Raw genomic sequence first — 72,089 nt, 5'->3', positions numbered from 1 at the left:
AAAAAATGAATGAATTATTAACAACCGTGAAATTTCTGTTATGGAAATCATTGGTATATTTGAACTCACCACACACTGTTTAAATCTATCAGATAACAAATGGAAACATACCTATGTGGATTGTTTGAAAACACTCCAATTTTTCATCTAAAAATAGTTTTGTTGCTTGGTGTACTGCACAATTTTGTATGTTTAGTTATTTGTGGTTTTTATTTTAGCTGTTTTCTCATGCCTAATTCCCATGTTTTATGTTGGACATTTCAAAACATGGAGACACATATTTAAATGAGAAATTATTGCAGAACAGTATTATTAAAGTTAAAACCTTTTTTAGAAAGTGGCATGTTCATGTTGTTTCCTCTTGAGATAGTAAATTAGTGATATGGTAGTGGTAGGTATTTGTCCATCTGATTAAAAGATAATTAATTAAAATACCATTAGTCATTGCTAACAATGTTAAGGGTGCATGTAATTAATACAAATCAGTGAATGTAGAAAAAAATCAGACTCCTGAGATCTCTCTTATCCTGTATCAAAGACAAATTTTTGCTCTACAAAAGGAATGGCACCAGCTGCGGGGAAAATAAACCTTAGGATTGCTCCTGTGGTCATTGCCTCACAGGTAAATACTATGAGAGTCACAGGCATGTACATTGACACTGCTGATCCTCAAGTCTACAGGGCTGACATTCTGTCTCCATAAACTGCAGGAACAGAACTATGAATAATTGTTTAACCTCTGTAAGCTATTTCATCAGCACACTTTTATGACAATTATGAAGTCCCAGTCCAAGCAATGGGTTATTGCAAGAAGATAATATAAAGCTTTTAGCAGATGGAAAAATCCACTGGCTTATTATGATGAGCTGGCAACTCCAGGCTGAGCATCATGTTAATAACAGGACTCACATTGTCCTCAGTGTTAGGAATCCAGCAAACATGTTGAGTCTCATAAGGCATGATGATGAAGCATGCAGAAGAATTATGTTGCCCTTGTCATATACTAACATTGGACACTGATTTTAAAAGACTAATAAGTCTGATGAATACAAATTACAACAAAATATGAGACATGAAACTATCTGAAAAAAAAAATGATTTACATACCCACACTCAGGATTAATGTCATTTCTAAATGTCTGTAAATAATAGGAGCACTTTGGGGAACATTCCAGAAACATAAGAGGTCACACATTTTTCAAAGTATACAACTATATAACTAAAATTTTTAACTAAAATTTTATAGTGAGGGATATTTACTTTCTCACCCCTGTGGTGATATTTTAATTGTGCTGAAATGTGATTTTATTTGTATGTCAGTAAATAAAGTTTACCTGGAGATCAGAGGTCATTAACGAGCCAGGAATAGAAGTAAGGTGGTGGTAGCCTACACCCTTAATCTGATCACATGGCAGGCAGAGTCTCTGTGTGGTCAAGGACACAGCCAAGGGTAGTGACCCTTGAGTCTTTAATCCCAGTACCAACCATAGAGACCAGTAAGTCTGTATAGACAGGCAGTGAAGAGGAGGTCATGTGGCTGGGCTTAGAGCCAATGAGAAGGCAGAACAGGAAAGAAATAAAATGCAAGACACACAGGAAGAAGGTCTCTCTCTCAGGGGAAGGACGACAGTGAGTGGTAAGCTAAAGGGAGTCGTGGCTCTTGCTCTGATCTCTTAGGCTTTAACTCTTATTTGGTTCTGTGTTTCTTATTTAATAAGACCATTTAGAAATCCATCTACATACCCCAGATGCAAAGTAACACCCTGTGCAATAGAATGCATGGAAGCTAGATAAGGCTTGCCTGGACAGAGTGACTCATAACTTCACACGAATGGCTCATCTCAATGATTCTTTGCTTTTACCAGGGGAATTCTGCTGCTGCTGTCAAAGAAGGAGAATGGGACCCCTGTGCCCTGTACAACATGGCAAGTGAGCACTTCCAGTTGATAGAAACCCATTTGACCATGCATAGATCATTTCTGAGGTCATCAGTCCTCTCTGTTCAGAAACATTCAGAAAATCTGTGAGTTACTTCTGGCTTGTTCCCAGAACCCTTCATGGGAGTGATTGGACTGCACTACAGTGAAAGGTTTGCCTGGAAGGAATTAAAATTAGTAAAGCAATGCAAGGGGTAGAAAAGTAAGAATAATAGCTTTTCAGAAAACCCCAAAGCAAAGAGTCATTGTCTGAAGAATCTGAGGTCATGAGTTTAGAATTACAGAAAAGAGAGCTGGTTTAGAATTATAATCAGGTCCTGTTTTATGACTGATTCTGTTATAATCAACACAATTTTATCCCAGCTCAAAAATGAACTAGGTATGGTCAAAGTATATCGAATCAGTAGTAAATGAAAGAAAAATACATTTTTTTTGCCTAACTGAACAAACGGGAAACAGGAGATTGATGAAGATATATATATATATATACAGATAGGTAGATAGGTAAGCAGATAGTGTGATATTGGACTCAAATCCCAGAGAAAGGCAATCTTTAACATATTTAGTGTTTTGTCGTATTTCTGACTTTAATGCCTTCTTTCCAGATGCTTTTAGATGAGTGAGGAAACAAAAGAAAGTGGAGCAGTAAAGTGGAGAGATTAGGGGGTTGAAAAGTAGGGTGGAAAAATGACATCAAAGATCACATGACAAAAAGTAGACAAAATATCACTTTATTGATCCCTACATTTACCAATTTTATGAAGTGCTAATTTTTTGGAGATGCACATAGACCAGACACAACATTCTGCTTGTCAATTAAGTGACTCAGTTTCCAAACTTTAAGCAGTTGACTCTTTCACTATGTCTAGGATAAACAGTATGCTTCTAGCTGAATGTTCTAGTGCTGATACCCCTGCTCTGCCATATTTCATCCATCTCAGTTGCAAACACTAAAAGATGAGCACTAAAGAAGCAAGCAAGTTCTCAGCTCATGGTTTTCACCTAGACACCCATGGAGTGTGCTGGATTTGTCTATCCATAGGTCATTAACCTATATATCAGGTATTCACTCTAGTAGGAAAATTGAAGAAAATGGGGAAGAAAATAAAAATCACGTTATGTAGCTGATAAAATATGTGGGTAAGTAAAATCACATACAAAACAAATTTGCTGCAGTTACATAAATTATTTATGATGTTTCTCCTATTTCAACCATGTCCTTGCCACTGGACTTTAACTTGTTATTCTTTATATTTCCCTTAATTATTAGTATTGTGTGTGTGATTTGTGTGTGCCTGGCAGGATTACACCATGTGCGTGTGGAGGTCAGACAACTTTGTGGAGTCATTCTTTCTACCTTCATGTGGGCTCTGAGAATTGAAGTAAAATCATAAGTCTGGCTAAGCAAGTACTTAATTACTTCACCATCCCACCATCCATAAATCTTTTCATCTGTAGGAAACTTTGAACTGATTAGAACATGCATGGATAAATTTATATTCATAAATTTATGAAGAAATGCAAATAGAGTTAGATCTATTATATCTTCTCGATACTCTTCTTTGGTAACATTTTATATTACTAAACACTACACTGTCTCTTCTTAGCTCTCTAAATCCTGCTGGTTCTATATCCACTTTTTACCTGCCTATTAATCCCTATGTGACTCTGCTGACTTCTGAAACTGTACAAGCAGGTCTTGTAAAATAGTACAGGGTTCATAGAGGCAAATCATGGCCACCGCTTGAGGATAAGGTTAAAACACTATAGAGCTCCAGTCTTTAGGTGCTATATTCTTTCCTTCCTTACCTTCTTTTATAGCCAATTTTACCATGACATATTAAATATCATTAAACATGTGCATGTACCAAACATAATCTCTTACCTCTCAAAGATTTAATTTATAGCACCAAAATTCTATCTGTCCACTATGGGCACAATGACACTGGTAGAGATTATACAAAACAGTCTGAGACTCTACAGTCATTGATTCATTTAATCATCACAAAAATTCTAGGTAACATATGTAACTGAACCTGAAGTGGTAGACTTACATGATATGCAATTGCTATTTCTTAGCCTCAAATCCTTCTGACACTGATGATCAGTATGTTGGATGCCTGGTAGTGACAAAATGGCTGACATGAAAGAAGCCTCTGCTGCTATCATATCAAAAGTCAGAGCTATTGATGATAAAAAAAAAATCCCTAGACTCTGAAGGACATTAGAACTACATTCAGCCAAGTGAGTCCTCTCCTTACACTTCTTTGCTTTTCTCAATTGTGAAAGCAGTGACCTCTGTACTGACAAATTTTAAAATGCCTTCCCCTTTGCCAGAATAGAATTTGGACATGCAATCTTGTACATGGCCTAATAACCAAGGAGTAGTTGTCAATCACAACTCTCTCTACAGTATTTCACTTAGCACTTTACTACAAAGCGATTTCAAGTCAGCTTTTCCTCAAAGTAATTTGGACAGGACCTTTCCTGGGAAAAATCAAGGTCTTTTCAGTATTACAGCTAGTCTTACTATAATCACTCTTGGACTGTCTGCACCTTAAGTCATCAAGCACAGTCTGCATCTACTCTATGTGTTTGTGTCCATACATTATATGGAGAATAGATTTGGATAAAAGGAAGAAAGAAAAAACAATCTACTAACAAAATCACCAAGTTACAAATAGCATATCAGAGATAACACTGATGACATGGGCAAGTTCCTTCCTGACATAATTGATATTTGCATTTCTATTGTCCCTCAGTTAAATCTGTGTCTCTAGTCAATTAGCAGCTAATTGTTTTTGTAAAGTCACACTTCATCTGGAATCAGCATGTCAGAAAACATATACTTGGGTCTTGTGCCTAGTTCTTAGATAACTAGCAGATTCATGGTATCCTAGTGCAAATGCATGAAAGTTCATATCTTTGGATGAAGGTGTCCTTTCCTTCATTCTTTACTCAACATTTAGAATGATTAAGGACCAACAAACGTAAGTGATTTAAATAATTAGTTACTATTCTTTCTGTGACTAGGTCCGTCTTGGAGTAGAGAGAATAAATATCTGTCCAGCCTGGTTAGGAAACGCATACTTGAAAGTAGCCAATGAAGACTCTCAACTTTTTTTTGTATGGCCTATTCAACTGCCTGCAGAATAATTTAGAAAAAGGTATCAATTAATCAAAGTTCCGAGATGCCAAATCTTCCTTAATAAATGCTATGTGCCCATCCATACTATACGCTTCTGAGATATTCTGCCATTAGTTATACCTTCAACGCTTTCTATAATTTTGAACCTTTTTGAGGTATGCTTGTGTATAATGAGTTTCTTCCTTCAAAAATAATAGAAATGTCAGTGTTTATACAAGTCAATGTGTCAAAGATTTCTTTCTTCATTTAATGGAAATATACCAAAATTGTTGAGATTTTCCTAATAAAATTTGTTACAAGTAACAAGCTTTACTTGAAAATAAGACATTGGGTAGTTTAGTTTTGAACAATCATATGTTAATGTGAGTTAACTGTTTAGAATCGCAGATCAATATTATTATTAACAACTCTGTCTTTTCTACCAAGAACATCGAATTGTCTAGATACTCCATGAAAGCTGGCCACTCTCTGGGATCCAGTTTTATAGAATAATGGCAAATAATACAGGTCCTACATACTTCATTATCTCAAAGTTTCATGACATTTTCAGTCATGAATGTATCAGGATCCATACATGAAATAAGTCTAGAGCTCCAGGATAATTGATTTTAACCACAATCATCTGAATTCTTGTCTTAGAATCCATCCCAGATACACTCCATGCATTCTGTTCTTCAGTATCTAACAAAGCTTCTTTGGGCATTCTCTGGTATCTGAATTCATAAAGCAAAAAATTCAGAAATCATTGATTTTTACACCATTTTTCTCCTTCTTTCTTCTATATTTCTATCCCTTGGCATATTCTTAGAATGGGATGGAAGACCAAAACAAATGGAAAAATTTCCTACAGCCATCTTGTGAGCTGATTCAAAGATTTAGTGCCCATGAGATCAACTTGGGTCCCTCCTGTTTGGAAGCAGGTACTTTTTATATGGTATATATTAGTGAGTTCGTAAGGCATCTACCAATGCAAACTACACACTCTAGTGTCCTTGTTAGAAGAAAATCCCTTCTTAAATCCCTCTCTATTTAATATTCATCTCTGCCTTCTGTGGCCCCTTTTACAATGTCTGCTTCTTGTTTCATTATTAAGCAAAAGTCATAACAATTATTTAAATTATTCTATTATTAATAAAAACTCAAGAGTCAGATATGGTGTTAGAACATGATTGATGAGAGAAGTGGAAGAGAAATGACCAGTGATCTTCTCTCTCTCTCCATTCTCTATCCAAACTGGCCATGAATATTTCTTACCCCTCCCTACTAGTTTCTGTGTCTCTGTATCTCTCTACATGTCCTAGGTTCTCTAAAACCTCTATGGCTGATTCTGCTCAGCTAGTAGCTAGCTCCATCCTGTGACTCAAAGTAAACTTTGTTGTCAGTTTCAGGAGTGTCAGAATGTGATCAAAATATCCTACAACATTTCCCCCTTTTGTCTAAATAAAAGGGAGGGTTTTAACACTAAACAGTGAAATTATACACAATAAGAACAATTATTAGGTAAGAATTACATTCACAATGCCAAGTCCATTTTCATTTGGCAAATTCAGAGAAAATACTCCATTATTCATTCTATCTATCCTCGTTGCTCTCCAGCATATAATTTTGAGTTGCAATGACTAAGATGAGGTAACATTCAACACCAATTCTTGTACAAATTTAAGTATTTAATTATATGTGTATGTACATAAAATTTGAGGAGTGACTTTCTCCAAATTCATATTTCCTTTAAGAAATATTGTACCTGGAGAGTTTCTCTCCAGCTCCCACCAAGCCCTGCCAGTCCTGGAGCCCACTTAAAAAATAAACACACAGACTCTTATATTATTTAAAATGTTTGGCCTAATGGCTCAGGCTTCTAGCTATCTAGTTTTTACATCTTAAATTGACCCATTTTTATTAATCTATAAGTTGCCACGTGGCTTACCGGTATCTTAACATCTGCTTCTCATCTTGATGGCTGGCAGCGTCCCTCCTACCTCAGCCTCCACTTCCCAGAATTCTCTTCTCTGCTTGTCCTGCCTATACTTCCTGCCTCACTACTGGCCAATCAGCATTTTATTTATCAATCAATCATCCACAGCAAAATATTTGTGTGCTTTGAAAACATTTGGAATTAAAGTTTGAACTATGCTAATCAAGTAATTATCTTCAGATAGTTTCATATATTGAGGTTTTTTTTTTTGATAATTTTCAAAGTCAAACTCTAATGATTTTGATATGATTAACTCAATGTCCAATTTCAGTATTTTTGTTACTTATGTGACAAGGATAACATAATTCATCTGTTTCCTTCATCTTCAAGCCTGATGAAGGTAAGCACATGATTGACACTTCCTAATGTTTAGAATAAAGAGAGAATGTTGTCATAAAAATGAAGTCATAGTCTGAAATTGTCAATTCACCAAAACAATGTCATGCACTTTTCCCTTTGCCAAAAGTTTCAGATATTTCTTTGACTTGATATTTGGAATAGACCTGTGAATATTCTGGGTCTTCATAATTATCACCAAAGTGTACTGATCAAACAGATAGTTTACATGGATAGGTGATTTTTCCCATAGCCATATTGTTTGCTGTTGAGGGAGCCAAAATGTCACATGATGGATTTCCCACCTCACTTCTCTCTTAAACATCTCTTACTGTATACTTGTGGGTTAAGAACTATTGATATTCCTTAGTCTCAGTGTTAGTAAAGGTTGTTGCTCTTACTTATAAGGATTAAAACCTTGTCTTTATAGTAGAGGTCTTAGGAATTTTATTGTATTTTATTTCACTGTTCTATACAACACCCAACTCTAAAATTTTTACAATAATCAGTGATATTTTTTTTTACCAATTTACTTTTTATCAACTGGGCAGACCCAGTCCTCTAACTTGTCAGTTTAAGCCCTCAATAGGAAAGAATAAACATATAAATGTCAAATAAAAAATGCTACTATAATGGCATTTTTCTGAATGATTTCTCTTATAAAATACATCTCAGAATTCCAAATAACACAGTTCCTTTGATAATGCAATTGGAAATTTTCAATATTAAATTATAAAATATTTAAAGAATTTTGGATGGAAAAATACCTAAACTGGTAGAAATTCATTGTATACATGTATGGGATTCTCAAAGAATAAATAAAAATTTTTTTTTTTTTTTTGTTTTTTTCGAGACAGGGTTTCTCTGTGTAGCTTTGCGCCTTTTCCTGGAGCTCACTTGGTAGCCCAGGCTGGCCTCGAACTCACAGAGATCCGCCTGCCTCTGCCTCCCGAGTGCTGGGATTAAAGGCGTGTGCCACCAACGCCCGGCCAATAAAAATATTTTGAACACACATAGTATAAATAAATTTCCTAAAAACTTACAAGTAACTCTCTAGCTGCAAACTAATATATTACATAATAATAATTAGATAATACATATTACAGACTTTTAATTTTGTAAAATCATAGTGCCTCTCTAATTTTACTTCATACACACTATCTCATTTATCATTTGAGAGATATAAACAGAATAAGATATACTCAAATTGACTACTTGTTTCAGTTTTCCACTTTATAAAATAATTTTATGGCTGTTAATACTTCATTTTTGTTTAAATATAATCAAGAAAGTAAAGGCAAGTAGCTGGCAGTTTGTCTGATTTCTTTTTAAATGTTATTTGGTTTGAACCAAATTTCCAAAGTAGTGCAAACCACACATCCACTAGCACTATCTAAATGGGATTTCAGAATTGAAAATTTCACTAAGTCAATTCAAGTTAAATGCCTCATAAAAGATTCATTTCTTTGTATTGGGGTTGTTATAGATTCACTCCTACACTCTTTTGTAAGTTCATTCCAGTTAAATCCCACAATCTTATCAATCTTGCCTTTATGAAATGGGTTATCCCAATGCTCACAAATTGCCCTGTGTGTTGAAGGTTGTGTAGATACAACCTTGCTTTCTACCCACTAGATACTATACTACACCATGTTTTCTGCATCAGTTCAACTAAAACAACTTTGGTATGTTTCCCAGTGGGGGAGAAGTCTCTTTTGTGTCAGCTATAAATCTGAGCATCTATTAACTACTTATGCAGATCAAATATATAATTCTTTGTCCCTTTTGTTTATTTCTTTGGGTGAGACATGTCAATTCCCACTAGATAAGACACTGATAACACCAAAGATAACATTCTGTCTGAGTCTAGTTTAATAGTAAAATGCAGTGACTGGGCTTACTTAGAAGAGAATAGTTTACTTACAAGAGGATGGTTAAGTTAAAGATGATGGTATCTCTGAAAACTCCTACCACAACTTGAATACTGACTGCTCCACTGGATTTCTGCCTTTGTTTAACTTTCTACCTCCTATATAGTTCAGCATAGCACCCAGGGACACATGCAGCTGAAGGGCAGTAGGAAGTCATGCACGGAACTATAAGCAGGGTTTCAACTGTCTTCTACCTCATCCCAGGGAGTGTTAACAGCCTCATTACCATCACCATGGTTCTAACTATAAGCATATTGTTTGCTAGGACTATGAGTTTGTTTTGTAGATCACCATAGCCATTTTGTTTCCTGCTAACTAATGATTATTTCACAGGCAGAGGAGAGTAGCTATTTCTCAACACTTCATTCTCTTCTTCACTCTGGCTCTTATATAGGGAGCCGCCATTCTAAGATGGCGCTGACTTCCTGGTAGCCCAGCTGTAAACAACTCCATATTTGGCTATGCTCCTAGGACTACGTGTCCTGAGGCCTGTGCATGCGTGTATATGGTAATTGGCTTTATGTCCTCAGCCTATCCCGTGGCTCCCCGTGCTTGCATTCTGGCGGGACCCAATCACAGTACGGCATGTTTGCCTGATTCCCTATATAAGCAGCAGCATTTTAGTCCTCAGGGCCCCTCACCTCCCGCTCTCCCTTAACCAAGAGGCGCTCCAATAAAGTGTGATCTGAGAAGAATCCTCGTGTGGTGGTCGTTCTTCCTTGCTGGTCGAAGAGCTCACCGCACTCTTATACTTTTGTGGGAATTTATCTGCAATGTCCACTTTTGCTAGGATGGGGTAATGCATGTTTGACGGTTTTCTGTGTATTTGCTACTTTGCCAGTACCGATTATTCTCAGCAGTGTAACCTTTATGAGTCTGCTAATATTCATGGAACACTGTAAGCTGTTCATCTCTAAATAGTAATGAGTAAGTAATGTATGGATACAAAATTGGGTGTTAAGAAGGTGATTTAGTGGATATAAAACGTTTATTGAACAAAATGGCAAAGGCCTTCATATTGGAGACTAGGGCATCCCCAGCCACAGATTTTCAGCCAGGCTTATATACTAGTATAAATTCTGTCCACTTGAGCTCTGTGGGAATTCAATTAGAAAGTAGTTGTTCTTATAACAGTTTACCACTCTTGAATGAGTGGTCACATCATAAATGGCTTGGTCATTGTATTAACATATAGTTGATAGATAATGTCCATTCAGACATATCACGTCAACAGTAAGCTGAATGCTCTCTGGCATTATGAGATCTAGCAAGCATAGTTGGAGCTCTTGCCTTTAAGTTCTGGCATGCTTCCAGTGAAAATAGCTTGTGTAGTGTGGAGATCCATAAAGGCCTCACTGGTAATAACACACAGGAAGGCTCCATTCAGACATGGATATTTCAATAACCTAATGCCTTTTCGGTATATCTTTTCCCATTGTGTCTGTAGCCTTCTTTCAAATTTGTGACCACTGTCTACTCTTTTAGACTATTTCCACAGTCTGTAAGACACTAGATGTTACCACTGTGTAAAGCAAATTCTTACAGAAAGTAGACATGAATGCAGAAGGCTCACTGAGTTCACTCCAAGCACATGCAAGTTGATATTGATACTCATTATCTAAGAAAATATTAACAAAAAGTTAACAATTTCTAACAAATTATGAAAATATTTCATTACTTGTTTCAATCAAAGAGCAATTTTGGTTAGGATAAGATAGGTAAGAAACAACTATGTTACTTAGCTTTTGGCAACATGCTGTCGCTTCTTTTTAGCTATTAGCTTTGTAGGATACTTGCACATTGCCAAGGACATGGATAGTTGGGATAACTTACAGTGCCTGACCTCTCTGTCAAGAGGTAGATGGGGAATAAGAACTGAATTCATCTCCTTCTCTTGGCCACTTCTGCTAGTTCTATGGACTTCAGGCTGTCCCTGTTGGCACTACTTCTTTATCAGTCAAATCTATCTGTTGAAAGAGTCCAGGGTGGGATGAACAATGTTTACCCACACAGTCTTTCATTTCTTCCAAATACATTGTGTTCAGCAGACATTTCACACCCTCAGGCAATGCTTTCCAACTCTGGAATACACCTGTGTCCCAGCAGTACATTCATCATTAGCAGAGTTTCTTTTTAATTGATTGGTTGTGCACACACACACACACACATCTGTGTACACATGTGCAAGGTCAGAGGAAGATGGTGGGTGTCCTGCACTATCACTCTCTGCCTTACTTTCTATAGACAAGGTCTCTTGGTGAATCTAACAACCAGCAAATCTCCAGTGGTCATCCTGTCTCCACTTCAGGTCTGGGGTTTTAGCTGCACATATCCACATCCAGATTTTTATGTAGGTATAAGGATATGATTTATATTATAATTAGGAATCATACGTTTAGCAAGGTGGCAACATTAGATTTTAAGAAGTATTGCATGATTGTCAGGAAGGATACACAAAATTATTACAGATTTTTTTCTATTTGTTAAGATTTGCCTTGTGACACAGCATGTGCTCTATTTTAGAGAAATGTCCAAATGCTGCTTAGTAGAATGTATATTCTGTAGCATTTGGGTGAAATATTCTGTAGCTATCTCTTACGATTATTTGACATGAGAAGTCATTTAATTCTGAGGTTTCTTTATGTTTTGTGCAGATGATGTATTAATTAGAGAAACTGAGTTGTTTAAATCACTTCTTATTATTGGGTTTGTGTTAATCTGTGTCTTTAATTTCCATTAGTATGTTTTCTATGAAATTAGGTGCATCAGAGTTTGGTGTCACAGGGAAAACTATTAGAACACATCATTTCTGGACTTGAAGAATTCTAGCCCTCTTATTAGGCTTTCTGTGTATGGGATGTTTAGTTTGTACCTTCAACAGAATTGTGTCTCATGTTGATGGACCTCCCAGAGCCATGTAGGAGGGTATAGCCATACCATTAGTGATGCTTTGAGAAGAAATCTCCATTAAGCAGAGTCTGTTACTGACCTAGGTCACATCCTTTATACATCTTGCTTCAGTCATCAGCAAGAGCTTTTATGTAACACAGAGTAATAGATACGTAGTCACCAGGGAGAGGCACTATTTGAGGATGAGAAAGTATGGCCTCCTTGGAGGAAATGTGTTACTGAGAGTAGGCTTTGAAGTTTAAAAAGCCTATGGACAGTCTGTCTCCATCTCTGTTTCTCTGTCTTTGTCTCCTCCTGGCTCTTCTCTCTTTGCCTTACTACCTACAGTTTAGGATGTAACTCTCAAGTTACTGCTCAAATAGGATGAGTGCCACTATGCTCCCCCCATGCCCCCACCACAATGGTAATGGTCTGACCTTCTGAAATAGTAATCAAGCCCCCAATTAAATGCTTTCTCTTATAAGAGTTTCCTTGGTCATGGTCTCTTCACAGCAATAGAATAGTGACTGATACAGAAGTTAATGGCTTTATGTCTTCTTTATCTATAATAATTTTTGGAGGTCTATTTTATCAGATAATAATAGTGACCCCCTTTTACAAATATAATGATTATATGGAATGCCCTTTTTCTCCTTTTAAATTAGTTCTTTGAGAATTTCATACATGGCATTTTGATCACATTTACCCCCTCCTCAGACTTTTCTCAGACCCAAACCTTCCTTACCCCATCCAGCTTTGTGTTCTCTTTTATTTCTGTTTAACTAGTCATAAAATGGTTGTGCTGCCCATATACTTTTGGATGTGTGGCCTTCCACTAGACCATGATTAATATACCAGGGGCCATACCCTTTAAGAAAACTGACTCTCCAATCTCTGAGAATAGCAGAATATCATTCGGCATCATAGCATTGACATTTTCCTCCCTGTAGTCATGTTTGGCTCTATCTTAGGACTCTGAGTCATCCAGCCTTTGAGTTCTGGTGCTCTAGGCAGTATCAGGGGTGGGATTACTCTTGTGACATGGGTCTTAGTCTGGACCAGTCATTGGTTAGCCTCTCCCTCAATCTCTATGCTGCCCTTATCCCAGCAAATCCTATAGGCAAGACAGACTTTAGCTCGAAGGTTATGTGGCTGGATTGGAGTCCCAATCCTTCCATTGGAAGTCTTTCCTGATCACAGGAGATGGCCAGTTCAGGCTATGTATCTACTATTGCTGGGAGTCTTAGCTAGGGCCATCCTTGTAGATTCCTGGGAGTTTCCTTTGCACAAGGTTTCTACCTGACCCCAAATGCCCCCCTTTTCACTCCTCCCAACCTGACCCCTCATGTTCCCATATCTACCTGCCTTCAGTCCACCCACAAAATTTCTCCTATTTCCTCTTTCCAGGGAGATCTGAGCATCCCCCTTTAAGCCCTCCTTGTTACTTAGCCTCTCTGGGTCTGTGGATTGTAGCATAGTTATCCTTTACTTTACAGCTAATATCCACTTATAAGTGAGTATGTGCTGTGTTTGTCTTTCTGGGTCTGGGTTACCTCACTCAGGATAATTTTTTCTAGTTCCATCCATTTGCCTGCAAATTTCATGATGTCCCCTTCAATAGCTGAGTAATAATCCATTGTGTGAATGTACTACATTTTCTTTATCTGCTTTTCAGTTGAGGCACATCTAGGTTGTTTGCATTTTCCTGATGGCTAAGGTTGTTGAACATTTCTTTAAGTGGCTATTTCTTGGCCATTTGAGATATTTCTGTTGAGAATCCTGTTTAGATATTTATCCCAGCTGTTATCAGAGAGGCTTCATTCAACAACTGATGGAAACAGAGACAGAAAGCCTCCGTCAAACATTAGGTCTAGCTTGGGGAATACTGATGGAGAGAGGGAGGAAAGATTACAGAAGGTAGAGGGGTCAAGAACATCACAAGAAAACCCACAGAATCAACTAACTTGGTCTCACAGGAGCTCATAGAGTCTGAACTGACAATTAAGGAGTCCACATGGGATTGACCAAGGCCCTCTGCATATATGGGACAATTGTGTAACTTCGTTTTCTTATGGGACTCCTAACAGTGGGAGCAGGGGCTGTCTCTAACTCTTTTACTGGCTTTCGGGACTCTAGTCCTCATACTGGGTTGCTGTGCCCAGCCTTAATACATAGGAAGGTGCTTAGTCTTACTGCAATTTGATATGCCATGTTTTGTTGATATCCATGGGAAGCCTGCCTTGTTCTGAAGAGAAATGGACTGGGGAAGGCAGAGGGGAGCTAGAGGAGGGACTGGAAGGATAGGAGGGAGGGGAAACTGCAGTCAGGATGAAAATAAACAAATAAATTTAAAGTAAAAAAAAAAAGAAGAAAACTGACTCTCAGCAGTTGACACCAGCTCCTTTGCTAGGGTGGGACTTTATGCCCACTTCATTCCATACTGGCATTTTGTCTGGCTTGAGTTTGTGCAGGGCTTGAGTGTGTTGTCTCAACCGCTATTGCTTCATATGTGTTCATAAACTTCCATTGTGTTCTTGGGTTTTCATTTCTATATTTTTCTTTCTTTCTGTTAGCTAGAATATTAACTTTGATTTTCCATATATACCAGTTTGATTCATATGTCACCATAATTTGTTCTTGTTTTTCCCGATATTGCCTTCCTTGCTCCCTCTCTTCCATACCTCTCTGGATCCCATCATACCCCCAATAATCACATTTCTGTTTTCATAGCACACACACACACACACACACACACACACACACACACACACACACACACACACACACACGGAGAGACAGAGACAGCAAGAGATGGAGAGACAGAGAGAAAGAGACACAGAGAAAGAAGGAAATAGAGACTGAGAGACATAGACACAGAGAGACAGAAACAGAGACAAAGAGAAACAGAGACACAGAAACAGAGAGTCCAAGAGACAGAAAAGGGAGAAACCTAGACTCTGTATTTGATGGGAAATGGGGTACTGTTTGTCCTCCCCTTTATTATCTTCTGATTTTGTTCTCCTAATTCCTCCTCTTTATTATCTTCTGATATTGTTCTCCTAACTCCTCCCCTTTATTATCTTCTGATTTTGTCCTCCTAACTCCTCTAGAGCTCTTCCTTGTGCTTTATTGTTCCTCTTCTTGCTGCATGTTTTATGTTCTATATGTGTATTTATTTGCTTCCTTCTTAAGAAAGCCAATGACAATGCCTTTCTTTCTGAAACTGGCTTAAAATATCAGGATTGTTTTCCTTAACATGTTGTTCTCCACTTCCATATATTTCTAGTGCAGGCAACTTAATTTCATTCTTCTTTACAGCTGGAGACAATTCCATTTTGCATATATACCATGTTTCATTTTACATTTATCTGTTGATAAATATTTAGGCCAGTGTTTCTCAACCTATGTGTTTTGACCCCTTTGAGGGTCCCATATCAGAAATCCTGCCTATTAGATATACATTATGATTCATAACAGTAGTAAAATTACAATTTCAATATAGCAATAAAATAATTTTAGGATTGATGTCGCCACAACATGAGGAACTATATTAAAGGGTTGTAGCATTAGGAAGATTGAGAATCACTGATTTAGGCTATTTTTGTATCATATATGTATATATGTATATATATATGTATATATGTATAGATATATACATATGTATGTATGTATGTATGTATGTATGTATGTATGTATACATACAGTGTTTTGCCTGCATGTATGCCTGCAGGCCAGAAGAGGGCATCAGCTCTCATTATGGATGATTGTGAGCCACCATGTGGTTGCTGGGAATTGAACTCAAGACCTCTGGAAGTGCAGTCAATGCTCTTAACCACTGAGCCATCTCTCCAGTCTCTTTTATCTTGTATACTGTGAACAGCACAGCAATAAACATGGATGTGCAAGTATCTCTGTGGTGTGCTGACTTACAATCCTTTTGGAATGCATACTAGAGTGGCCTGGCTAGGCCCTATGGTGCCTCTAGTCAAATCTTCGAGATCCTCGTAGTGATTTCCATAGTAGCTGTATTAGTGTGAGTCCTTACCAGCCTCGTGTGGTATTCTTCCCTTATGTTCTCGCCAGCATTTGTGTTCTTACATGATGGCCTTCATACTGGGGTGGTAATGACTATTAGATCTGTTTTTATTTGTTTTTCTCTCACCTAATAATGCTTAAATTAAAAAAAAAATCATTGGTCATCTGTATTTATTCTTTTGATAACTATATGCTTCATTCATTCCACCATGTATTGATTGGATGGTTCACTTTTTCCTGTTTAACTTTTAGAATCGTTTTTATATTTTAGATATATACCCCCTTTTTTAGTGATATAGTTCCCCCAAATTTCCTCCCATTTTTAGTCTAGTTCTTCTCTCTGCTAACTGATTCTTTCACTATTTATAAAACTGACTTTAAAGTGGATTAAATACCATCATGTTTAAGACATGAAACTTTGAAGCTGGTAGAGATAATACTTCAAAATACATGCATTGTTGAGGGAATTTTCAAATGGACTACCACTAAGCACAAAGTTATCCCCATAACAGACCATGGACTACATGAAACTGAAACTCTTCTGAGCAAGGAATAGCATTGATCTATTTTCTCAGGTTAACTGTGCCTATTGTGGTCTCTTATTTTTTCCATACAAATTTTAGTATCATATTTTCTAGTTTTTTTTAGAAAGGTCATTGATATTTTAATGAAAATTATTATCAAATTCTTATCCTGTTTTTGTTGAAATAACAATTTTCAAAATATAAATCTTCAGTCCCCAAGCACAAATTCTTCCCATCTTACAAGCTCTTCTTCAGTATATGTGTTCATTGTTTTATAGAATTTTAATATAGACATTTGTACCCTTCCTTGTCAAGTTTATTAGATATGATATTATATTTGTTGAAGTCAGAGTGAGTTGGGTATTTTCTGATTAATTTACTATGAAGTAAATTATTGGTCTGTAGATGGACTTTGAACATTTTTTGCTATGTTGACATTGCATCATACAACTTTCTGAAGGTGTTTAGTAAGATGTGAGAGTGAGTGTTTTGGTCATTTCAGTTCTTAAATTATAGAATCACATTATCTAAAATTTAAGTATGTTCCTCTTATTGTAATTTCAACTTTTTCTTTCTTTCTTTCTTTCTTTCTTTCTTTCTTTCTTTCTTTCTTTCTTTCTTTCTTTCTTTCTTTCTTTCTTTCTTTCTTTCTTCCTTCCTTCCTTCCTTCCTTCCTTCCTTCCTTCCTTCCTTTCTCTCTCTCTCTCTCTCTCTCTCTCTCTCTCTCCCTCCCTCCCTCCCTCCCTCCCTCCCTCCCTCCCTCCCTTCCTTCCTTCCTTTCTTTCTTCTTTTACTCTACCTAAGACTTTGAGCATTACATTGAGTAAGAGTTCAAAGAGTAGATGCACTCACTTCCTTTTAGATGTCAGAGAAACTGGTCTTTTCTCATAAACTAAAATGTTGGCTTGCAGGTTGTCATCTTTATCCTCTGTTGCTTCTTCTTCTTCTTCTTCTTCTTCTTCTTCTTCTTCTTCTTCTTCTTCTTCTTCTTCTTCTTCTTCTTCTTCTTCTTCTTCTTCTTCTTCTTCTTCTTCTTCTTCTTTTTTTTCTCTGTGTAGCTTTGTGCCTTCCTGGAACTTGCTTTAGAGACCAGGCTGGCCTTGAACTCACAGTGATCTGCCTGCCTCTGCCTCCCAGTGCTGGGATTAAAGGCGTGCCCCACCACTGCCTGGCTTTTTTTTCTCTATTGCTTCTTAATGAATGTTGAAATTTGTAATTGTCATGTGGATTGGATTCCTTATTCTCTTTACCTGCTGTATTATTTTGTTGATTTATAACTTTTGGACAGGCTTGAATCTTCAAGTGATAATACCTTGGCAGTGGTTAATGATCTTTTCTCTGTTGCTAAATTAGATTTCCAAGTATCTTATTGAAAATATTTGCCTCAACACCTATAAAAGATTTTTTTTTATTGTTTTGCTCTTTGCAGTTGTGTCCACTTTTTGGTATCAGTTATATGTCTTCATAAATTGAGTTCGGTAATGTTTTCTACATTTATATTTATCATATATTTTGAGCAATATTACTTACTGTTAACTCTCCTTTAAAGGGTGGGTGCAATTTAGCAGCATCTGTTTTCTTTGTTGAGATAATACTTCCTTATTACATCATTTCTTTAAGAATACATATACTGGTCGGGCAGTGGTGGCGCACGCCTTTAATCCCAGCACTCATGAAGCAGAGGCAGGCGAATCTCTGTGAGACCGAGGCCAGCCTGGGCTACAGAGTGAGTTTCAGGACAGGCTCCAAAGGTACACAGAGAAACCCAGCTACACAGAGAAATCCTGTCTCAAAATAAAAAAAATACAACTTCTGCTGGGTGGTGGTGGCGGCGGCGGCGGCGGCGGCGGCGGCGGCGGCGGCGGCGGAGGCGGAGGCGGAGGCGGAGGCAGCGGAGGCGGAGGCGGAGGCGGAGGCGGAGGCGGAGGCGGAGGCGGAGGCGGAGGCGGAGGCGGAGGCGGAGGCGGAGGCGCACGCCTTTAATCCCAGCACTGGGAGGCAAAGGCAGGCGGATCTCTATGAGTTTGAAGCCAGCCTGGTCTCCAAAGCGAGTTCCAGGAAAGGTACAAAGCTACACAGAGAAACTCTGTCTCGAAAAACAACAACAACAAAAAGAATTATGCATTAATTTTAAATGTAAGAGCCAGCTAGTAATAAGCCCAAGTCATTGACAAAGCATGTATAATTAATATAATCTTCTGAGTGATTACTTTAAATGGCTGCATGATGGAGCGGGACAGAAAAAAGCCTCTGATTATACTTTCTTGTAAATTAATCATGTTTGATGATATTTTAGTGACTTTTCTGATAGAAAAGGTAGTTATGGTGAATTGAATGGGAAATGTCCCCATGTATTAGAAACCTTGGTCCCCAGTTAGTGTCAATGTTTGGAAATGTTATGGAACCACTGGGAGAGATAAAGCCTTGATGGAGGCAGATTTTGAGCTTTTATAGACTGGCTCCTCTTCCTTATCTCCCTCTCTTTGATCTCTGTGTGGATGAACATGAAATCAGGAGTTTAGGGTTCTACTGTCATGCTCTCTTCCCTGCCATGATGGACTCTAGCATCCTCTACCTGAAGTCCAAAATACACCCCCTTTTTCCTTTAGGTGCTCTTGTTAGGGTATTTTATCAGAGAAATAGGAAGTAAATTGATTAAAGAGCAGTTATTGTATTAAGTATCTTTTAAGCTGTTTCTTAACTCTTCCCCACTCTCTATGTCTCTCCACCGTTTTGTCTAGAAACTGCAGAATTCAGTTAAATGTCACTATATGGTAAAGGGCTTTAACCACTGACCCTCCAATTACACCTGAATTTTTAAATTTGTACTTTGAATGATCAGACTTCATAAAATTAAAAGTGTTGTTCACTACCAAATCCTCCCTTTAAATACCATGCTCTGTGTTAGAAATATGCATGGATTTGTGTAAGAAATCTGCTTGTGAAGCAGAGTAGTGTAGCTAGAGTTTTCCTGCTTTGCCCACAGTCAGGACAAATCTCTCTCACCCGCCATTCCCACAGCCGCTCAGACCCAACCAAGTAAACACAGAGACTTATATTGCATACAAACTGTATGGCCGTGGCAGGCTTCTTGCTAACTGTTCTTTTATCTTAAATTAACCCATTTCTATAAATCTATACCTTGCCACGTGGCTGGTGGCTTACTGGCGTCTTTACATGCTGCTTGTCCTGGCAGTGGCTGAAGTGTCTCCCCCCCCACTTCCTGTTTCCCCAATTCTCCTCTCTCTTTGTCCCGCCTACTTCCTGCCTGGTCACTGGCCATCAGTGTTTTATTTATATAGAACGATATCCACAGCAGAGTAGCATTTGATGCTCTTAACAGAAAATGTCTTATATATGAACTTTGAGTTTCATTGTACTTTCCTGCCGTTTAAAGGAGAAGGTTAGAATATATCAGGGTGAGTTGATATTTTGCTTGTATCCAAAAGGTAAGAGAAAGATTGACAGATTAATTTGGGGCATGTTATGCTACACTCTGAAAGACTGTGATCATTAATGTTACTGGCAAGAACTGGCTTCAAATAAAACAACCCTGACAATGAAGCATGAGACCAATTTGGGTGGACAACTTTAACTATGGGAGGTGTTTTTTTTTTATTTTTTTAATCTGGTAGACAATTTTCTTTTAAATTCTGACCTCCAGAGTTTCTGAGTTCTACTCGTTTCTGGATTATAGCCATTCAATAGATAAAAGTAAAGCATACTTCTAATGTAATGAACATTTTCATGAAGTAAAAAAGAATAGTAAGGGGATATGGATGGAGAACAGAGGATATTTGTTAGAATTTAAAAGTTATGATAGACTCAGGGTTTCACCATGGTTAGTATTCTAAGAGCATCTTATCAATAATTTCCCATTTTTACTTGTTTTATTTATTTATTTATTTATTTATTTATTTATTTATTTATTTATTTATTTATTTATTATTTTACAACACCATTCAGTTCCACATAATAGCCACAGATTCCCATGCTCTCCCCCCTCCCCGCCCCCCTTCCCCTCCCCGCCCCCCTTCCCCTCCCCCCAGCCCACCCCCCATTCCCACCTCCTCCAGATCAAGGTCTCCCCCGAAGACTGGGATCGACCTGATAGATTCAGTCCAGGCAGGTCCAGTCCCCCCTCCCAGACCGAGCCAAGCGTCCCTGCATAAGTCCCAGGATTCAAACAGCCAACTCATGCAACAAGGCCAGGACCCGGCACCACCGCCCAGCTGCCTCCCAAACAGATCAAGCCAAATGACTGTCTCACCCATTCAGAGGGCCTGATCCAGTTGGGGGCCCCTCAGCCTTTGGTTCATAATTCATGTGCTTCCATTCATTTGGTTATTTGTCCCTGTGCTTTATCCAACCTTGGCTTCAACAAATCTCGCTCCTATAAACCCTCCTCTTTCTCACTAATTAGACTCTCAGCGGTCCACCAGGGGCCTAGCTGTGGATGTCTGCATCCAGATTCCTCAGTCCTTGGATGGGGTTTATGGCACAACTATCAGGGTGTTTGGCCATCCCATCACCAGAGTAGGTCAGTCCCGGCCGTTTCTCGACCATTGCCAGCAGTCTTTTTTGGGGGGTATCTTTGTGGATCTCCGTGGGCCTCCCTAGCTCTCTGCTTCCTCCCCTTCTCATGTGGTCTTCATTTACCATGGTCTCCTATTCCTTATTCTCCCTCTCTGTTCTTGATCCAGCTAGGATCTCCCGCTCTCTTTCCCTCGACCCTCGCCCTTCATTGCTCCCACTCATGTCCAGGCTGTTCATGTAGATCTCATCCATTTCTCCGTGTCTTTCTTAGGGTCCCGTTTTCCAGGTAGCCTCCCTGGTGATGTGAGTAGAAGTCCAGTCATCCTTGTTCCACATCTAGCATCTTCCTATGAGTGAGTACATTCCATATTTGTCTTTCTGAGTCTGGGTTACCTCACTCAGGATGATTTTTTCTAGATCCATCCATTTGCCTGCAAAACTCATGATGTCATTGTTTTTCTCTGCCTCGTAGTATTCCATTGTGTATATGTGCCACAATTTATTTATCCATTCTTCAGTTGAAGGGCATCTAGGTTGTTTTCTATTTCCAGCATTCCCTCTGTTTGTGTCTTCTTTATTTTTTAAATTTCCCTTTTCAGGTCTTGGACTGTTTCCTTTGTTTGTTTCATTGCTTTTTCATGATTTTCTTTCAGTACTTTATTGCTTTCTTCCAGGACTTTATTGTTTTCTTTCAGTACTTTATTGTTTTCTTCTAGGACTTTATTGTTTTTTTCTAGGACTTTATTGCTTTCTTGCAGGACTTTATTGTTTTCTTCTGATTTGTTTGCCCTTTCCTCTAGGTGTTTACAGCGTTCTTCCAATTTTCTTGTCTTTTCCTTTACACAAGCCTCTACCTTCTTCATGAAGTTACTCATAAGGCTACTTTCTTCTGCTTCTTCCAATTTTTGATGTTCAGGTCTAGATGTTAGAGGTGGGCTAGGTTCTGGTGATGCTGTATTGCTCTTCATTTTGTTGTATGTACTTCTGCCTTGATGTCTGCCCATCTCCTTGTGGTTCCTTCTTGGTCTTATCAGTGTACTTGGTTCAGAAAGAGCTGACAGATTCAGGAAGTCTCTCTCTCTTGTCCAGATGGGAGTTCTCTTGTCCAAATGGGAACTCCGAGGCAGGATGGAAGCTCTTATCTGGACCGGAAGTCTCTGGTCCAGAAGGGAAGTCGGGGGCAGGATGGGATCTGGGGGCCGGTCTCTAAGTCTCAGGAGGTGGCTCGGGTCTTGGGCAGATGGGCGTGGGGGCAGGGCGTGGAGATTACGGGGGCTGCCGGGGGGCTTGGAGAAGGGGATCCCTCCTGGTGGGGCTAGAAGGGGACCTGCTCGGTGGCCAGAACCTGGGGCCAAGTTGGGCAGGTCTTCCTGGAGTGGCTGGTGCCCAGGGATGGGGTCCGGGTTGGGCCCGGATACTCACCTCTGGTCCAGAAGAGAAGTCGGGGGCAGGATCTACTTGTTTATTAATCTAATGTAATGTATGAAAATTTTGACTGGGCTAGTTCCCATTGTCTAGAAATCTCTGTAAAACCCATGGTATATGCCCTTAAACAACCTGACAACCATACCATCTTTGATGATCTGAGCTAGAGAGGATCTAAGGCAATAAAAGAAAAAGAGGAAATCTGGAAGAAGTAAGGAGAAGAAACATTGTAGGAACTGATCATGTTTGCCTTTCTAACTCTTTACTTGAACCACCAGAGAATGACATGAATATATTAGATGAGATAATATTGAAATTACTCCTAAGAACCCTCTTTTGACCAAGAGTGACTAGAGCACATGTTTTATATCTAAGGTGGTAAGAAAAGATGAGAATTCAGAGGATCATGGTTAAAGACAGTTGTAATGAAACCCAGGGACACTCCATGTTTATAGCCTCATGTTTCAGACTTTTTGAAAAGTCACAGTGCTTAGGGGTGGCACTGTAAAACTATTGTCTGTGGATATTCCACAAAATGTCAGGGGATAGAGAATGTCTGTCTTTTATAAGTCAAGATCTCTATGTTTGTGAGATATAGATGGACTGATTGATAGCAATATCATTCTTTGATTTTAACAACTTTACTCATGGAAAATTTTGTGATTCTAAGGTTATGTTGTGAAGTATATTATTTGCCAGCATAACTTCTGGTATCTGTGACATTTTAATAATAATTCATTAATGTTTTTAGTGGACTTTGTATTAAATCAACAAGAGGTATCATTAGGAACTTTGTTTAGACTTTTTAATTTTAATTTTTGTATAACAAACCAATTACACTCAAGCACAGGTTCAACATGTAAGTAAGTAAAAGAAGCTTCACATGAGCGCACCATCAAGAACTGTCACCCAGGCAGAAGGAAAGGATGTGCTCTTAGCAGTTGCTTTGGACCATTCGGCACTTCAAGAGCTTCAGATACATTTCCACATCATTTGAGTCTCTTCCCAAGCAGTGAAACAAGTTATAAAAGGCAAAATATCTAATATTTCTATTGGTTGACTGCAGAGATGCCAATTCAGACCAGGCAGGGGCGTCCACATTTTCTTCAAGTGCAAAATTAACCTAATCACCAAAATAATAGTTAAGGATTAATTATAGATGAGAGTTTGGGATCCTATTTCTTCTACATGTTAAATTCAATTTTGTGGGAAGTTAATATTGTAACAATCAAACCCATGGATTTTCATTTATGTGGAACAGAGGACATAAAATATGTTAGCCATTTAAAACTAGAAATGGGGAAGATTGATATATTTTGTGGCATGAAATTGATATCCACTGAAGTTTGCTTTGTCCACGATGTTGTATAATTGGTTCCCAAATGAAAAATACACCCAAGACAGAGGGGCAGCTTCAAAATACTCCAAATCCCCCCACCCAAATTTCATGTCTGGGAGACTAGAATGTTGGAAGTTTCCCAAGGCTCCTCCCAACTTTGCAGACTCAGTAAACATCTACTAGCTGTGTAGATGCTGTCCTGCTGAATTAGAGGGAGAAGATCTCTCAGATCTGTTGAGCTTCTTGCAAGTTGTGCAGAGAGCTCTACAGTTCCACCTTTCATGATTGTAACCTGTGTTGGGGGTTGGGGTAAGACTTTTCTGCAATGCAGCTGTTTTTGGGTCACTCATTCTCTTGCAAGTCACTTTCAACCTGTTAGAACTCCAGCAAAAACTAATTATTTCACCAAATTAGACATCAGTGTAGCTGTTACTTTGGTCTGTCATGTGTTCCCTTTCTGGGGTGAGTAGACCTGCTTGTCTTGTCTCTCCAGGAAAAGTCTCACGCAACACAGGGGCAGACACATGGGCAGCTAGTAATTTGATATCAAGGAGCATGGAGCGGCTAGCACAAATTCTGTCAATTATTGAACTTTACATTTCTTCAGAATTATCCCTGACTACTGCTTTTGCATTTTATGGATTCAGATACTACACTATCATCCTTTTCTTCCTTTCTACTAAATAAATACCTCATATAGTGTATGTGTACAAATCCTTAAGCACAGTAAGGATTAGAATTAGTGCCTTAAGATATAGATAGCTGAGCACTGACTGTAATAAGAACTGCTGAGATAGCTACACATTTGTCTCTTGGTCCAGAAAGATATTTTCCAAATAATTGTGAGGAACAGCTGTTTTCTTCTGAGATCCTGGAGATGTGAGGTGTTGAGTAAAGTGACTTTGAGAAGGTTGGGGTTATGAGTATTAGTAGTGAGGACATTGACTTAATTGGATACCTCAATTTCTTTGCTGCAAAGGGAAGTCTTTCAAAATTCATTTGTCATTTCACAGGTTACCCCATTCATGTGTGAAAAAAGACAAAGAACTTTAGGAAGCTACTCACCTTGCTGGTGATCTTCTTCATGGCCCCAAGGAGATTTCTGTTTATAGTCTTAATCTCCAAGGCTTTTGTGAGGTAAGGGGGAGTGTATCCCAGCTTGTCACCCATTTCAACCCACAGGTGGTGCAGAGGGTTGACCCAGGATTGCAATAGACCGTGTGCCAACTTCAGTAGGACTTCCGACTAAGCAACCATAATTGAACAATCACATTAGAATAAAGGAAATGCAATAGAGTTAAGATACAGGCAGTTTTTGCACAAGTAGCTGAAATGGGCCCTCCTTTGGTCATTCATATACATATTTAGAACATTCTTTTGTTCGCATCGATTTTATAAGTTTAAACTGTAGCCACAGTCCTCATGCTATTGAATTTTGATAAGGTTAAATCAGAAATATCAGAAGAGTATTTCTAGCTAAGTAGTAACTCTTAATCATTGTAATTTCTTCCTAGACTTCATTTTTACTTTCTATTATTATATTATTAATTATTTTATAAGTAATAAATAAGAATGTAGATATATAAAATGCTGGAAACATTAAGAAAAACAAGGAAGGTGGAATATATCTGTGAGGAAATTTTAGATATGTGATAATGTTCATTGTAAATCACTTAAGTTGCTTCATGGAAGGGAATCAGAAGTCAGAGATAATAACCATTATAAGTTAGAGCAAGCATTGCATATAAAGTCCTCATTACAAGAATGGCTAGTTTTATTTTGAGGAACATCATATTGCATTTTACAGGACTTCTTTCTTCAAGTGACTTCCAGCCTTCCAGTTATGTCATAGGTAGAGGTAGAGAGGTCAGAGAGGAATGGGCAGTTATGTAAAGAAATAGAAGTAGAACCTGGGAAGACACAAATGTCAAGAATAGATGGTATAGTGTTCAGTTATATTAAATTCTTCCAACACAGGACTTAGTGTAACACATGATGAACACAGCTCTATTAGTGCTTCATTTACGTATACATCTGTACATGTTGAACCATTATCTCAGAGTTGGCTCACACTACAGAACAGTAAGAACAAGATCAGGGTCAAGGCATTAGTAAAATGGCTTTTCTGAATGGATAGTGTATAGATCTGCTATAATATCACGTAGCAATAATTTTACATAATGTTTTTCAATAGGATTGTTCTTTGATTTCCCATTCCTTATCTAATTTTTAATTTTTTCTGCAAGTTGATTGCCATATACTGTTATACTGTAATATAACACAGGTAATATAAGTGCATGGCAAAGCCAGTGCACTGCCGTCCTCAGTTGTTTTGGTAACAAACCAAGGCTGAGAACTCACTTCAGTATTTTGGGCTTGCTCCTTGTTTTCTGGTCTAGAGAGGGAAGAAGTGTGGCATCTAGTGATCTTGTTGTTAAACCCCCGGCCGCTGGCATAAAATCTATTCTGAAATGATGAAAAGTTCAATTAGTTGTCATTTCTAAGTTGAGTAAATGAATCAATGACTTGGGTATTGATGCATTTGATAGCTGTCTGATTTTAAAATTAAATAATCCTAAAAATAAAAATAAGGAGTTAGACAAGTAATTTTCAATCAACTTATTTCCATTTTAATTGCAATCTCATTTTTGATTTAATCTGGTTTTCTAATCCCTTATTCTCTTTCCCTCCTCACTATTCTAGTTTTTTTTCTAAAAGTTACTATGTGGCAAGCAGACACTAAAATCTAAAAAGTATAAAAATAAGTGTTGTCATATGGTAATATTTGTGCCACTGCAAAAATTCTTAAATACTTTTATTCGTCAACTTGTTTATTACATTTTGATCCAAACGGATGTTCCTTAACTAGTCATAATACAAGTAGAACTTCTCTTTCAAATCTCCCTGTGTCTGCACAGCTGTTCTATATACCAAGGTGGCCATAAATTCTTAGTACAGTTGTGTTGTGGCAAAGTGAGTTCTAAACTACCACATACAATATACTAGGAAATCATAGATGATAAGCCAGTTAAAATAGAAAAATATTAATCATAAAGACATTGACTAATATGCCATTATTTAATTATTACATTTATTTTGGTATACTTATTTGACACATTATCATCAAAAAATACTACTAAGAAAATTTGTGATAATTCCAAAAGATTGTTGGGATAGTATAGATATTGAGTGATAGAAAAGCTAGTGAGTATGCCGGGCGGTGGTGGCGCACGCCTTTAATCCCAGCACTCGGGAGGCAGAGCCAGGTGGATCTCTGTGAGTTCGAGGCCAGCCTGGGCTACCAAGTGAGTTCCAGGAAAGGCGCAAAGCTGCACAGAGAAACCCTGTCTCGAAAAACCAAAAAAAAAAAAAAAAAAAAAGAAAAGAAAAAAAAAAAAAGAAAAGCTAGTGAGTATAATGTAGGAATATATATTATAGGCCTTCAGCCACATTCTTACATGCTAATTGATGTACTAAAGTCCTCACCTACTGTTTCCTCATAAATTATTCTAAAATAGACGGGTTTTTTTTGTTTTGTTTTTTGTCTTCAAATTTACTTCACCATGAGTAGAGGATCTGCTTTCAGTTCTAAACTAGATCCACCATCTTAAGCTCAAGTCTTGTAATTAATTCTATGATAGCTCTTAGCATTTGGGGATTTCTGAAGTAACTTGATTATTTTTCTTCTTCATCATTTATTTCAGTCTCTTTAATTCTATTCAATCCCCTGAATCCATTGTGAAGCAGTCCTCCTTTATTGGATATTTATAGTGTCCTAAATGGAGGACATCAAAGGACACATGTCTCCTATACAAAGGAATAGGAAACCAAAGTATTTCCTCAGTCTTATACTTCTGAGCTTTGTGTCTTTGTGTTACAAGAGTAAGTTAAAGTTAAAATATTGAGAAAAAGTCATTGTATTCTTAGCAAACATTTGACATTTCATCAAACTGTGCTGTTCTACTCCATATTTCAGTAGTTTAAGGTTTCCCCTATGAAGGAATATTAGGTTGAAACTGGCCCATGATACTTTTCTCATTTGAGCTTTATTGACATGAAAAACACCCTGTAAAGTCTTCAGAAACCAACCATGATACTTACAAAGTGAGTGGACAGTTCTGAAATTCGTCGATTCATATACTGGGATGACATGATTGCCTGATTCAACATGTCCCCAACGGGTGAGTGGTAGGAGACATTCAACATTTTAACCTTCATAGCAGAGGTCATGTTCTCCCTCTGGACTATGAGCATCAGCAGCAAGAACAGTGTCCCTGTTAACAAAGAAGACCACTCTGAGGTCTCTTCCTATGAGGCTATCAAGAGTCATCATCAATTTGCCTTGAATTATATTGACTGAAACCTAGTTGTAACATATTAATACTTTGCACTTTCAAAAGAATGAACAGGTATGTATGTGTGAAATTTAAGTCCATCTGCTTTAGTCACATTAACCTGAGAGATTTCAGATACAAAATATGAGTTCAAGATCTTAATGTTCATATAACCTTTGATAACTGTAGTTGGAAATGTCCAATATAAAAACAGGGAATTGGTAAAGATACATGCATGGTAAAATCCCTAAGCAGAAATGCTGAAAAAACTAGATATGCTCAAAATTGTATGGCATACAAGTTAATTTTCAAACTTTTAACTAAAAAGGAGGCATTATCAAATAATTTATATCATTTATGTTAAAATTTCTAAATTCATAGTAATTTTCCAAATTTATTTTATGTACAACATATATGTCTCTATAAAACATGTCCATAAATATTCTTTATATAAGTTTTTGTAAAATATATCTTATCATCATTACTAATTCTTGAAAATGTTATGAAGACTCTAGAGTCAAATACTTAATCCTTGCATGTTTTTCTTTTGAAATTGTATTTTGGCAGAATGAGATTGTCAGAGATGTGTGGTATGCACATGTGTTATGCTTGTCAACATCAGTCTCCTACACTGAAAATTTCTTTAGTCATTCATATTTAGCAACACATGGAGGTGACCCCAGAAAGATTTTTACCTATAGATTCTTGTATTCTCATTTTAGCAAACATCTCCATTTCTTCAATTTTGAATTATTGATCATACCTTGATTTGTAACTGCACTTTGCATGGAATTTGTACAGAAACGTTCTTGTTTTCCACACACGTGGTATCAGAAACACTTCCATTTTCTAACTCAGGACAAATAGGGCATCAAGTGACATTAGTAGCATAGGCCATTTAAACTCAGCTTGGTAAAATAATGCATTTCTTAATCTTATCTTGAGGAGCATGAGTGAAAACAATACTTACAGGCAGAGCATTGCTGAAGCAAAGACAGTTGCATCTCTGAAGTGTCTCACTGCAGCGTGGATACCCAAGGAGGAGGCTTCCTTTCAGTTAACTTTCCACCTCCTATATACTCTATCATACCACCTTCAGGGCACACACTGCAAGGGAAATGGAGGAAGGGTATTCAGAGTCCCAAGTGAGATTCCCGTGACTCTGCTCCCTCAGGGAATTCTATCGGCCTCATGAACATGGCCATAGACCTAGCTATATGTGCATTCCTTTGCTTATTTCTTAGCCATGACTGAAGAAGGAATTATATTAAAGGTCAACACAAGAAGAATTTCTATGCCTTAATTCTTGGCCTTTTTCTTTAGATTCTTACACAGTCATGCCACCTCTATAATTTTCTCAGAACCTTGGTGGTATTATATATGTATTTCATCAGTTTCCTAGAATTCGAACACCAGACAAGACTAACTTATTTTCAACAGTTAAGCTTTAAAAGGTTTTGCCAGTATCAATGGAATACTATAAACACTATACCCTAGACTGAAACTGGAAGCAATATATGGTTGCAAAAACACGTTTATAAGATAATTTCATGGACGCATCATATCCTTTTAGTGAAACAACTTTTAAAGTTTCCCTATTGGAATCTAGAACATCTCTGTTAGATTTTTAGCCATCACAGTGGCTGCACTAAACATTAATTCCTTCTGTAGATCCAGATTTAAAAGCAATCAGAATGTAGTTGACTCTTCACATAACATCTTGTATGAAGTATGTTAACAAATGGTTCATTAGGTCCTTTGATGTACTTGATCCCAGTAGCAAGATGAGTGCTGTCTGATATCATGAAATTCAGACAGCACTATGGGATATCCAGCTTAATCTCCACCTTTTTTCTCCATAGTCATGTGGTATCTTCAGTAATAATCTGACCTTTTAGTTTTGGCATGACCCAGCATCAATGACAACAGCCTGTGTAGTGTAATAGGCCATAGGGACCTCTCTATTTGACACTGCATAGGATGTCAATCACTCTCAACTGGGATTTTTCAATAAGCTTACGCCTTGTGGGAATATTTTTCCTACCATGTCTGCTATCTTTGCTGTTCTTCTAATTTAATTTCCATATCTATTTGCTACTGGATGTTAATATTATATAATGCAATGTTTTTCAGAGCATGAAAACAACCTCTGAAGGGGCGCTGCTGCTTGTTTCAAACAAATGCAAATTGATAATCATATTCAATGTCTAAGGAAAGATGATACCAAACAAGTTAGCAAGCCCCAAAAGATTTCAGTTTGTTGCAGTTGTTTCCTCCCAAGAGCATCCTGGTGACAGAACTGTGGGTGAGGGATACTGTGTTACTCAGCTTTCAACAATGCACTCTCATTCCTCAGTAGGCTCCTCATCCTGTGGCATTTCCACAGGGCCATGGAACCAGGAAGTGGAGCAACCCTAACTGCTTATCCTAGTCATTGAATTAACAAGAATTTTCCACACTTTCCTAGCTGAGCTGTTTGCTCCAGGCAGACCCTCGGCCACTGGCTCCCTATTGTTGGTACTTAGCTGGGGCATAGGGCTGAATGCCTAACCACACCAGATCTTATATCCCCCAAATATGTATACTAGACTTATAGTCACTCCTTTAAGCAGTATTTTCTACCTCTGGAATGCATCATGCATCTCCACCACACACCTACCACAGCACAATTTCTTTATATGGAGATAATGTGCACTGGATACCAAATGTGGTTTTTATAATTTCTACTCCTAGGACAAATTTAAAACCTGTGCCCCTTTAAAGTTCTGTATCCTCCTCTGTGCACCATGGCTAAGTATCCCCCATGTATTTCAGAATTATGAATTAATGTTCATTTGGTTCCAACATTCACCCAAAACAATAGTCTGCGTGTTAGTAGGAAATCAACAAATCTGTCTTTGGACATTGTATCTTTAGTCATATAACATGGCCTGTTCATACAGACAGCATCGCCTATCCTGTTAGCAGTTCCTACTACTGAAGGACTCATTCCACGGGCTGCTGATGTCCCCAGGTGTTCCATACTCTTTCTTCATCTTTGAAGAATCTACACTGATCTTATTTTAGAATGCCCTGGTAATATTTGAATGAGTTTCTGAAGCACTTCTATTTATCTTGTTTTTCCTTTTATTGAAATAGATTTTTTTGCATATCCTGATTACAGTTTCACCTCCCTCTACTTCTAGTCTCTCTCCCCCCCACCCCCACCCCGCTCTTCAGACCCAGGTCCACCCCTTTATGGTCTCTCCTTAGGAAAAAAAAACCAGGCCTTTAATGGATAATAATATGATATGATAAAACAAAAACTAACACATCATAACTGAACAAAACAAACAGAAAGAAAAGAGCCCAAGATAAGGCACTAGAAGCAGATAGACACGCAGAGACCCACTTGCTCGCACAATTCACCATAAACACTAAATTGGAAGCCATAATATATACACAAAAGACCAGTAGGATAGAAAGAGAGAAGAAAAATATAAATGAAATAAAAAACAATAAGATTAAGTTAAAAAAAAAAAAAAAAGGAAAGCCCTGACAGGACATTATGAGGCAAGAAGCCTCTGGGTAAAACCAAATACTGCTGTTCTAACAACAACAAAAAGTAGCATTAAAATGACTCCTAGTGACATTCTGCTACACTTAATAGATCAGTGCCTTGTTCAGTCATTATCAGAGAAACTTCCTCCAGTAGCATATGAGAACAAATACATAACTCATATCCAGACAACATGCAGACTGAAAGACCTTGGAGCATTCAGCCTAAATTGGATGTCTCTATCAAATCCCTCCCCTCAGAGCTCAGGGAACCCTACAAAAGAGGACACGAGGAAAGCAAGCTCCTCTAAATCATCACAGTCAGTGCACATATGAACTCACAGAGACAGAGGCAGCATGCACAGGTCTACACCAGATGGATTCTAGAGCTACAAGGAGAAGGGGACACACAGGCATCCCTAAGCCAGAAGCAATCTGCAATTGCTGAGCACTTGCAAATGAAAGTTTAGTTTCCTCTAAGAGTGTCTCATTGGGGGAAACAAACTACTTTTAAGGGTAGGCTGTATTCCCAGAAGTAGATGGCCAACAGAAAATGAACTCAGTGTTATCTTTGGTGGTTCCTTCTCTCATAATCTGTTTTCTTTTAAACTGGTTCAGTAGTATTACAATCACTCAAACCATAGTAAAAATTTTACTATCTTAAATTAGAATGTTTTGCTTTTCCATCGCCTTATAGAATAAATGAAAATGTTCCAAACTCATATATATCATACTCTGTAATATAAAAACAATTAATAGCATCTCTTTATTAACACCATACTGTAATATATAGAACATAAAATAATGAGAAATGTCAGAGTTTCTAAAACTGAGCATTAAGTATTTATTTTTAAGTGTTATACACACACATATTAAAATTTTAGCTTCTTTTCATGAATATGAAGGGTGTACCTACATCACAAAAGGATTCAAGAAAATTGATACATATCCTGGATTCCTAAACTTATCTATCAGGACTCAATCAAACCATAAGAATTTCATTTCACAAGCAACCTATCAGTTAATAGGCTAATGGAGTGTAAGTGGCCAATAAACACAAGAAAATCTTCAGTATCACAAACCTACAGAGACATGCAAATTAAAACTCCATTCAGAATGGCAATCATCAAGAAAACTTAGCAAGTGCTGGCAAAGATTTGGATAAAATGTAACCCTTACACACTATTGATGGGAAAGCAAACTCTTTTAGCCACTGTGGAAATCAGATTGAATTTCTTCCAAGAAACTAAATTAGACCTACAAATGACCCCACCATGGAGTGTGCAGAAAAGACTCCAAATGAAGACATTGCAGACATACTTGAACATCAGTGTTCACCAAATCAACTTTTCATAAAAGTAAAGTGATAGAACCTAGGTGTCCATCAAAGAAGAATGTCCTGGAAGACCATTGTGTGAAGCTGTGAAAGTACACCCAGGGTTCAGTGGAGACTCCACCATAGTGGAGATAACAGGACCACTGAGAAAAGGTAGGGTACGGAGTGGATCTGGTTTAAGAGAGAGGCTATGTGTGTTGCAAGCAGCCGAGTTGGACAGGAAGAATTCCCCAAACTCTTAGAGCCCAGTGATTTTATTAATAGCATCAGATACTAAACCTGGAGCTGGAAAATTACTGAATTTCTTCTCTTATTTGATCAATTCTTGCCATGCCCCTACACTTGCTTACTATGAATGCAATGTGACCAGCTACTACACTTTGCCTGCTATGAGGAACATATTATACATACTTCCAAAGAACTAACCATTCTGATTTAGGTGAGATAAAAATCTCAAAGTTGTTTTAATTTGCATTTTTGCTAAGAATTATGAATACTTTTGAATTATTTCTTACTCATTTTTATTTCTTTTATTGAGAATTCTCTGTTTAGATGCCTAGTCCAATTTTTAAGTGGGTCACTTGTTTCCTTGACTCTGCTTTTTTGAGTCCTTTGTATATTCTGGATGTTAATTCTCTGTCAGAAGTATAGCTTGCTAAGATTCATTACCATTCCATGGGTTCTTTTATTCACTTACTTGATTGTTTCTTAGTGGAACAGAAGCTTCTTAGTTCTATAAAGTCCAGTTGTCAATTGTTGCCTTTAATTCCTTAATTCCAATAGGATGGACAAATGACATCCTACTCAGCAAGTTCTTCCCTCTACCCATATCTTAAAGGGTACTGCCTATTTTCTTCTGTCAGTTTCACTGTTTCAGGTTTCAAATTGAGATTGTTGATCCATTTGGAGTTAATATTTTTGGCAGGTGTTAGGGGTCTAATTTTACTCTTTTGCATGTAGACATCCAGTTTCTCCAGCACCATTTGTTGAAGATGTTATTTTAAACAGTTTGTTTTTGCCTCTTTGTCTTTGCCTCTTTATCTCCAGTTTTTTCCCCCTTTGTCAAATATCAGATGGCTGAATTTATGAGTATTCATGTTTAGGTCTTCTTCTTTCATTGGTCGACATGTCTGTTTTGTGCCATACCATAATGTTTGTATTACTATGGTATATAAGGTATCTTGAAATCTGGAATGGTAATTTCTCTAGCATTGTTATTATTGCTCAGAATTTCTTTAGCTATTCTAGGTCATTGATTTTTTTCCATATGAACTTTTGGATGACTTGGTCTTTTTCTTTGAAGACTGTTGGTATTTTGATTGGAATTGCAATGAATTTGTAGATTACTTTTCATAGAATGGTCATTTTCACAGTATTAATGCTGCGAATTATAAACATAGGATGCCCTTACATTTTTCTGTTATCCTTCCCAATTTCTGTCCTCAGACATTTGAATTGTTCATTGTAGAGGTCATTTATCTCCTTGGTTAGGGTTATTCCAAGATATATTGCTGTTTTTGATGTTATTGTAAATGGTCATGTGTCCACACTGGTGAGGGAATGCAAATTGATAAAGTCACTCTGGAATTTACTACAACCATTGAGAAACTAAAAGAAGTCTACCATCTGACCCATCTCTATCACTCCTTGGCATGTGCTTAAAGGACTCAACATGCTCCTTCACAGATACTTACTTGGGCATCTTTGTTGCCACCCTCTTCACAGTAGCCAGATAATGAAAACAACCTAAATATCCTCCATCAGATGACTGGATAATGAAAATGTGATGGAATAATATTCCACAACGGAATATTATTAAGCTCTAAAGAAAAAAATGAAATTTGCTGGTAATTGTATGGGCCTAGAAAAGATTATGTTGAGTGAGTTAAACCAAACCACCAAAGACATCTGAGGTTCCTAGCTCTAAATCTCACACATGAATACACAAACATGGAATAATCACAGAAAACAGGGAGGTATAAAGGGACCATAGGCATGGGCAGTGAGGAAGGTGACTGTAGAGGGAAGCAGCAGGATACAAGTAATGCGAATGAAGTAGAAAATGGAAAAACAGAGAAGGGGCTCCAGATGAGAAGGAGGGAGGGAGGTCAATACAGACAGAGAAGGGGGACAAATAATGCCAAGGGTGTTTGATAAAGTCTCAAGAAATAATATTGTTTATATTTACCCAAAATTATTACACACAATAGATATTAGTGCGTGTGTGTGTGTGTGTGTGTGTGTGTGTGTGTTTGTACACGTGCGTGCGCGCGTGCATGGCTTAAATGAAGTTAAGTAATTTGAGCTGACCATGATCCCCACAATAACTATAGACTAACAAAACTCCAGTATCAGGCATGAAAAACATCCTTTCAAATGGTTGGTAAGGGTGGTCCAAGTGACTCTCAAAACAATAGAGACTATTGGTGTAACCCTTGGTTGCCTCTCCGGGAACTGCTGAAGACATTGAGTAGTTAGGACACAAGGCTGAGATAATTTGAGTTGGATATTACATGAAAGTCTTCTGTAATCTAGACTCATGATACCAGGAAATACTATGTAAGGTACCAAGGAAAAGAAGCAATTAGGCAGTCCTACCCAGGTTCAGTACCTGTCAACCAGGACAATGACTAATATGCCAAGATATACATAAAGATGCCCTAAGCATTCCTCACATGTTGGTACCAACCAACAGCTGTCTAATTAGACATAAGGCCCATTCAATAGGAAGGAAGTCATGCCTGGTACTGAAAACCTAGCCAGCTTACTGGGGCTGGTGAGGTCATGGACACTAGAAAGGAATGTACCACCAATACTTTGCTAGTTGAGCATCATTCCTAACTCCATCCTAAATCATGCTCTTACATCCACAGATATAAGTGTAGTACCACCCTCAGAAAAGAAACCTTTATTTACAGCAAATGGAAACCATCCCAGACAACCATGACTAGATATGATGCAGAGATCTACAGGTCGGGCATGCAGGGCTTGGGAGGCTGAAGCATAATGTAAAGAAAGACACATGTCTTCCACTCTCCACATACTGATTGAGTGGTCCTGGCAACAAAAGAATTTGCCAGGCATGGAGTAGGTCAGAATCTTACATCCCACAAAAAGTACATCTGTAATACAGGGCAGAAGCAACCACATCTCAGTTCCCCATAATAATTGGCTTACTTGGGGCTGATTATCTGATAGCTGAAGCAACAACACTGTTAGAGGCTTGGCTACCCGAGTCTTGAGCAGCACTAGGTTACTAGCTTGTGAAAGAGGTTTCAGGAAATGCCATCCCATGATGTACAGCAGTCCCATAGGAAAAGCAAAAGGAAAATAGACCTATTCCTGCCTTGGAGTACTCACCTCACAGTACCTCATCTCACAGATGTAAATCATGGTTAGTCATCCTGCACCTATATATTAAACTACATCACACTTCTGGTGTTGCAACTCTTGAGCCATACTGTGGGTGCTATGTGGTGTACTCCACTGGGAAATGTCTGCCTTACATATTTAAGAGGTGTATTTAAAATCTGAGATAGAAATTTCCATGAAGCAGCATGCAGTATTGATCTAACACACATTCTCTGCACTAAGTTTGGTGGCCACAGCCATCATGATGTGCTATTACAAGCACAGCAAGGAGGAAGCCTCAAACCAGCTCCTAGAATTCCTGTAAATAACTGTCTCATGTACTTGTGGTCATTTTGTGCTTATAGACTTTAACTTACTGTGTAAGGAAATAATTGTCTTTTTGTGTCTCATATATACGTGAGCATTTTAGGATGATTGCTTTGACTTATATTTGTGTCATTAATGGATATATTCTGTTTGATTTCTTTTTGAATTTTACCTTTTGTTCTGCAAAACTGCTTTTTATCTCAGTCAGTAGTAATTGAAATGTAGAGTTTCAAATGTGTTTTAAAGGTTCTTTCCCGACCAGCTGGGGAACAAGTATTCAGACAAAGGAGCCTGTAGGGATATTTCACATTCAAGCCATGGTAGTTTATGGTTTGTGACTGTTTTGATCTGATTAGTCTTTTTATTTTTTTAACTAAGATTCATTTTTTAAAAATTTTGTCTGTGGTCTGTCTGTCTATCACATGTGTGAAGGTGCCCAAGGAGGACAAAGAGGACATCAGATTGCTCCGGAGTTGCAATTAAAAGCAGTTGTGAGCTGCCCAAAATGGTTGCTGGGATCTACACTTTGGTCCTATGAAATAGCAGAAAGTGTTTCACAACTCTATTTATCATGTCCTTCCTTTTCTTCTTTTTTCAAATTTCCTCTTCATGTTTATTAAATAAGAATTTTGATGATTGATTTCACATTTTCCTCACTTTCCTTTAGTGCTACAAATTTCCTTCACACTATTGATTTAGGGGCCTCTTACTTGGATGTAATATATTTTACTTAGCTTTTTCTACTTTTAATTTTTCTACCTTTCTACCTTTATTATCTGTGGTTCTCTTAGAACTATGCTATTTAATTTACACACGACTCTCTATTGTTTTCTTACGTTTAGTTTATTGATATCTGCTTTTATGCCATTGTAATTGTAAGATTCAAGGGGGTCCCTAAAATGACAGTACTGGTGCCAGTGTCCTAAAGGGAAGGACTGCCTTGGCAAGGCATCTAATTCCTGATTAATCTGAACAGCCTGTGTCAACTCAAAGACCTCTACCCTGCTGACTGTCCTGTCAAATTGTTGTCCTCTATTCTCAGAGAGATACTGGCAGTTTCTTCCCCAATAAAATTTTTCTTCTCATGGAGTGGTCCAGTTGGGTGGTTTTACTGTGCTCTTGCTTGCAACAATCAAAAAAGACTTTGTGCAGCTTCAGGACTCTTAATCTTTTTGGACTTTGATTTATGGTTGAATATATCATTTATCTATGTGGCAATTATGCCATAGCCTTTGTGGATGTTGTGTTTTACTACTCAGTCCTATGTGTGAGTTTGAAATAATGTTTGGATCATTTCTTATTCTTTCCCCCCTAGTTTTTTTCCGTTAGTTTCTCAGAGACTTTTCAAGCGCAAACTACAATTACAGATGCACTTCTGAGTTTCTTTCAATGCTGTAAGTTCTTCTTTTATTTCTCTTCTTTGTTACATTGACATTTAAGATTCTTATGTATGACTAAGGATGTAGCTGTTTGTAGAATTCTTAGGTAGGGGTAATAGCCCCATTTCCTCAAATGTAAAGTTTCCCTTCAGATAAGGGCTTCAGACCAGATACCTGGTTCTATGGCCAACGGACAGGAAACTCAAGTCCCAAGGGCAAGAAAGAGTCAGCGGAAACAGAAACCTTAGGCTACGGAAGTGCTCCAACTTTTGACAGAGTGTCTTAAGGTGAACCAGACTGAAAAAAAAAAAAGCAGCAGGCCTACCAAGACTGACGTCACAACGGAAACTGAGGGTGGCTTTATGACAGCTTTTCTCTGATTGGCTAGATGTACTTAGCATTTCAGCTAACGAGGCCCAGCTGGTTCTTACCAAATTTGGCTGCTCTTCGACTTCCATGCACAGGTCCCAGATTCCTGGAACTCAAAGGAAAAGGAAGATTTATGATTTCAGGGGCCACAGAGGCTCCCACAAAGAGCAGATTTGCTAGATTCTTCCTGGGTGGAATCAAGTCCTCATAACTGAGCCTCATGCTCCCAATAGGGAGTTGAATGAAGCTGGCTTCCAAGACTTGACCAGTTGCCACAGGCCTGAGGGATATCCACAGGCCTGAGGGATATCTTCCTACCTCAGCCTCCAAGGCACCGCACCTTAACTCCAAACAGGAATTTGGGCCTGTGGAGGTTTCCAGCTCCAGTCATGGGGACTACCGATCACTTCAGAGACCCACCAACACTCTGAAAGTCAGTAGTGGAGCTAATACCATCCTGCATACCTGCAGATTTGTTCTGGAAATGAAGGCTCTTGATTGGCACACTCAGGCCTTCCAGAGTATTGAGCTATAACATTGTTAGCTGCTGTAAAAGTTCTCGGGTAGCTCGCTGCAGCTACTGAGAATTCAAAGTCTTTTCATTTAAATCACATCTGTCAAATGGTTTTAAGTAGTTTTACCAGAATTGACCACAAAAAGCACCTCCCATTAATACTCCTTACTGTCTGCCTGTACCACTCTTGAAGGAGGGTGGGAGGAGAACCTAGTTACACTTAGGAGACAGGCTCCTTTCAGCAATTTATAAGTAGGATGCTGGGCTTTGAATTTAGTTCCCAGCACTGCATAAGCGGGGGTATGCTGGCACATATCTATAATCTCAGCACTTGGGCAATGGAGGCAGGAATTTCACAAGTTCAAGGTAATTCTTAGCTAATAAAACAAAACAAATAAAAACCAGATGAACAACATAAAAAATTATTTCTCTTGATGTCTCCAGATTTTGTACTTATGTAATGTTTTTAATAGCCCTCTTCTGTAATAATTTTCTTCTGAAATACAGAAATTAATATGACCATATTACAAATTCTGAAAAGTGTGTGTTCGTGATTTCTGTCTGTTTTCATTATTTTCCTTTACCCTGAAGACATTTACGTTTGTATTATTGGAACTACCTGTTGTTTTCCTGGCAAAGTACGCTCTTCTACTCCTTCTTCACTGGGTACCTTGTCCTCTTCTTGCCCCATACAGTCCTGTTTTCCTGTTCCAGATGTGCATGTGTGTATATATGCACACATATGTATAAATTCACCTAGATTCCAGTTATGAAATAAAACTAGTCTTCCTTGCCCTTCATTATCCTGCCATGTTCTTCCATCCTTTTCATTTAGGATTCGCCCACATTGCAACTCACCTTTAGTTTCTTTTCATGTGTGTGTATTTATATATATATATCTCAATATTTAAATTGAAATCCACATGTGAAAGGAAATACGCAATATCTGTATATTTTAATTGTCTCATTTTGTTTAATATGTGGGTCATTCCATTTTTCTAGAAATACATAATTGTATTTTTAAAGGTGAAATGGTTGTAGTCATGCATACAATACTGTTCTAAGGCTGTTTTGGCTATTCAAAAATTTTCAATTCTTCTAGATAGCTTCTAGGATTCTTTTCTGTAGGTCTGGAAAGCATGTCACTCATATTTTAGTAGGATTGCATAGAATATGCGAACAAATCTTGGCAATAGAAACATTTTTTTTCCCAATGTCAATTGTGCTAATCCATGGGCATAGGAGCTTTTCCATCTTTTGGTATTTTTAGTTTGTTCTTCAATTTATTTCTTCATTGTTTTAAATTTTTCTTTGCTTAAATATTTCACTACCTTTGATGGATTATTCCTAGTTATTTTATTTTACTTTGAAGGTATTGTGAATGTAGCTTTTTTCTAATTACATTTTAGAGAGATACATTATTGACATAGAGGAAAGCTACCTATTTTCTGGTTGATTTTATGTCTTGAAACCTTCAGAAAGTTTTTATCCCAAGAAAGAATCTTCTCATGGGGCTATGTGGACATTTTAAATAAAGACATTTTTGGTTTTTTGCTATTCAACTAGGGATTCTTGGCCCTTGATTGCCACATCTACATCTCCTGTAGTCCCCCTTCTCTACTGCTGTAGCTAAGACTCTAGCCATTATACACATTATGACATAAAAGGATTTAGCATTTAAAAGGATAAAATAGTTAGAATGTTCTAATAAAAAAGGAATCATATCATTTCTTGTTTCTTTTTTTTTTTCTGCTTTTCCCTAGTAGGGTAAATGAGAGTCATCGCTTTAGTTAGCTCTCTGTAATAAAGTGTTGTTAATTATCAGCGAGCCTTTTGGCTTCATTACCCAGAATGATGAGTGGAGAACAGCTCACATCATCTGGCCTAGGTTAAAGGGAGAACAGGATACATTCTTTCCTGTATCTTCAGAATGTGCCCAGTCTGCATTCTCTCCACCCTGTGGTCATTGCCTTTTCATTGATCAGATCTATCTGCTGAAAAGGCTTAGGGCTAGGGGAAAAGTTCCCATTCCCAGATGTTCTCTTTTCCCACACAAGTCCACCCTACCTGTCACAGCCCAGACAGAAGTCTCCAACTCTGGTATGCACCTTGAATCTGGCAGCAAATCCACCCCCAGCATAATTTCCTTCAGTGGAAAAAAGGACATTATATACTATATACATTATCTGTAGCAGGGACAATTGCCACATAAGACATGCTAAACTTTGTCACTGTCCCTGTTCATTCTCTATAGACAGTTACTGTGCTCATTATTTGACAGTACACTTTGGGGTTCACATGGATTTGTTTTCACTTGGTCTGACGTTCACCAAAGCAGCAACATCCTGCACATTGCTGGGAAATCCACTTGTACTACTTCCTGCCCCTGTGAACCCTCCTTCAGACTTTATAGCCTCCCGAGGCCCATGAGCAATGCACCCCCTGCTCTGTGTGTCTCTTTTAAGGAACTCTGCTGTGATGCCAGCACAATTGCTATTTTTTTCTGCTTATTCCTTTCAAAAAAATCTTGACTTTTTTTTTTTAGCATCCTTTTAATCTGATCTACATCCCAATCTGTCACTCAGACTCACCCAAACCTCCCACTATAAATGTTATCCTAGGCTGCTGTCCTAGCCAGCGAGTGAGTAGCTATTCGAAGAGAAACACTTAAATCCCTCCCTTCTTCTATCAGATTATTACCATTTTACATTTACAAAAGCAGTGTGTTTTTCAGACATACAGAAGAGGTTAGAAGCTCTCAAGCTCTCTTCCAAAACAATTTGAAAAAGCTTCTGCTTCCTACCTATCAAAAGAATGAAGCCATCAACAATGAGTCTGAGAGGATACTGACTGGGCTGTCTCCCATTGTCTGGAAAGCTCTGCAAGATCTGTGATGTGTCTTAAAGATAGAGTAGCAATCCTTTTATGATGCTATGATAGTGAGATGAACACATATTTTAAGTTGCTTTGGAGCGAGTGACAAACAGAGCTACCTTCCACAAATCATGTATCTCCCAAGTTAACAGAGAAAATGTCTGCTTTGTTCGGTCTATGATGATTGATGGCAGAGGGTATTACTGTTGCGCTTCAAAAAAGCTAAAGTGGTAAGTCCTTCCTCAGGTCAATTGACACCCACTATTTTGACATTCTGATCCACTGTGGATCTAAATGAACAAGAGAGAAAATAGATCTGAAACTCAGGAGGGGGTCATCAATGAGCCAGGATAGTGAAATAGTCATGAGGAGTGTGATTCCACTCTATCAGGTGACAAATCGTACTCTGAATCACTCTTCTTTAAAAGTGAGGGTACAGGAGCAGACTGTAAAGGAGGTAACAGATGGCAGAGGAGTGCAGTTGTTATGGAGAATGTAACCATGGAATTTCTCCTGATGAAGATTTGATACCTTGAGATATACCCACTAAAAATCACTAGAGTGTCCATTACAGGCTCTTTTCTCTTAGGGAATTTATTTTCAGCACCAGTATGCAATAAATCTTTTACATCATGCCATAAATCAGTCATGTTAGAACTTTAGAGTTGCTCCCAGCCATCGGTCTAATTCTTACATAGTCAAAGGAATGAAATTTCAGAATAAGGAAGAAGGTTGTAGGAACTCTTAGTTCTGCCTCCCTTATTATGTAACTTAAGCCACCAGAAGATGAAGAGAAAGCATTAAATAATTTCACTCTGAGATGAAGTTGAAAGAATCCAGAGAAGCCTTGTTAGGTTCAGTGTGAACAGAATACTGGAAAAGTGTCTAAGGTGATATTTAGGAGACGAGAAGTCAGAAGAATGTAGCTGGAGATGGTAATTAGAGAAACTTAGAGCCATTTCATGTCTCCATCCCAACATGGTTCAAAGTTTTTGGAAGTTTCACAGTATATAGAGAAGGTACAGTCGCATTATACTTGTATTCTAGGCTAGTGCACTTTAGGAGAAAACCCAGAGTGGCTCCCTGGCTTCCATACTGTATCTCCAGGTCTCCATGTTTTGGGTGACATGTACTAAAAGGGACCTTGCAGGTGTCAATGAAGGCAGTTATCCATGAAGAGATGAGAATAAAAGCCCAGGTCAAATTGACTTCATCAAATTTGACTAGACTTTGGGGAGTCTAATGCCAGGCAAATCATTGTCAGCATCTTTAAAACACAGTGCAATTTGGGAAAAGGTTCTCAGGAAACAGTCGTTCCAATTCCAGACACACAATAAAGTTTAAACTGTGACTACATAGAAACTCCTTTACAAAGTACATGTGACCATGAGGGTGGGTTCTAGAGCTAAGAGGCCTAGAATCTAGTGTGATGTCTGACCGGTAGCATAGAGGTAGGTCAGCAGACTATAAAATACATATGACATCTCCCTTAAGGATGAGTAACAGTCTAGGAAGGGAAGAGTCTAGCATAATCATTCTGGGGAATTTTGGCGAGGTCTGCCGCTGTAGCAAAATGTGGGTGAGGTCTACCTTTAGAGATAGCAAAAAGGTCACCAGGTTGTAGCTAGAGTTTTCCTGCCTCGCCCACAGTCAGGACAAATCTTTGTCACCCGCCAGTCCCACAGCCGCTCAGACCCAACCAAGTAAACACAGAGACTTATATTGCTTACAAACTGTATGGCCGTGGCAGGCTTCTTGCTAACTGTTCTTATAGCTTAAACTAATCCATTTCTATAAATCTATACCTTGCCACGTGGCTCGTGGCTTACTGGCATCTTCACATGCTGCTTGTCCTGGCAGCAGCTGGCAGTGACTCCTTCTACCTTCCTGTTCTTTCTTTTCTCCTCTCTGTTAGTCCCATCTATACTTCCTGCCTAGCCACGGGCAAATCAGTATTTTATTTACTAACCAATCAGAGCAACACATTTGCCATACAGAAACATCCCACAGCACCAGGTCATTAACAAAATCCACTCCCAGCCTTCTGGGCAGAAAAGTAGGTATTTTATTCCCTCAATAGAGAAGAGGCCCCTGTGTGTGTGTGTAAAATTCCTGTTTTCCCTGGTGATTGATGGGCGCAAGGACTTTTGTGCCTCCAACATCTCCTCCCTCCTAATTTTTTTTTAAAGAAAAATAGTGGCCATAATAGAAGCCAAGGTTAAATGCATTGCCTCTATAGGTAGTCTAATTAAAAGCGTAAGAGAATTATTAGAATGGCTAACAGAGGACAGAGGAAAGGAAAAAGCCGTCTTCAATTCACCCACCTCTTGATTAATGTCTGCTAGCATTTTTGCTGTGAGCAAAGTGGGTGTAATATGGCATATTCCACATCAATGCTTATAAACATTCCTTTGCATGGCAAAACAATATATTTTCTCCTGTCCTGGTGTGTCTTTTCCCTCCCCTGACAAAAGGCATTTGGATTCTGCATTGATAAGAGTGAACATGCAATATAGTAATTAAACATAACTATCATTTTGGGGTTAGTCCTTGTTTCTCCAAAGTCTTAGCTTGATGAGTTAAAGTCCTGATGTCTCCCCAAGTTATCAGCTTACTCTCTCTCTTGAGACATTTTCTTTAGATGGATTTGTCATCTGCCTTCAAATGTTTCATTTGTCTGGTGGCCTCTGGATGTCCTGATCAGATGGCTTAGATGCTTCATTTATCCAGTGTTCTCTGGATGTCCTGGTTGAATGCATCAGATCAGGAGCCATCTGGGACTTTGTTCATTTACTGGAAAGGCACAAGAATAACCTCATCTCGATGTTAGAACACAGGTCTCTTTCTTTTTATTTAGAAGTTACTTTAGGTTGTGTTTCCTTTAGGGCAGATGCTTTTGGGCAGCAGAAAAAAGTATTATCCTTTAAAATAAAAATATATAGTTTTTAAAGTTAGCATAGCTAAGTAGCATGTGAGGATATAGGTGGATGTAAATACCCCCTTCTTATTTATTTATTTATTTATTTATTTATTTATTTATTTATTTATTTACTTATTTACTTACTTACTCATTTTCCAATTCAGTATCTGATAGTGTTGTTCCATCATAGCTTGATGTTGTGGATAGTAAGGGATTTCACTAACATATTTAATACTAAAGTTTCTCAGATCATTTGCTAGCATTAGCAAGAACCTTATTAGTATATGGCTGTAATGGGAGTCTAGAAAGGAAGTAGATAAAGAACTGTTTGACAAAGTTAAGTTTCAGACAGGATACAATGGTAATTTGCTGGCGTTTCTAGGGCCTCATGCTATGCCTGGGGTTGTGCTCTGTCGCTCACCAGTTAAGGTGAGGCATTGTACATGCCTGTGGTGCACTTTGAGCACAGATCTCTACATACCTGACAGCAGAGGATGTCCAAGACACAGACAGTTGTATTTACAAAGGTCAAGCTGATGTCCATTCATTACTAACTATGAATTAGAAGTTTGGAATATAAAATTTGGGTTTATGCTGTGTAAAACAATGCCTTTAATGGAGGAGAGGTTCTTATGAGTCTCTCTCTTTTAGCTATTTTTGTTGCCAGAATCTGATCGTTTATCAGACCAAGGGCAGACATAAAACTAAAGAACAAACAAAATCTATTAAATGAACAGTGGGTCTTTAACCTTTAAAGATTTGAACTTAAATCTTTTTAACTTAAGATTTGGGATCTTTAAAACTGAAGACAATTTTAATTACAAGTTTTAAAAGATTTTTCAACTAGGTAATAGGATATTTAGAAGTATCTGAGAAATAATTATAGAAAATCCTGAAGTAGAAAACAATGGGGTTTTCCTATGTAAGATTGAACATTTATGTCCGACTGGTATTGTAAATGAAACAAAAACCAAATCATAACAATTCCATGGAGGAAGAATTTGTTAGAAGGCTTTAAGTTTTTGCTATATTCTGCAGACAGTTTGATGTAACAGATTCTCAGGCTGCATCAAAAATAATTTTAGGTGAAAACTTCCAAGCAATCCAATTTTAATTCATTGTCTTTTTGATTAAACTCTTTTTGACCTCCATAGAGATTTAAGAGGCATACAATTATGTTTGCAGCTTTTTGGCCATCATATTATCTAGAATAAATATTTTAAAGACTTTTTTGATTTTAATTTACTCCTTATTTTCTTTCTAAATTTGCCTCAAGTCCTTTTAAGTTGTTATTTTTAATTTTTTGTTATGTTGTAGAAAAATATAAATGTAAAAAATGAAGTTTTAATAATAGAAAACAAGATAAAATTTCTTATTTTTTAATGCTGCTGTCAAACTGACAAAGTTACTCTCTGTCTCTGAAGTGCCCCACCTCACTGACATACAACTGCTTGCCAAATTCCTGTGCTGAAAGTGCCAGGATTCTCGGATCCTAGTTCATAGGACATGAATTTCTAATCTCTTTCACTTCTCTCTAACCTTCAGGCAACTGCCAAGATTCACAGTTTGCTTACTCTGTTGTTTTTCCTTCAAACTATAATAAAATTGTTCTCAAGCTTTCTTCTGAGTCCGTTCAAGAATTCTTTTATTAACAAGACTGAGAACCCCAAAAGGAGTATTATTTTCACTAGTAATATCATGGGCTGTAAGACTGTCTGGCAACTAGAATTCCATTAAAAATTAAAGAGTGAAAGAAGTGAAAATCTTGTGTTTCTTAGAATCAGAAGACAAGCTGAACTACCTCAAAATATCACTTCTCTCCTGACTTATTGAAGAAAATGTCTTCTTGGTATATTCCTTGATTGTTGGCAAGGGAAAATTATTCACATGGTCAAAAGGAAGGGAAAATGACGACGTCACTCCTTGGGTGAATGTCTGTGAAGTAATTTGAATATCAAACAACTTTGTAGCCCATGAAGAGAAGAAATAAGAATTTATAGAGAACCCAAGAGGAAAGCAGGAGTGATTCAGTCTGTTCCAAAGTGTGTTTGTGAACTGGGGCATTCTTGCCTGCCTTTTAGCAGAAACTATAGTTTGAACCAATATCTTTCACAGGGAGGGGAGAAGCAGCAGAGACTGGAAAGGCCACCATATATGATACAGCTGTTTTATTGCCAGACACTGAACTCTGAGCCATCTCAACTGTGTGTCTTAAGAAATAATTATTATGTCCTATGAGAGAGGAAACTGCTATTCTCAGGGGATTAATTTTGTGTTCTAATCAGCAATAAATCTTCACTGTCATGTCAATGATGTCATAATTTTCTCAAGTCTCCCAATTCTCTATCCAAGTTTCAAAAAAAATCAAATGAATAGAAACTCATAAGTAAGAAGGGGGAAAAAGGTTAAAAACAAAAACAAAAACCCTGCTCATCCCTGTCTTCCTAGACTTGTGACTTCAACAACCAGAGAATTAGGGGATAGTACAAATGATGTAAGTGTGAGATGCAGGGAATGAGGGGAATAGTGTTAAATTATGTAAGTGTGAGATAGAGAGAATTAGGGCATAGTACTAAAGGATGTAATTGTGAGATACAGAGAATTAGCGCATAGTAATAAACGATGCAAATGTGAGATGAAGTTGTAATTGTCCTAGAAAGCTTTGTATGTTTGTAAGATTTTTTTCTATCAAAGGTGTATCTTGGCAAGCTTATGTTTCCTGACCCCTCACCCCTTTGGGTCAATTGGACAATCAGATCAGATGGTGAAGTAGAGCTCCTCCCACCACTGGGACACAGTATTGTCACATCTATAGCAGGAATAAAAATCAGAAGCCATCTTTGCGAAATGTGCTTGCTAGCCTGGTTTGGGTTCTGGTGCAGACTTTTTTGGAAAAATAAATTGCCTTGCTGAGCTACATTTCTTTTGTTCTTTGTGTGATACCAAGACTATTCTTTATTTGCTTCTAAAAAATTAAACACATGGAATAAGTCTAATATGATGCTAAGAAGAATAATTCAGAGGAGTGTTGTTGAAAGAAAATGTAGAGAAATTCAGAGCCATTCCATGTGTATCTAAACACATTTCAAAGGTTTTGAAAATTTCAGAGTACTTAAGGAAGGGCTAATCGCATAACATCAATGGGTTTATCAAGAATGGCTAGTTTTCATAATAGATACCACATATTTTATGCTTTTGAAAAACTGGAGGGACTGATTCAAATTATTGTTCTTTTTGTTATAACAACTTGACACATGGAAATTTTATAATTATTAGATAAGTTGCAAAATGTTTTTGTTGCATGCCTAATGCCTGTTATTCCTGTAATATTTCCTTGGAATACACCAATAGTATAGGCAGATTTTACATTAAATCAACAAAACAAATTTTATTCAATTGATTTATTAGATTTTGGTATCTTGAAAGACTCAGACTCAGTTTTTATCTTTAAATAAGAGATCCATTGTACCAAATAAGCATTCAAAGGGGAAAACATAAAGGAAGTCTTATAGCAGGAATGCGCCATCTAAGGGTATTTCTGATGGAATGTCTTCTGCTAGGTTTTCAGGAGTTGTTGTCTGATTGTAAAGATGCCGCTCCAGGCAGGGTAGTTTACCTTTCCTCTATTTTCCATCTGGAACTAATCATCAGGAGAGTTAGTCAAGTTCCTCATGTGTTTAGCAATTTTGATAGCTATTTCTCCTAGATGTTGGAGATTATGAAAAGATAGTTGCAAATGCAAGTACGCGCGTGCACACACACTCATGCATGTAGCCCAGGAACACATACCAAAGTATGCTCCTGTGGGAATTGGCAGATGGACAACCAGCAATATGGTCCTTGATTTTAGACATAGATTTGACACATGGACAATGAAAAAACTGGTTTCATTTATTTTACTAAATGAACATTACATGTCTTCAGCCTTTAACTATTCTTTATCTATCATGGATTTGATGTTACACTATATCCCTCATATTTCGGAGCAAATCAGTTCAATATCCTAAACGTTAGGCCCTACAAAAGCTGCACTTGATGACTGAGATTCAGACAGTTAAGGGATGACCAGGCTAAGATCATCTGTTGAGGTAGTTAGGCATCCAACTTTCTGCCTAGGAAGGCAAAGTTTAAACAAGTGCAAGGAATAGCTGTTTCGTACTGAGATCCCTGGATGAGGGTTTCCGCAGAAAACACCCTCCAGAAGGTTCAAGCTGCCAATAACCCAGGAATAGTGAGCTTTTGATGTATAGAGTCAACCAGGATTTAATGAAGTGGGAAAGAGTTACAATTTTTAATGCCTTTATTTCTCTGTACTTCTGAGCTCTAAGTTGATGTATGTGGGCTGCAGAAAGTCTCTTGCACAGACATTTGTAGACTATAAGACAAGTTTTTATTACCCCAAATCTATATAACAAAAGACTTTTTTGCACAGTTATATTAATGCAAAATAATTATTGTATTTTATGAAGATACAAAATAAATTAATATATCCCTGCCTTCAGCTATGCTTTAAAAGAGAAAAATAATTTCAGGAATTCAATACTATATTTAGAATTGAGAATATAATAAGTAACTGTGGTGGACTTAATAATGTCCAACAAGTGATATCAAATCCTCAGTCCTGGACCTTGTAAATGTTATGTTGTGGGGATAAAGATACTTTGCAGATATGATTAAAGCACTTGATATGGTGAAGTTATCCCACACGGGTCTACATGTAATCAAAACTGTCTCTACAGGAGAAGGGCAAAAGGAGATTAGATATGCAGAGAAGAAAAGATACACAGAAAAGAAGATTAGAAAAGACAAAGGCGGAGGCTTGTCCCTTGTTTCCAGTTATCCTCCAACTTATTTTATTCTGAAAAGGGGAGTTCTAATCAGTACTGGACAGAATAAAATAATTATGTTGGTTAAAAAAAGAGAATTGAGAATAGTGAAGGTTACTCCACCATAGACTATGAGTAAGTATTTAATTAGTAAATTTACAGTGGAAAATAGAAATTGGGTTTTTTTTTCTTATTTGTAACTGAAGCTGAAATTTATAATGGATACAAATTGCCTTAGTTAGAGTTTCTATTGTTGTGATGAGACATCATGACCACAGCCACTCTAATGAAGGAAAACATTTAATTGGGGTGGCTTACAGTTCAGAGGTCTAGTCCATTATTGTCATGTTTGGAAGCATGGTAGAGTATAGGTAGACATGGTGCTGGAGAGGTAGCTGAGAGTTCTACATACTGATGGGCAGGCAGCAAGAGAGCCAGAGGGCCACTGGGCCTGGTTTAAGCTTCTGAAACCTCAAAGCCCACCCGCAACAACACACTTCTTCCAAAAGGGCACACCTCCTGTAGTGCCACTCCCTATGAGCCTATGGGGGCCATTTTTATTCAAATCACTACACAAACTTAAGTATTTACTAAACGATGCTTCTGTGAAGATAAACTAAAATGAATTTCTTCCTTGAAAGGAGAAGTACTTCAAAACTCAGTTCCCTTTGCACAGGACATCTCATGTGAGAATGAGAAAAGAAGAGAAGTGTAAGCAATTGCTCACCTTGGGGAATAATTGTGTAACAACTTCTAAGTCTTATAGGTTTTTTTGTTGTTCTTTTGTTTATGTTTTTTTTTCCTCACTGTAACTGAAATTGAAGATGAGAAAAAAGGGAAGCTAATTCTTGAAGATGCTTCAATTACCAGATAGTTCAGAGGGTTGTTTGAGGCATTCACTATTCTGGATACCAATTTAGGCCTTGGGGCTGAACACTTAGAATCAAATAATCACTTTGAAACAAGAGGAATACAGCAGGTTCACATAGTAGTTGCTCAGAGAGGCTGTAAAACAATTTCCCTTTGCAATCCACATGCATATTTTTATTTATTTATTTATTTAATTTTACAATACCATTCAGTTCTACATATCAGTCACGGGTTCCCCTATTCTCCCCCCTCCCACACCCTTCCCTTACCCCCAGCCTACCCCCCATTCCCACCTCCTCCAGGGCAAATCCTCCCCCGAGGACTGCAATCAACCTGGTAGACTCAGTCCAGGCAGGTCCAGTCCCTTCCTCCCAGACTGAGCCAAGTATCCCTGCATAAGCTCCAGGTTTCAAACAGCCAATTCATGCAATGAGCACAGGACTTGGTCCCACTGCCTAGTTGCCTCCCAAACTGATCAAGCCATTCAACTGTCTCACCTATTCAGAGGGCCTGATCCAGCTGGGGGCCCCTCAGCCTTTGGTTCATAGTTCATGTGTTTCTATTCATTGGGCTATTTTTTTCAATAACTGAGTAAAACCAAAATTTATTATAAGCCACAATCGTCCTAGGGACCTCCATACTATATATATATAGCCTCTATGGTTCTATGGGTTGTGGTCTGATTGTTCTTTATTTTATATCTAGAATCCACTTATGAGTGAGTACATACCATGACTGTCTTTCTGGGTTTGGGTTACCTCACTCAGGATGATTTTTTCTAGTTCCATCCATTTGCCTGCAAATTTCATGCTTTCATTGTTTTTCTCTGCTGAGTAGTACTCCATTGTGTATATGTACCACATTTTTCCCATCCATTCTTCTGTTGATGGGCATCTAGGTTGTTTCCAGGTTCTGGCTATTACAAATAGTGCTGCTATGAACATAGCTGAGCATGTATCTTTATGGTATGAATCAGCATTCCTTGGGTATATGCCCAAGAGTGGGATGGCTGGGTCTTGAGGTAGTTCGATTCCTAATTTTCTGAGAAACCGCCATACTGATTTCCACAGTGGTTGTACAAGTTTACATTCCCACCAACAGTGGAGGAGTGTTCCCTTTGCTCCACATCCTCTCCAACATTGGCTGTCATTGGTGTTTTTGATAATAGCCATTCTGACAGGTGTAAGGTGGTATCTCAGAGTCGTTTTGATTTGCATTTCTCTGATGATTAAGGATGTTGAGCATTTCTTTAAATGTCTTTCAGCCATTTGCAGTTCTTGTTTTGTGAATTCTCTGTTTAGCTCTTTAGCCCATTTTTTAATTGGACTGTTCAGTATTTTGATGTCTAGTTTCTTGAGTTCTTTATATACTGTGGAGATCAATCCTCTGTCAGATGTGGGGTTGGTGAAGATCTTTTCCCATTCTGTTGGCTGTCTTTTTGTCTTATTGACTGTGTCTTTTGCCCTGCAAAAGCTTCTCAATTTTGAGAGGTCCCATTTATTAATTGTTGTGCTCAGGGTCTGTGCTGTTGGTGTTTTATATAGGAAAAGGTCTCTGGTGCCAATGCGTTCAAGAGTGCTTCCTACTTTCTTTTCTATTAAGTTTAGTGTAACTGGATTTATGTTCAGGTCTTTGATCCACTTGGACTTGAGTTTTGTGCATGGTGACAGATATGGATCTATTTGTAATCTTTTACATATTGACATCCAGTTATGCCAGCACCATTTGTTGAAGATACTTTCTTTTTTCCATTGTATAGTTTTGGCTCCTTTGTCAAAAACCAGGTGTACATATGTGCATGGATTAATGTCAGGGTCTTCAATTCGATTCCATTGGTCCGTATGTCAATTTTTATACCAGCACCAAGCTGTTTTTATTACTATAGCTCTATAGTAGAGTTTGAGGTCAGGGATGGTGATTCCTCCAAAGGTTGCTTTATCATATAGGATTCTTTTAGCTATCCTGGGTCTTTTGTTTTTCCATATGAAGTTGAGTATTTTTCTTTCCAAGTCTGTGAAGAATTGTGTTGGGATTTTGATGGGGATTGCATTGAATCTGTAGATTGCTTTTGGTAAGATTGCCATTTTTACTATGTTAATCCTACCTATCCATGAGCATGGGAGATCCTTCCATTTTCTGATATCTTCTTCAATTTCTTTCTTTAGAGATTTAAAGTTCTTATCAAAAAGGTCCTTCACTTGTTTAGTGTTATCCCAAGGTATTTTATATTATTTGTGGCTATTGTAAAGGGTGATGTTTCTCTGACTTCTTTCTCAGCCCTTTTATCATCCCACATGCATATTTTAAACGTTTCTTTGAAGATGATAGAAGTAGAAGTATAAATGTAGCCATTGACCACGTGTTATGGAATTTTAGAGGGGATTAAATCCAGAAATGTCATTAGAGTGCTTTATGGAGCTTCTAGTGAAGTGATATCACTCATAAATGTCTTCCAGTTCCTTTTTTTATTCTTACTTAAATTCCATTATATTACAATTATTTAAATAAGAAAATTTTGGCCCTCACATTGCTATACTATTGAGCAAAACATGGAGGATGGGTTGTAAGTGCAGGAGTATATAGAAATACATAATAATATTCAGTAGAAATCATCTTAGATGATTTATGGCAGGAGATCAGAAGCGAAAGATAATAGCAACTGCATGTTAGATCTGGCATGGTATGAAGACCTGTCATCACACAGAGGGACAGTTATATGATGAGGAAAATCACATGGCATGTATTAGATACATTTTTTTCAGGTGGATTTCAGTTATGGCCCAGGAATAGACAGAGCAATCAGGTGTCAACTCTTGGAAAAAAAAACACAGAAATTCAAACAGGAGATATGTGAAAAACAAGAGAAGTGAGTAGACTTGGAGGTATACAAACCTCTGTCAACATAGAGGGCAATAGTAACATATGACAAATACAATTGTATTGGCATCACACAAGCTTATATTAATGTGTGCTTACGCATGAATGTCAATGTCATTTCAAACTTTCCTACAGAGTAGTAAGTATAACCTTGAGGGTAGGTATTATGCAAGGATCCTCACGCTGTTAAAATGCCACTTACCAGATTTCACTTATAATCTATCAGATGTGCAATATAATTTTCCTTTTGTTGTTCATTTCCTGCAGGTGTCATTAATATACCTGCTGTGGTTTCTATGACAATCAATACCAAAGCCAATGTATGATTTCAGTAGAACTGCAGAAAAATAGCCTGAATGTGGATCCATCCATTCAGCTTATTCCTTGTTTTCTTGAGCAAGGAAGCAAGCATTATGGCATCTGTTGAAGATCCTGATTTTGAACCCTAGGCTAGAGGTTCAAAATCAGGATGTATGTCCTGGAAATGATGAAATATTCAATTTCTTGTGGATGCCAAATTGTAAAACCTAATAAATATCAGAATGCTAATACATTCAATAAATATTTAATTTTTAAAGTTCCTACAAATGAAATTAATATACTAAGGAAATGATCATTTTACCTAAATTTTAAACATTGATCTATAGTCTCACCATTAATCATCTAACTCTTGAAGCTCCTAAACACTTCCTAGTTGGCTATTCTCACCAATCCTAAAATTTATCATTTGACAAACAGGACTAAAACTGGCATCCCAATACCCTGGGGTCTCTGTTGAAACCAAGGCTGCACTTTCATAAGTGGCCTCTCAGGGTCATTCTGCAGGGCCACCAATCCTCACACAATACCAAGCCTTGGGTGCTCACCATGACGCCTTCAGGCTTCAGAGGAAGTACCATGAGGGAGACGCTTACACATGGCCTTGTTCCACTGCCAGCTTGATGTTCTGCCTCTGTCACCTTGGACCACAGCCAGTGTTCACTGATCCAAAAGAATTATGTATCAGGAGATTTCTCCTAATGCTACTAGGTTTTTTGTTGTTGTTAATAGCGGTCAACTATTCAGCCTCAGCTCACCAGCAGCCATTATCCCAGTGTGCCACCTCGTTTTCTGTCAACTTGCTACAAGGCAGAGGCATTTGGGAAGAAAAGACTTCAGATGAGAAAGTGCTTTCTTTCATCAGCCTGAAATGTAGGCAAGTCTATGTGGCATTTTCTTGAGTAATGATAGATTGGGAGTGCCAAGCCCACTGTAGGTGGTGCCATCTTAGAGCAGGTGGCACTAAGTGGTATAAGAAAGTGTGCTGAGCAAGCCATGTAAAGCAAGCCAGTAAACAGCATTCCTCCATGGCCTCTGCTTTGGTTTCTACCTCAGGTTCCTGTTTGGTTTCCTACCCTGACTTCCCTCAATGGTGGACAGTGATGTGAAAGTGGAAGCCCATTTGGTTTGGGTCTGTGATTTTATCATAACAATGGAAACCTAGCCATGACACCCAGTGAAACAGACAATGTTTCAGTTCCACAGACTCTTAATCTAAAATACTAGAGAGAGAGAGAGAGAGAGAGAGAGAGAGAGAGAGAGAGAGAGAGAGAGAGAGAGAGAGAGAGAGGAGAGAGAGAGAGAGAGAGACTTTGCTTCCCTTTGAAACTTCACAAGCCAATCCTCCACCATCTGTACTTTTACCAGCATTATCATCTCCCAAGCGCACACAGAACAGCAACATTTTATGCTCTAAGCCTTAAATGGATTTCTATCCCAAGATTTCCAAAACTTTCAGAATCCTTCCCCAAACCACAGGGCCTCGGGCACACCTCAGTGGCATTCTGCTTCCCCTGTCATCACTTTCTGTTCTGGGTTGCTTTCTGATGCCTTGATCAAACCTTCTGTCCCAAAGCAATGAGAGGAGGAAAGAGATTATTTCAGCAAATGTGTTAAAGTTACAGTTCATCACTGAAGGAAATCAGGGTTAAGAACTCAAGCAGGGGCAGAGTCGGGCAGTCTGCTTACTAGCTTGCTATCTGGCTCCTTCACAACTTGCCTTCTTATTGGTTCCCAGGACCAACTATGTATGAGTAGCACTGCCCACAGTGGGAGGCACCACCCCACATCAATTAACAATCAAAAAACTCCCCCAGAGAACTGCCAGTTCTTATCTGTGCAATTCCTCGGTTCACTTTTCTCTTCCCATATGACTTTAATTTGTGTTAGATTGAATATAGAAACTAACCAGCAAAATACTATTGTCAAAGTTATGGATAGTTTGGAAAGAGTGTAAGGGTGTTATAAATATAGCCCATAATGCAAAGGGAATGGTAAAAAAAATTATAAAATAGATGGAAGAAATATATAAATATAAATTGAGCCACATTTGTAAATGTGTGGAGTTCTTCCTCCCTTCTGTCTTTATTGAATCAACCAGGATAGACAACATGGAGCCTTTAAAGAGGCTTTTTCATACAGACAGGACATTTTTGTCTCTACACACCAGATCTCATTTTTATTACATCACATTGGAGTTGTTTTAAAAATGACTCATAGTATTTGGAGATAGCTGAAGAAGACTAACAATATTAATTTGTGATTTTTTATTGATCTTGAGATTTTCATTCATGAGTACTCTATATCATTTATACCCTCTATCTCACCTCTATACTTCCTGCTATGCCCCCAATCTCTGTTATATGCATGACCTCTTCTTTCATAATTATAATTGCTATGCATATGTAGATATTTGTAGAACCTCTGAGTCTGTTTTCTGTGGCTCTTATGTACATGCATTTAGGGTTGGACACTCAGGATTGGCAAAACTATCAGGGACTCCTCCCTGAAGATGACTGATGTTCCTTCTTTCAGCAGCTATTGATTGTCTGTAGTTCTTCAACTATGCTGGGGCCTTGTGAAATTTCCCCTATCCTTGTTGAATTATTAATTTCCTTTCACATACAGACCTAGCCTCAGTGTCTGCCATTCTATTTAATCAGTATAATTCAACACATTGCAGGTGTCCTTTACTGTATATCTACAGTGCCCCAAACAAAGAATGCCAATAGAATTATGTTAACTAAATAAAGGAAAGAGAATCAACTCTCTCCCTCAGCCATGCTTGTCAGTGCCTTGTGTCACACCAGTAAAACAAAGTGATAATTTAAAAATAGTAAAAAAATTAAAATCAATGCATTTTGGCAAATATTTGAGTTTCATATTTTCTTATCCAACATATTTAGTATCTACTGCTTATTTTGGCTATGAAGGTACATTGTTTGACATTTGGATCATGAGGCTTTCTCCTTTGCACAACATCTCATCTCATCTATTCACATGAAGACCCTTTATGGAAAGGAGCCAGAAGTCAATGTGTGTACTTAACAAAGTCAGCCAATGATCTTGCAGCTTTAGAATTGGTCTTTATCGATACAGTGACAGTCTCCCCAAACAGTCCATCCATGAGAAAATTGCACTGTGGATTCCTCCTGCCACACTTGAGCACTGAGACCACATTCTCTCACAGGAGCAGGTTGGACACCAGCACCAGCACTGTCCCTGCAATGGAAGCTAATGTGCCATCTTCTCTGGGTCAACTTGTCAGTGGAACCCTTGTCTGTTCACAGTGGCCTTCTTTGTACATGTTAATATTTTCACTGGTGAGAAGTACTGAACATCTTTCACTGTGCAAATTTCGCCAATTAATCATATTTACACAGATTCAGATTTTGAAATGACAGTGACTTTCCTTATCTTTCATGTAACTCCCTGCAGCACTTCTGAGCTCTTCTAACATTTGGATCCTAGGTTGAGCCAGGTAAATACTTCAATGTCCTGAGGGATTTTTCTGATTTTCAGTAATACAACCCGCATGAGTTTGTAATGGTGGCTCAATATCTAATAAGATTCTGTACAGCAATGCCATAGGGAGGGCACGGTTTGGGCATTTGCTTCTGACTTAATCTTATTTCCTGATGAAAACAAACATATGACTTCAAATTTACTGAAACTGAGGATGAAGAGAATGGCATCAAAAAAACCAGGCTGGCACAGCCTGGCAACGCTAACTTGGCTCCATAATAACATTCATTTCATCTTTCATCAGAATATTAGATCCTTTTTTTTAAACCACAAGTTTAATGTATAGAATAGCTTAGACCTTTTATGATCATAAATCTACTTTGATAAAATGGCCTACAAAGGTTATGTGATTTTGGTTGTTCCCATCTTGCCATTTGAGGCAGCAACACACTCACACTGGGGACTGGGGACCTCACCTGGGGTCCTGTGACGCTGTGTGTAAAGAACACCATCATGTTCTCGAGGACAGTGTAGCTGGATCTGGGGGCTTTATTCTATTTTATTTCCCTGCTTTGTACAGCACACATTCAGAATTCTTATTTTTAACCTCTTTTTTTTTTTACAGTGATCAGTATTGGTATTTCATAAATTTATTTTCACAAATGGAGTGAAAGCAGAATTCCAAAATAGCAATAGTTTGTGCTCTCAAGAGAAAGAATGAACCAGCATGTGTGTGACAAAAGGAAAAAATTTATTTAGCTTTAGGGACACTAGTTTGAAAAACTTTTGCCTTAACTTGGTATACCAGTCTGTGTTGACTACCCAAGGGGAGGCCTTAACCTCTATGAGGAGGGGATGGGGGTAGGATGGGAGGAGGTTAGGGGGAGCAGGAGAAGGGGAGAGAGGGGGAACAGAGGTTGGTATGTAAAAGGAAAGAAATTTTTCTTTATTAAGAAATTATATATATATGGTCTTTCGAGACAGGGTTTCTCTGTGTAGCTTTGCGCCTTTCCTGGATCTCACTCTTTAGACCAGGCTGGCCTCCAACTCACAAAGATCTGCCTGGTTCTTTCTCCCGCGTGCTGAGATTAAAGACGTGCACCACTACTGCCCGGCGATGTCCTCATATATTATGGTATCTTCCTCCCTGCCCTCCCACTCTGTCCCTGTTCCAGCTTGACCCTCTTATTTCCCTATGTTCTCATCCCCCACTCCTTGCCCTCTGGGTGGGAATGGAAACTTGTACAGCCACTCTGGAAATCAGTATGGTGGTTTCTCAGAAAATTGGGAATAAGTCTTCCTCAAGACCCAGTTACACCAGTCTTGGGCATATACCCAAGGAATGCTCAATCTTACCACAAGGCCACATGCTCAACTATGTTCATATCAGCATTATTCGTAATAGCAAGAACCTGGAAACAACCTAGATGTCCCTCAACTGAAGAATGGATAAAGAAAATATGGCACATATACACAATGGAGTACTACTCCGCAGGAAAAAAAAAAACAAAAAAAAAACAATGATATCATGAAATTTGCAGACAAATGGATGGATCTAGAAAATATCATCTTGAGTGAGGTAACCCAGACTCAGAAGGACAAACACAGTATGTACTCACTCATAAGTGGATACTAAATGGGAGGGAAGGAATGGCCAGACTGCAACCCACAACTCCAGAGAGGCTAGCTAACAGGGAAAGACCCTAGGAGGGACAGATGGATGACCCTGCGGAGAAGTGGATGAGCCAAAAAATTTATCTATCGCATGGGCACTATTCCTACCACTCATAGGCACACACTCAAAGGATTTCCTATCCTGTTATAGAGATACCTTCTCATACACTTTCATTGCTGCTCTATTTACAATAGCCATGGAACAGAAACAGCCTAGATGTCCATCAACTGATGAATGAAAGGCGGTATATTTTTGCAATGAACTAGACAGTTATTAAGTTAAATAGACTTTTGAAATTCACAAATAAATGCATGGGGTAGAATATGGTAATGCAGACAGAGAAATAAACACCTCATGTTGTTTCTTACTTGTGGATGTTAGTATTGAATCTTCAGATATATGTATTTCATTAGAAAACCCCACAGAGAAGTGGCTATCAAGGGAAGGGAGAAAGAAATCTCTGGTATAAAGAGTTAAAATGGAACTATGGATCAAGAATGGTTAAATTGGAGTATGGGGGGCAGCATAGAGCAGGGAATATTGTGAAAAATAAATAACACTAAAGACTTTTTGAAAAAGTCATATCAAATGCTATCATTATAGAAGTTCCCTAAATATATATTTACACACACACACACACACACACACACACACACACACACACACACACACAGAATTAAAGATACCTGTTATATTATAATGGAAAAAGAATGCCCATAATAGTCACTGTAATAAATAGCAAGCCCTGTTCTGTGAATGGGTTACTTCTTATATTGGAGTTTTTGACTAATGATGAGTTCCCAAACATTATAGACTGTTGCCAATGATTTTGGTGACACTCCAAAAGTTGATGGGATGACCCTATTTCTAAAGATATCACATACTTATGGAATAGAATATAAAGACATCAAGCTGGTACCAACCCAGAAGCATCATCACTCTTAACTACTTTCATAGTGTTCCTACTATGCTATATTCACAATCAGAGGAGAAAATTAATCATCAATCTGGCCTTTCCATGAGCATTGTGAACTACAGTAATCATTGGCTTGGCAAGAAATGACCACTGGTGCTATAGTGGCATAAATATCATGGGGGCAACCAACTATTTCTAGTTGTTTTAAAAGCCAGTGTCACAATATGAAACCTATTTCTATCACCATTGTCTGGCCATACATGTCATTGATCCTAGAAGAGAAACTTACTATAATTCTGCTAAGTGGACATAATAGTAAGTTAACTCTCAATGACTTATGCATTTTACTCATAAATGGATGCATCTCTAAGTCCTCATCATAGAAGACTGTATTAGTGATCAATAGAGAACCACAACTGTTCAGTAGAATAAGACTATAAAAATATTCAGCCCTAAATGGAAATATCTATCTATCTATCTATCTATCTATCTATCTATCTATCTATCTATCTATCTATCTATCTATCTATCTGATAGATACTGCACTCCAACTCCCAGGGTCAGGAATAATTTTAAAAGACACAATAAAAAGTATGTAAGGAACAGAGGAGGTAAAGGACTATAAGGAAACATTGTTTTACATACATTCCAATGCAGTTACTCATGTGAACTCATAGTAATTTTGAGAGCATGTATACTGAGAAACTGTATGTACAAGCCCAAATAATACCAAATTCCAGCACAGAGAGGTAGTTCACAACAAAGTTGCATTCACAGCCAAGGGGTATTAGCAACTGTCAATGTCTGTGGGATAGAGGATCAGTTTTATTTAGGCATGTTGACCGTGATAAGTTTTCAGTGCTCCAGGAGAAGCCCACACATCCAAGAATATATGGGCAACACAAATTGGCCTTGAGGGTAGATAAAATAAACACAAATTTGGGTGGATAGGAAAGAGGTGTTTATCTAGGAAGGGTTTTGGGAGGGTGGGTAAATACGGTACAAAATATGTTTTGTGAAATTTTGGAAGAATTAATAAAACTATACTTTAAAAAGAAAATATGGGCAGCTATTAAAATAGTGTTATTTTATGGAAAAGCAATTTGCTTGAACGAAATTCTAAAAGCTGTATAGATCTATGTACTAGCATTGTTTAATATGTGCTCAGAATTAAAATACCATGGAGTTCATTCAAGTCAATCAGCTCATGGAGGAGACCCATGAACCAGAATATTCAACTTTTTTCCTTCTGCAGCTGTAGAGAATTGATCTATTGCCTCTTGTGTTCTCATTCTAGTCAAATGTCTCCTTTATTATTTTAATTTTTTAGATGGATCTTTCTGTGTTCTGGCACTTTTTTTTTTTGTCTTTTGAGCTTGTATAGACATATTTCCTTAGCTGAACAACTACAATGCTCTTTTTTTTTCTACCTCAGGTCAATTAAGTCAATACAAACTATCTCTAGACATTGGTATGTGACTCCAGTTTAAGCAGACCCACATTTAAGAACCACTGGTCCAAGAGTGCATTGTACAATTGTTTTCTATAGCAAGTCCTTCTCATTGTTTATCTGGCTTTGCTTTTCTGCTTATGTAGAAAGAAATGTCCACTCACTTAAGATATGCTACAAATGATACCAAAATGGCAAACTTCCCAAAGCAAGTTTATAAAAATCATGTAATTTTTAAGGTCAATTAGATATGGGAACAGTTATTTAGAGGAGAACTTTTGAGTCAAAGAGAGAAGATCTCTGAGGAGTTCGAACACAGTTTGGCTGCCAAGTCAGGAAATTGTTCTTGATGCAGTCATGTCTTTAGTTAACTTCATATCTCCCTTATAGTGTAGCAATAGCATCCCCAAGACAACACTCAGCTAGGGCACAGGAAAAAGTAATGCTTGAAATTCAAGTTGAGGATCATATCGCTTTTACCCTTCAGAGAATATTAACAGCCTCATTCTCATAAGGACAAACATAATTATATTTGCATTGTTTAGCTTATTTTAGGACCAGGACTAGAATCCACATCATGTTATAAATGACTACAACCATCTCTGTTTTATGAAGACTGACACCAATTTAATGCTTTAGGAAATAGCTATGTCCAAGATCTTTTCTCTATTTCCAGGTATATTTCAGTCACTGCTTCTTAGATGTACGCTGAACCTTGGATGAATTGATATATGTATGTAATGATTTAACTGTTTTCTGAAAATTGGAACATAAGGACAGGTGACAGTTCTATATCCTGACCATTTTAATCTATATGAGTCTTTGTTAGTATTTCTGAAACACTATACAATATTTGCCTCTACATACTAGGCACATAAAAGCAATAATGTAGGTTGCAAATAAAATTTTTTTAAAGATTTATTTATTTATTTATTAAATATACAATGTTCTGCCTGCACGTATGCCTGCAGGCCAGAGGAGGGCATCAGATCTTACTATAGATGGTTGTGAGCCACCATGTGGTTGCTGGGAATTGAACTCAGGACCTCTGGAAGAGTAGTCAGTGCTCTTAACCTCTGAGCCACCTCTCCAGCCCCCCAAATACAAATGCTTGGAGGGCTTTGTGTGCAAATTGCATTCATTTAAGGAAAAAAAATCATCAAAGGCCTTTCTGTTGGAGCTGAAGGCATCTCTGTTTACTGATTTTCAACCACATTTAGACCAGTAAACATAGGTTTTGTCCATGGAACTAGGCTTAATTTAAATCTAAATGTGTTTGGCTGAACTTATAGCACATGTACCACTATTGCATGAGTCAGTACATCTGGCTTGGCTTGGTAAATGTCTTATTTTAGTAGTCCAGGTACACTTTAGTGATAATTCATAGCAGTAGCTAGCATAGTGATACTTGGAATTGTGAAAAGCAATACTGGAGGGTCTTCTATCTCTGCTCCAGTCAGCTATCTGCCACCAGAACATGCAGCTGTACATCACACAGTCTTTTCCATTTAGTACTCTTTGCATCTAACCTACTGTCAATAGTCTGTATTTCTCCAGTTGTCACTAGGTAGGGCCTCATCATTGAACTCTTCACAGGGAACTAATGAATCTTGCCTTGGGATTTTCAGTAAACTTATGACTATGTTGTCCTTTACCAACCATGCACCATACCTGTTTTTCTATTTTTAAATGCTGTTACTTGTCTTCTAGAAGTTGGTTTGCCAACTCTAGACAATGCTTGATGTTAACTTTAGACAATGAATTGTGTATATTCATTTGATTTTTATAGAATATCACAATTAAGAGATTTTCTTGAGTGTCAGGAGGTGAATAAGACTCATGAATAGTGTTAAGACTAAAAATCTACAGGGACTCATTAATGAACTCAATGGAATATGTGTTATGACAAGATCTTAATGGTAAAGGAGTTGAACATTATGGCTTAAAAATTTTATGATTATGTGTTTTTTTGATGGGTTAGTTTTGTGATGGTTAATATAGATTCCAAATTTGATATGATCTTGAATTACCTAGGAGACAAATCCTTTGGCATGTCTATGAGGAAGATTCAACATCAGGCAGTTTTAGGGTTGAAGACCCACCACTATATATAGCACCATTTTATGGGTTATGTCTTAGACTGAATCAGAAGGATAAATGAAATGGAGCAAAAGACATGTCTTTTCTGACTTGCCACCTTTCATGCCATAATAAAATGTCTCCCCTTTCAATATAACTTGCAATAAGCTTCCTCAACAAAGTTTCTTTTTTTCTGATTTATCATAGAAAAAGCAAAGTTTTTTTCTGTCATTTCCCATGAATATTAGTTTTCATATTCTTGAGGCATTTCCATAGAACCACTAATCATTCTTGGCTTCCATTGCTTGTACTAGTCAGGATAAATGGGTGACTGGGGTCATTTTCATTTTTATAACTTTAGCATATCCCTTGAATGCTGTGTCTTACAGGCCTCAGGCTGGGCCCTGTGGCCATATTCTGCTTATTACCCTTATCTATATGATGAAATGGTCCAGAGCTGGGAGAACAATGTTTATATCCAAAGGCTCACATTTCCCACGAGCACATAAAGTTCCTCTTAATTTTAGATTCAAAGGTTATATTCTCCAACCCTGATATACATCATGTTTTTCCAAAAGAACACCTAACCTAAGCTTAATATCATTCTATGTGAAATCTACCCTGTATAATCTGTTTTCTAGACATAAGAATCCACTCCTTGATTGAACTAAGTCCAGTTATTTTTTTATTTTGAAATAAATATTTGTTTTAAAAAGTTAATTTTAAAGGCAATGAGCTCGATTTAAATGTGAATTCAAGTGTACAACTACCTTACTATGTCTGGAAATCAGTGTTTCTTGGGAGTACTACAATATCTCTGGCTCTTACAATCTTTTCACCATCTCATGCATGAACTTTAATTTTGGGTGTGATATGTAATTTCTGTTTAGAGCTGAGCACTTTATAGTCTCTTATTCTCTTTACTATGACTGCTTATGAGTCTTTGTAATAATCTTTACTACTGCAGAAAGCAGCTTTAACTATGTGAGTTGAGACTTTCACTGATTTACATATATAAAGATAACTCATTATGGAGCAGTTAAATCTGTGTCCACTTAGTAGAATCATAGTAGTAGGCGTCATTTAGGGCTTATATGATATCTAGTCAGAGGCTCTCAGCAAAGTTCACAGTACTAGACATGAATTTTACCTTGGAGAGGGAATCTTTACCTCCAACCATATATAAGTTGGCTATTCACATAACATTTGTGCCACTATAGCAACAGAATTTCTCTCCAGCTCCCATTAAGTCCTGCCAGTCCCAGAGCCCACTTATAAAATAAACACACAGACTCTTATATTATTTAAACTGCTCGGCCATTAGCTCAGGCCTACCATTGTCTAGCTCTTATTCTTTTACTAAGCCCATTTCTGTTAATCTATATGTTGCCACGTGTTCCGTGGCTTTACCTGTTGCCTCTACATGATGCCCCCTGGATGGCAGCTGGTGTCTCCTCCCCTCTGCCTTCCTCTCCTTTTGCTCTCTCCTCTCTGCTAGTCCCGCCTATACTTCCTATCTGGCTATTGGCCAATTAGTGTTTTATTTATACAGAGCGATGTCCACAGCATATCTTGTCAGACTACTACTTATAATTTGTGTGGTTCACTTTTATATAAGACTATTGATTACTTTTCTCCATCAGTAGAATACAAAAACAACTTTGAGCACTGTAAAAGGTAGCCAGTAGAAGTGTCGTTCAATACAGGATTGAAGTCCACAAGTTCTATGAATCCAGCATATGGTGTCTTCAGTAATTGGTATTACCATTGTTATTTTTTTTGCAGGATCACTGCCTTATCTAGAGTTTCATTGCTGTGATGAAAAATATGACTAACTTGGAGAAAAAGGGTTTATAAACTTCCATATACTATATAACCACCAAAAGCAGTTAGAGCAGGAACTTAATCAGGGCTAGAATCTAGAGGTAAGAGCTGATGCAGAGAAAGTACTGCTTATTGGCTTGCTCCTCATTGTTTGTTCAGGCTGCTTTCTTATAAAACCAGTGAATTTCAGCCCAGGGGTGGTACCTCCCAAAATGGTCTCGGCCTTCCAACAAAAATTACTAATTAGGAAAATGCTCCACAGGCTTGCCTACAGCCTGGTATGATGGAAACATTTTCTCAGTTTGAGGTTTCCCCCTGTCATTACTCAGCTTTTGTCAAGCTACCATAAACAACAACAACAACAACAACAAACTGGCTAGCACAACAACCAAGAGCAATAGCAACAATCTGTATTATGTGGGGGGTTTATAGTACCTCCCTGACAGGCACCTCAAAGACAGCTCACACCCGGCACTAGGCTTTTTGTTTGATTGCCAATGCAATACAGGGAAGGTTCCTTGGTTGAGGTTTCTATTGCTGTGAAGAGACGCCATGACCACAGCAACTCTTATAAAGGAAAACATTTAATTGGGTGGCTTACAGTTTCAGAGGTTTAGTCCATTGTCATCATGGTGGGACATGGTGTTGTGCAGGGAGACATGGTGCTGGAGAAGCAGCTAAGAGTTCTACATTTTGTGGGCAACAGGAAGTGAATAGACATGGGGTATGGCTTGAGCATCTGTGAGACCTCAAAACTCATCTCCACAGTGACACATTCCCTCCAACAAGGTCACACCCACTCCAACAAAGCCACATCTCTTAATAGTGCTACTCCCTTTGGGGACCATTTTCTTTCAAACCATCACAGAAGACATTATGTCAATTTATAGCATAACTCCACATATACCACTTTGATATAAAATATGTATTTATTTTATAAGGCTTCTAAAATAGTAGAATTTGGTATAACTTTTCCAAAGTTTCTTAGTGTTTCATTATCCCTATATGCTCCAGCATGCTCTCCCATCCCCTATCCCATTTAACTCTTTCTGACCCATTATTCTCCCCTTTCTTTTTAAAACACATGTTCTACTTTCCTTTCTCTCTTTAAATCTCAGCATTTTCCATATTTATCACATCTTTCTTATTTATTCAATAGTAGCTAGACAACTAGTCTATTCCCATTCACGGATACTGTAAATAAAGCTACAGTGCACGTGGATGAAGATGTGCGTCTGTAGTCAGATAGAGAAGCCTTTGGGTATATGGCCAGGGGTGACACAGCTGGCTTATACAGTAGACTTTTCTTAGCTTCTGAAGGAAAATTACAATGATTTCCACGGTGGATCCATGAATTTACACTTTCGCACTAAGCTACTTTATGGGTGAATATATCTTAATATATATCTTAAATTTAAATGTGGGCAGCATCATCTCATGTGCTCTGTCTCAGAATGAATAAAAGACAAAAGAATTAGGGTAGCAGCAGTCACTTGTCTCTGTTTCTTGAATGTAGAAACAGTGTGACCAGCTACTCATTTTCTTTGCCATGATGAACTTCATGCTCTAACAATACAATGCACAGCATACTCTTCCTTGCTACAATTTCTTTTGCCAGGTTTTCATCATAGCTGTGATCAATGCTATAGGCACCCACAAGTCATTTGTCTTTTTAATTTTGAGGCACATCCATAGGACCACTAAGACGCCTTGATATAAGCAGCTACCATTGCTTTGACTGGCTAAAATTAATTGTGAGATTGTTCCCATTCTCACTGCAGAACTGTGCTATGTCACCTGGACCCCTGTGTCTGATAAGTTCTAGGAAGGATCTTTGATGACAATTCATTTATTACCAATTTCTGTCCACAAATAACTTGTAAAATTCTTCTGTCTAGTTACATGTCTTAGCAAAGTGAAAGACATTCATAGAATTTCTGAAATATGTTGGACCAGTGAATAAGCTGTGTATGAATATGGAGACAGAGACATGAAAAAGAAAAGAATTGGTGTTTTGTAGGTGTGGGCATCATCCCCATTAGACTTACAGTATACATTTCTCAATTCAGGAAACACTGATTAAGATGTATTCTTGCAGGAATACATGGTGTAACCAGAGAACACAGTACCACTTCAGTGTGGGAAATATGTGACAAACTTAGGTTTTTGTTTAGGAAATGAGAACCAAGAATAGCCTTCACAAGTCCACTTTTTGTCAGCTCAACACACAATCCCATCACCTTGTGTCATGCTGAATTTCAAAATGAAAACAGTTACCAGATAATAATATGCCTAACATGAATCAACTATCCCACATAAAATGCAAATACACTATATATTTTAGAATAGGTGACAACATCCCTGGAGGGACAGTCCTGGAGAATGGTGCCATAAAGGGAGGCTTAGTGTTTGTTTATGCTGTTGATAGATCTGGCACATGTCAACCTTGGTGAGTGGATATACATATTGTTGAATCCATGCATAGCCTCTGTCGCTGCTACCATAAAAACTGATTTGCCTGTGCTGCCCATTATGGGTAAGGGCACTGTGAACATTGTTTTGCCTATGCTGTGTATTATAGCTATGATCACCTTGCCTTGTGAGATTCAGTGCTTCCACCTATCCCCTGATACATCTGGGCCCAATTAATCTCATTGTATTTAATGCATCCAACTGAGCAGTAGCATCTCTGAACCTAAGATCTGACAGAAATTAAAAGGTGATGATGAAGCTCTTCAAATGTGCTGGTGCCTCTCTTATCATTTTGAATCTTATAGAATAATTGAGGGGCATGTCTTCTGGGCATTCTCACTGTGTAGGCTTTACACAGGGTATCCATTCTAGCATTGAAATTTCCCTGAGCCTTAAAAATCCCTTTATTAGAACCAATCTAAGGAATATCAGGTATCTTCAGATCCTTTTCAGCAGGCCATCTTTTGACAAATGCTTTGGCCAACCAATCAAACAAAATTTCTACACTCCTCCCTCCTTTTTAAAAAGTGTGTGAACTTCCATATTAAACATAGAATATAATTCAGTTGGACCATATCAATAAACTCTGCTTTGATGGTTACATTCCTTCCACTATTATCAAACACCTTCAAAATTCATTTCCACAATATTTCCCTGATGTCTACTTAAGTTATTTAGTTGTGCATCACAACTCCTCATGGACCACACTTTCAATCTATCTTTCCTCTAGGAGCCTGCTTACTTTTATGCTTCTGGTGTTTTTTTGTGGGACTCCTAACCTTGAAACCAGGTATATTTCTGACTCTGCTGCTTGCTCTTGAGACTCTTTTCTTCCTTTTGGATTGTCATGTTCAGACTCAATGTGAGGGATTTAGCCTTGTTTAATTGTATGTTGCTTTATCCTGTTTGGCTGTGGTTTCTCAGAGGCCTGCTTTTATCTGAAGAGGAAATAGAAGGGGAGTGGATCTGGGGGAGAGGAGGAGTGGTGGGAGACCTAGGAGGAATGGAGGAAGGGAAAATTGTGGTTGAGATGTATTGTATGAGAGAAGAATTTATTTTCAATTTAAAAAAAAACTGACAACAAATCTTCTAAAATCAGGAACAATACCAAGAAGTCCAGCCTTTTTACTCTTCCTCACTTTAGTGATGATGCTGAAGAAAAGCAACAGAAAGAGAAAGCTGAGATTTCAATATATATAGCAATATAAGAAATTCGAAGTTACTCAGTGCTTATTTTGGGGCTATGTAGTATCACTCATTGTTTCAGGATGCCAAAGTAGTGCAAAGATAATAATGAGGAAACTCTGGTGAGAAGAATGTGTGTTTATATACTCTGCTGTATATGATTCTGAGGATTTTTGTCTACTCTGTTACAAAGCAGAAAAGCAGTGTATTTCAGTTCAAGAAAGCAATTCTGCTAAAATTGGAAAATAATTACACTAATTTGGTATTCAAAGTTGGACCAGTAAGAAATATTGGAAAAAGAAAGAATCTGAAACCAATAACTGTTGATTGAGTTAGGAAGCAAGGATATTTAGGGATGTCAGTAAGTTATTAATCTATGGAGAAATGAAGCAAACAGAAGACTCATAGAGGCACAAGAACTTATGGTGACATGAATTTATGAGTGATAGTAAAAATCTAATGGAAGGGAACATGACCTGAATTAAATTTGGGTTCAGATTAGTCAAAAAGTTCTATTCTTAAAGTCTGGTCAAACATAAAAAGCTTCTGTGCAGCAAAAGAGACCAACATTCTAGAGATAAGGATGCCTACAGAATGAGACAGAAGGTAAGTATCCAGAATACACAAAGAACTCAAAGAACTGAACAGCAATAAAATAAATAGCCCAATTGGAAACAGGTTACCACCTTGAATACATTGGCACAGGAGACAACTTCCTGGATAGAGCACTGATAGTGCAGACACTAAGACCAACAATTAATAAATGGGGCCACTTGAAACTGAAAAGCTTCTGTAAGGCAAAGTATACAATCAATAGGACAAAACAGCAGCCTACAGAACAGGAAAAGATTCTTCACTAGTTGAGAGAAGGTTAATACTCAAAATATATAAATAACTCAAGAAACTAGACATCAACAAACCAAATAATTCAAATAAAAAATGAGGTACAGATCTAAATAGAGAATTATCAATAGAGGAGTCTCAAATGGCTGAGAAACAAAGAAATGTTCAACATCCTTAGCCGTCAGGGAAATGAAAATCAAAACGACTTTGGGATTCCATCTTACACCTGTCAGAATGGCTGAGATCAAAACACAAGGGAGATATTTCCCATTGCTGATGGTAGTACAAACTTGTACAGCCACACGAAATAAATATGGTGGTTCCTCAGAAAAGTGGAAACTGATCTACCTCAAGACCACTCCTGGAAATATACCCAAAGGATCCTCCATCCTACTACAAAGACATTTGCTTGACTGTTCATAGCAGCTTTATTCATAATAGTCAGAAACTGGAAACAACCTAGATGTCCCTCAATAGAAGAATGAATAAAGAAAATTTAGTACATTTAGAGTATGGAGTATTACTCAGCTGTTAAATAAAGTGACATCATGAATTTGCAGGCAAATGGATGGAGCTAGTAAAAAGAAAATCATCCTGAGTGAGGTAATCCAGACTCAGAAAGACAAGCATGGTATGTAATCACTTACAATTAGATATTAACTGTTAATTAAATGATAATCATACTACAACCCACAGACCTGAGAGGCTAAGTAACAAGCAGGGCTCTGAAGGGGACACATGGATCTCCCTGGAAAGTAGAAATAGAAAGATTTCATGAATGGACTGGGGGCAGGCAAGGTTGCCAACAGGGGGGAACCAGTTTGTGGGTGGGGGGATAGAGTGAGAGAGATGACTGGAATCGGAGGCTATTTGGAGGGTGATGTGGAAATCTAGTGTAGTGTAAACTCCCTGAAGTCTATGAGGGTGACCCTAATGAGGAGTCTGAGTAGTGGAGGATATGGAGCCTGAACTGGCCACCTTCTGAAACCAGGCAAGGCCCATGTCTTGAGAGGGGAGCCATTCCCAACACTCCATGGATGCCAGAGTAGTTGAGCACACCAAGAGAATACAACCCACAAAATCAACTAAGAGAGCTTATAACAGCTCACAGAGAATGAAGTGGCTATCACAGAGCCTGCACAGGTATGGATGTGCTAGGTCCTGTGCATAGATGTTATGGTTGTTAGCTGGGTGTTTTGTGGGACTCTTAACAGAGGGAGTGGGGGTGTCTGAATCTTTTGCCTGCTCTTAAGACTTTCCCCCCTGTTGGATTGCCTCCACCAGCTCTGACATGAGAGTTTGGACCTAGTCTTATTGTAACTTGTTATGTTGTGTTCAGTGGCTATCCCTGGGAGGCTGCTCTTTTTTTTTTTTTTTTAAAAGGGAAACAGAAGAGCAGTGGATCTCGAGGAGAGGGAAGGTGTGTGTAAGGAACTGGGAGGAGTGGAGAGAGGGGAAAATATAGTCAGAATGTATTGTATGAGAAAAGAATACATTTTTATTTTTTATTATTAAGAGATTTTTTATTCATTTTACATACCAACCACAGATTCCCCTCTCTTCCCTCCTCCCTCCCCCAGCCTCCCCTTTCAACCCCCCCCCCCTTTCCATCTCCTCCAAGGCAAGGTCTCACATGGGAAGTCAGCAGAGCCTGGTACATGCAGTTGAGGCAGGTCCAGGCCCCTCCTCCCTGCACCAAGGCTGTACAAAATATCCCACCATAGGTACTAGGCTCCAAAAAGCTGACTCATGCACTAGAAATGGGTGCTGATCCCACTGCCTGGGGAACCCCTAAACAGTTCAAGCTAAACAACTGTCTCGCCTTTCCAGAGGGCCTAGTCTAGTGCCATGGGGGTTCCCCAGCTATTGGTCCACAGTTCATGCGTTTCCACTACTTTGGCTGGTCATCTCTGTACATTTTCCCATCATGATCTTGATGTCTCTTGCTCATAGAATCCCTCCTCTCTCTCATGGATTGGACTCCTGCAGCTCAGTCTGGCACCTGGCTGTGGATCTCTGCATCTGCTTCCATCAGTCACTGGATGAGGGCTCTATGATGACAGTTAGGGTATTCAACCATCTGATCACCAGAGTAGGCCAGTTCAGGCACCCTCCTGACTATTGCCAGTAGTCGAAGATGGGATCATCCTTATGGATTCGTGGGAACTTCCCTAGCACTCTGTTTCTCCCTATTCCCATGATGTCTTTATTTATCATGGTATCTCTTTCCTTGCTCTCCCACTCTGTCCTTGTTCCAGCTCAAACCTCCCTGT

General features: G+C 38.1%; 1 protein-coding gene across 1 annotated transcript; it reads right to left on the bottom strand.

Annotated features, from left to right (window-relative positions):
* Window positions 1-23,527: 23,527 nt before the first annotated feature.
* LOC102914495 (prolactin-4A1-like) lies at window positions 23,528-29,456 on the bottom strand. The gene is made up of 5 exons (XM_042278758.2): window positions 29,380-29,456; window positions 28,177-28,349; window positions 26,437-26,541; window positions 25,141-25,320; window positions 23,528-23,859 (listed from the first exon to the last, which is right to left on the bottom strand). Exons 1-5 carry the CDS (start codon window positions 29,411-29,413, stop codon window positions 23,671-23,673), a joined length of 681 nt encoding a protein of 226 aa, XP_042134692.2. The 5' UTR covers window positions 29,414-29,456; the 3' UTR covers window positions 23,528-23,670.
* Window positions 29,457-72,089: the final 42,633 nt, after the last annotated feature.

This window comes from Peromyscus maniculatus, chromosome 5, assembly GCF_049852395.1.
Source record: "Peromyscus maniculatus bairdii isolate BWxNUB_F1_BW_parent chromosome 5, HU_Pman_BW_mat_3.1, whole genome shotgun sequence".
NCBI lineage: Eukaryota > Metazoa > Chordata > Mammalia > Rodentia > Cricetidae > Peromyscus > Peromyscus maniculatus.
The sequence above is the reverse complement of the archived record's forward strand: the minus strand, read 5'-3'. Positions and strand labels throughout refer to the sequence as shown.

Excerpts from the sequence above, each read along its gene's own strand:
- LOC102914495 (XM_042278758.2), bottom strand. The coding sequence starts at position 29,413 with ATGCAACTGTCTTTGCTTCAGCAATGCTCTGCCT. Across the intron at positions 25,321-26,436 it reads AGCAAGCCCAAAATACTGAA|TCGGAAGTCCTACTGAAGTT; the intron begins GTGAGTTCTCAG and ends ATGGTTGCTTAG. Across the intron at positions 23,860-25,140 it reads TGAAGAAGATCACCAGCAAG|GTTAATTTTGCACTTGAAGA; the intron begins GTGAGTAGCTTC and ends TTTGGTGATTAG.